Raw genomic sequence first — 66,802 nt, 5'->3', positions numbered from 1 at the left:
CCATGTACTTTACTACATACTTTTTTGAGTAATATGTAGGACTTTGCTTATCATGTTTTTTCCAGACATATTATTTATTTTTCCAGTGATGGATATCATCATTTGCCTATGAAATATTATATGGTCTCAGCAGCTACGAAGGCATTAAGATTGTGTTAAAGATAATATGGACTAAGATGAGGTAATTCTAGACAAGAATATGTTAGGAACACTCCTGAGTTGTTCCTAGATAAGGAAAGCAATGGGATCGTGGTACTAATCGCAGAAGAGCAAAGTTCCACCCAAGGCAGTTCTCTTGGAATGGATGACTCAAAGTAATGTTCATTCTCTTTTTTTAAAATCATTTGTCACAGGCCCGTCAAATTTCCTGTTTAGAAGTTTGTGTGACAAAGGGGAAGAGCATGAAGTATTTAAAAGGTAAGTACATCTGCAGGTTAATCTGATAGTAAAATCACACTTTGTCAAAAAAAAAAAGCTTCCTAAACTTTCTTTAGCATAGTTTGTGAATAGCAGTCATGGTGACAGTAAAATGTGTGTGTGTGTGTAATTCCTTCCACGCTGTTTCCTCACATTAACCATTACCTCTGTCCTCTTTTGGAGAATAACATCCAACACATAGTTTAATGAGAAATTAAATATTTACTGTATCTTCAGATTGGCAAGTACCTTCACCTTCAAATAATGCCATTCTCCAGGAGATCTATGATGGAATACCTTGAATTTCCTCGTGCTGAATTCACCATCATTCTCCAAATATTGCAATCGCTTTCCTGAAATTTCACATTTTGACACACTGAAAAAAAAGTCAAATTTTAACTTGCAAAAACTGTTTTCCTAGCTCTTGTGAAAAATTCCCAGAAACCAGGAGGAGGAACTTTTTGTCTCTGTATGAAGATGGCAAGAAATTCCAATGTGCGAGTTGTGCCTTGTGTGACTTTTCCATCATAGCTCCAAATGGCTACTGGCTAATGAGATACTTAAGTGATCGGCTGATGGGGCTATTTCTCTTCACTTTCCATCATGGTTTTGGGAACACTCTTCATCTTGTGTCTGCAGAGGAAGATGACCTTGAGCTTAGAGTGAAAGGATCACATGAAGAGACACAAAGAACTGTTTTGGACTCTGGCTCAGTGGAATCCTTCCTTTTCTACTACTCAACACACTGGGAGCCAGAACTGAATGCCCATCTGCAGGTAACCATTTTTGCCACTTAGAAATATCCTCTTTGATTTAACACTGAACTGTAACAGAGCTGTGCTATAATTCTTTTGGTGAAACATGATGAGTTTGGCATACATCTGTAAAATCGAACAGTTTCATAAGTTGTTTTCACTATGCAAAAAAGAAGTTTTCCCAAGTGAAAAAATGACATTTTTCACCCGGCCACCTGCTTCCCCATCTAGCAGGAATTCTGGGAAACCTTGCTAATTGCTCTACAGCCAAAATGCTTCTGAAATAAATGTAGTCAAACTTTACTAATTCTGGGTCACTGAGAATGAAAATGATGCTTAAAATTGTTGATTGGCTCTAGTTTTCAAGATATGCTATTGGGTCAGTATATACGACCCTTGACTTGGGAATGGCGGAGGATAAGTGAGTTATAAAGGGAAGGGATCTCGATTTAAACCAGAAATGACTAAAATACATCTTTGACTGGATCTATGAATAAATCTATGACTGAGTTTGGACAGTACTTGCTTTTTAGGCAGAACAATGAATGATGCAATCTGAAGCTGGTATTGCATCATACAAGATATGAATTGCATCATGTTATTCCTAGAAGTCATGGATGATGCAATCATAACAAAGCTTACATCACTCTGCTGAACAAATTGCCCTATATCAGCTCTAGAAATCATACAGTGTCGTGCTCTCTTATTTGTCAGTGTTTGATTTTGCAAAGGGACACATTTCTGTTTAGCCAAAGTTAGCAGAGATGCCTCGTACTTGTGTGAACAGTGCCGATAACTTCTGCTATGTTTGTGGTGAAGTGACTTTTGCATCACAAAAGCGCAGTATAACCACTATGGTTAAGAAAGCCTATCACCTTTATTTTGGCTGCAAAATTGGAGATCAGGACAAGTGGTGGGCCCCACACATATGCTGCAACACTTGTGCAACAAATCTTCGCCAGTGGTTGAACAGGAAAAGGAAATCTATGCCTTTTGCAGTGCCAATGATTTGGAGAGAGCCAACAGATCATACCAGCAATTATTACTTCTGCATGGTGCCTCCAGTTGGGAAAGGTGTGTCAAAGAAGAAAAAGTGGACTGTGCATTATCCAAACATTCCATCAGCTATACGCCCAGTACCCCACGGAGAAGGACTGCCGGTTCCTGATGCACCAGAATCATTCTCACTTGAGTCAGACGAGGAAGAGGAAGAGGATGAAACTTCTGGTCCTGAACCATCAATGTCACAGGACCCACATTTTCTCCCATCCTCCTCCTCTGAACCACACCTCATAACACAAGGTGAACTGAATGACCTTGTCAGGGATTTGGAACTACGCAAGAGTAAGGCAGAGCTGTTGGGCTCCAGACTACCGCAGTGGAATCTCCTGGCAGGTGATGTTTGGGTTTCCATGTTCCGTGACCGTCAAAAGGATCTTGTCCCATTCTTCTTCAGGGAAGGTGATCTTGTAGCCTGCAACAACATCGATGGTGTGATGGCAGCCCTCAACATCGTTCACGATCCAGATGAATGGAGACTGTTCATTGATTCATCGAAGACGAGTCTTAAAGCTGTTTTACTGCATAATGGCAATGTTTTGCCATCAATTTCAGTTGGTCATGCAGTCCATATGAAGGAAACCTATGACAACATGAAACAATTTTTGAGGTGCATAAACTATGACCAACATCAGTGGCAGCTTTGTGGTGATTTGAAGGTTGTTGCGCTCTTGCTTGGTCTGCAGACTGGATACACAAAGTACTGCTGTTTTCTCTGCGAATGGGATAGTCGTGCAAGAGATTCCCACTACATCAAGAAAGATTGGCCACTCCGACAGTCATTGGAGCCTGGGAGGAAAAGTGTTCAGCATCCACCACTTGTTGAATCAAGGAAGATTTTGTTACCACCCTTACACATCAAGCTGGGTCTGATGAAGAACTTTGTCAAGGCCATTGACAAAACACAAGCAGCTTTCAAGTACCTCCGTGGAAAATTTCCAAGGTTAAGTGAAGCTAAGATAAAGGAAGGTGTCTTTGTTGGTCCTCAGATTCGTGAACTTCTTCGAGATGATGCATTTGACCATGCACTGCGTGGCAAGGAAAAGACGGTATGGAAAGCCTTCCAGTTAGTGGCAATAAATTTTCTCGGAAACAACAAGGCAGACAACTACAGGTTGTTGGTGGAAAATCTCCTCAAGGCATACAAAAGCCTTGGTTGCAACATGTCACTAAAGATACATTTTTTGCACTCTCATCTAGATTTTTTTCCATCGAACTGCGGAGCAGTGAGCGACGACCACGGCGAGCGATTTCACCAGGACATTGCAACAATGGAGAAACGCTATCAGGGCAAATGGAGCCCATCAATGCTTGCAGACTATTGCTGGACAGTGACAAGAGATGCTCCTTTAATGAATACAAGAGACAAGCCAAGAAGCGCCGAGTAGACATTGAATAGGACTAAACTATGTACATAATGGTTTTTTGCCTTTTGTTTCATAATAAATTTTATTTATATAACCCTTTTGCTGATTTTTAAAGTGTTACAAAAACAGGACAGGTGAAATATTATCATGTAAAGCAACCATAAACACATGAAAAGACCTAGGTTTACAATTTATGATTAAAACTCTATCTACACAATATACATAGACATAAAATGTAAAAACTTAAATATCTTAGAAACAGTAGCCAATCAGTTGTTTTAATTGTCATATTTGAATTCAGCACATCAAAATACATAATAAATAGCACATTTTATCTCTGAAGCAGATGACTTCTCAAAAATTGTAGACCAGTGTTGTCAAAGAAGGGAATTTTCAGGAATTTTTCTTTTTGCAATTCAGCTCTATCCCTCCCTCCTTCCCACCCCTGTCCCCATCCGTTTTCAGGGACTCTTCTCATAGAGGTCTCTTAAGACAGAAAGTACAATCCCTCCTGCTCTTAGGGATGATTGAACTCATTCCACTGCTGTTTGTAGGAAAAGGTTTTTACTCTAGATACTTCCTGGTTCCCAAGAAAAGAGGATGGTGGAGACTGATTCTGGATCTCAGGACTTTAAACAACTTCCTCCTCTGTCAGTGGTTCAGGATGGTAACCCTGGCAGTGATCAATCCATATTTGGATCCGGGGGACTGGTTCATCTCCCTGGATCTCTGGGACACGTACCTTCATATAGCTATGCACTTTGCTCAATAACTTTTCCTATGATTTGTCATGGACAAGGAGCACTACCAATATCTTATTCCATCCTTTGGCCTTTTGACCACCGCAAGGGTCTTTACAAAGGTCCTCTCAGCCATTGCAGTGAATCTTCATCAGATGGGAATAATTATCTTCCCTTGCCTGGATGACTGGCTCCTGAAGATTGGTCCTTTCTCAAGGTGCATTCAGTAACCAACAAGGCACCACCCCTCTTCCACTGCTTGGGCCTCTGTCTCCATGTGGAGAAGTCTACACTCATACATATGGAATGAAGAGACTTCATTGGAGCCTCTCCATCTTTCACCACCTTCAAAGCGTACCTGCCCATAGACAGGTTTGCTACAATGTCCAGCCTCATTTTCACACTGCAGCTGAGCCCACAAACTACAGCAAGGACTTGTCTTCAACTCTTGGGCCACATGGCAGCCTGTACATTTGTAGCTCCCCTGGCAGGACTACACTTCTGATGTCTTCAAGCCTGGCTCAGGTCTGTCTACACACCCAACAAGTACAATCTGTCCAAGCAGGCGTGGATACCTCAGAGGGTCCTTGACTCCCTCAACCTTTGGAAGGATCCCCAAAAGATCTCTGTGGGAGTTCCAGTCTCAAGTTCTCTCCCTACAAAGTTCATCATCACAGATGTTTCCCTGTTAGGCTGGGGTGCCCATTCTGAGGACTTCTCAGCCCAAGGCAAATGGACCCCCCAGGAGATGTTTCTCCATATCAACGTTCTTGAACTCAAAAGTAGTCTGATACACTTGCTATCACTTCCTATCCAACATTAGGGGACACTCAGTCAGAGTAATGCTGGAGAAAAGGTGCTGCAATGTATTATATATATTGCCAAGGAGGAACAAGATCCCTGCCCTTCTGTGGAGAATCCATAAAACTATGGAATTGATGCATATCCCACCACAAAACGATCTCAGCCATTTATGTACCAGGGCTACAGAGAATGCAGGCATTTCTGTCAGGACCAAGAGTGGGAGCTGAACTATGAGGTATTCAGCAAATTTGTCTTACCCGAATCTTTCTGGAGATAGATCTCTTCTTATAACCATTTAAAATGAAGTGTTGGTGCTTCTGTTTGAGGAGTCCTGGTTGTAACTCACTGGGAGATGTCCTCATTACTCATTGGTTTCACATCCTGCTATATGCTTGCTCCCCAACACCGCTGCTTCTCAAGGTCCTGAACAAGTAGAAACAGGAGAGACTGGTGGTCATCCTCATAGCTCTGCAATGGCCAAGATAGGTATGGTTCCCAGATCTGGCTTTCCTGTGACTGCCTCCTGGACTGACTTTAACTGACAGTGGACTTTCTAACCCAAGAATTCAGCACCATGACCCAGCTCAATCTCTTGTCACTACATCTCAAGGGCTGGCTCCTTGATGGCTCTCTGGCATAGAAAAGGATTTCTCTCCAGAGGTTCAAATGGTATTTCTCTCCAGAGGTTCAAATGGTATTACTTAGCCCTCAATGTCAAAGAGAACCACACACCTACGATTGACTTTAAAAGTAACTATTGCAGAGATTTCCTTGTGTTTTAGTTTGAGAGACATTGAGTACCCAGTGATTAAGACAAGATTGACAGCTTTGTTATTACTTTTTTTTATAGGCTAGAAATGTTTTATATGTTTGTTTTTTCATGATGCTGCAAAGCCCACTTGTAAGAAATGGTAGAGAATCCGTACCACACACGGTTAAGTCAAGAGACGGATTTTTGTCTAGTGTTTAGAGCAGGATGCTTGGAATTAGATTTTCTGGGTTTTATTCCTGGCTCTGCCACTGATAACTCTGTAAACTTGGACTTCATCCCTGTAGAATTTCAGTTTACTCATCTATAAAATGGGAGTAATGTGTAGAATTTTCAAAATATCCTAAGTGACTTAGGAGCCTAATTCTCATTTTCAAAAGTGACTTTGGCATTTAGGAGCCTAAATCACATTGAATGTCAGTTTTATCCACTACCATATCTGACAGGAATATTGTGAGGCTTTAATAATAGTTGTAAAGTGCTTTGAAATCCTCAGATGAAAGGTACCCCATAAGTGCAAAATACTACCTCTTGCTCTAATAGCCAAGAGGGAAAGGCCTGTTGGGATCAGAAATACATGCCTAATGAAACATAAGCTAATAGCTGGCTGATGCTGACTACTGGTCTTAGCTAGCAATGTTCATTTTTGACCCGAGCAGCCTTCTGTTGGATCATGGCATACTGGGAATTGCATCTGTGTATCAAATGGGAGGTTAGAACTATCTGATGATTTGTCAAACACCATGGATTCCAATGGACCCTTGTCTTGGACAAGTATGACCATCCTATTTAAGTGTGAGAAGCTATTTTTACTCAGTCCAGGGCTTCCTTCAGGTTGCTCCATGAATGCATTTTAATGTTCCCTCCTGCTGTAGGGAGTTCAACCCATATGTTCACTGCCAGCATGAGCTATATTTTAGAAGCTGTTAGATTTTCCACAAATTGGTAGTTTGAGTTACAGTCCCCTGGGAATTAAGTGACTTCAGCAAATTTTTTCAAATGATGCTTTTTGTCCGAAGTCAGAATTGTTCCATATATATCCTTGTCTGCTTCCATGATCAGGTAAAATATTTCATTTTTGTGTTTCTAGAATGGTGTCAATTTTCCCCTTGTTAGGTTGGATTCCTGAAATACGGTGCTTTCATTCGCTCAGAAGATTTTGGAAGTGAATTTTTCATGGGGCAACTAATGAAGAAGAACCCAGAGTCCCGGATCTGTTACCTAGAAGGTGATTATCCTAAAAAAAAAAAAAAAAAAAAAAAAAAAAAAAAATCAGTCTACAGGAACAGTATAAGATCACAAAAACCCAGATATCCATTGTCAATAATGGGATCATCAACCAGGTGGGCTGTATGTTAGTGGGTTGTTAAAGGTTAAAGGGCAAATCTTGTATGATTTGGTGCTGATATTTCCCTGATGCGTTTGGTCTTGCAGGCTTATGGAGTAACATCTTTGCTGTGAATCTGCTTGATGTTTGGAATGCCTTGAGCAGTTCAGATGAATTTTGGCAGCAACATATCCGAGACAAAATAAAGAATATTGGTAGGATTTTTATAGTAACTGCTGCTTCATTATTGGTGAATCAGCATTTCTAATAAAGGAAAAGGAATGAAAGAAAATAAATACTCACTGAAGATAATTCCAAAGCTATGGGAAAAACAGTATGTGATCATGTAGTTAAAGACCATATCATAATGCATACACACAAGGAAGCTGAGCTAAGGTTGCCGGGCAACCTTAATTCTGGCATTTCTTAACTTTTGAGTGCTTGACTTTGCAATCTTAATGTTCTTTAATGTAGTGTTGTGGATGTAATTACTAATATAATGCTTTTGAAGTACATGGAAGCAGCAAATGTGATCCTTGACAAGATTCCTGTTTTCCTCCTGTTTTCCCTTCTTCAGAGAAAAAGCATGTTCTGTCTAAGAGCTCTTCCTGCCTGGGAGCATCTTGGATAAATCCTACAGGGATGCTGTCTAAAATAATTACGGATATTTTAACTGATCGCCCACTACACCATCATATCCATAACTTCCTAAGAGGCCTCCAGTTTCACAAAGACTACTATGAACAGAGCCCATTTCCTACGTGGAACGGTAATCCCAACCAGTCAGCAGCTTCATCGTTCAAGCACTGGGATCCAATGAGGCAACTGAGGAAATTGCCAAGAGAAATTAACAGTTTTCTGCTTTGCTTTTTTTGTACTAACTTCGTTATTTTAGCAGGATCTCTGCCACCACTGCAAGTGCTTAGAACTACGTAGATAGTTTTGCTCTCTTTTTATAATCACAATGGCTCTCTTTGTCGCTTCTGTCACACTCTTTTGAGCAATAAGAAAACAGCCTTATCTGTATTTGTGACCTTTCCTTGAAACAATTACTTTCTACAAGACACTCCTTTCTCTGTCTCCCTTGTAGAGGCTAGAACTCTCTGCTCTCACCAAGGACACCTTTCAAATACAGATGTCTCTCCACATAGGAAATGTAACTATTGTAACACCCAAAATGTGTATAAATAGCTGCCTTCTTGTCCCTTCCCCCCGCAAGAATTTTAAAATAATATCTTTCAGGTATGTTCTAATATGCTTTCAGTGAGCAAGTTTTGGCCTTTTGGCTGGTGCTGGAGTATGACATTTCATTAGCAAATTAAAAAATATTTGTAAAAGTACACTAGGCATACTTAAGATCAGATAGTCCCATAAATTTAGTACAAAGATGTGTAAAACAGGCAGGAAAGGTTAATTCTCATAATGCATTATAGAGAGCTATTGACCAATCAGCCCCCAAGGGAAAATTAGACCCTCAGTGTTTCTTGTGGGAATCACTTTTCATAGGATACATGATATTTTGGGAAAACCATCATGGATTTTGCACAGCTCCCCAATTTTGTAGGGGAGGATTGGGGGAGTGGCAAGAATTCCCCAAGAAAAGGATGGCTTAAGTCTCAGTTGTTTTGTTGCTGGTATACCAGTGGGGGGAACTAAAAGGTTAAAACACTGATTGATCAAAATCCTCCTTTACTTTAAGGGATGCTTTCAGGATGGAGGGTTAAGATGCCATGAGGGAGCAGCATCTCAAGGGTAATCAGATATGGACATCTGAAAACTCCTTGTTTCTGTTATCCTTTGCTTCCACTAGAGAACAAAATCCTAGACACTGTCTCTAAATGGTGCACTAATGACTAGAAATATCTGCCTTTCAGACTGTCAGCTGGACTTATTCCCTATTCAACTAACACCATCAGAAGATGACCTGTGTCTTGTTGATGCTGCCTATTTCATCAATACCAGTTGTCCACCACTCTTGAGGAAGGAGAGGAATGTGGATATCATCCTGTCATTTGAATACTCCTTGAGCACAGCATTTGAGGTTATTCAATTTGATTTATCTTTTTGCTAGACTGCCCGTTTTCAAACCTGCCATCTCTAGTGGCCACAATTATTTGAGGTGCTGTCAAGATTGACAGATGCCAAATGTGCCCCTATGCTTAAATCTGCCATTTTATATCACAGGTATCCCTTGTAAAAATGAAGACTGCGATTGTCTTACAATTTTAAGTTCTGAGGGTACCCAACACCACCCCGGTGTTCTGAGTTTCCTGCATCATGATGCTCCCTCTATTCTTTCCTCTTTAGTCACAGAAGTAATAGAAAATTAATCCTCATGGACATGTTGTGTGACATAGTTTAAGAACTTAAGGCTCAGTTTTGCCATTGTTACATATGTGGAACTGCCAGTGAAATTTTTATTTCACTGGGTTTGTAGTCTTTTCAGTATCGGGGTAAAAATAATCCTTTTATTACAGGAGGACAGTAAGAATACGTTTGCATTTGTAACAGTGATCTGACCAAGATGGCTCACAGCCTGTTATCTAATATTGACAGATCTATAGCATCAATTATATAAACTCTCATAAAGATCAAAAACAAAATAGTGCACCAGACAGATATATAACAGATATATGTATCCACCAAAAATGCATACATTTTATGACAAAAAAGTCAGAGATGTAAACGTTTTTAGTTTTAAATTCTTTTTGCAATCTGTTACATTTCTCGGCTGCTGGACAGTCAACAGTCCACTTACTGAAAGTAGGCTAAATTTAGAGAATGAATGAGGGTAATAAGATATTAGCTTTTAAATGATATATTGTCAAGGAGAACAGAGGTAATTTCTGAAGGCAAGCTAGTACTTGGTGCAAGTGATGTCTTATAGATGACTAAGTACAATATCTCAGACATTTGTTATTCAGGGGGCTAGCTGAATAGGGATTCTGGTAGCAAATCAGATTGCTGAATAGTTGGTGGCCAACCTCTTCAGTACTTTGATGCCAGTCTCTAAGTGAAGCCTGTGCTGTTGGAGTGTTTGGTACTTGAGCTCCTGGCTGGGGAGCCTAGTCCCCGGCCCCTCCCCCACTGTTCCCCCTCCCCCACAGTCACACTGCTGCGTGGGCCGTGCCCTGGCCCGCCGCTCCCACTGGGCAGCGTGGGGAGCGCAGCTGGCTCTGGCCGGGTATCGCGGCTGCGAGCTCCTGCTGCTTGTAAGGGGGCGGGCAGTGGGGGAGTTGGGTAAGGGAGCAGGGGGGTTCTGGGGTGCAGTCAGGGAGGATGGGGCGGAGGTTCTGGGGGGACAGTCAGGGGATGGGGAACAGGGAGGGTTGGGAGTGGGAGTCCCAGGGGGCCTGTCGGGGGGCCTGTCAGGGGGCGGGGATGTGGATAGGGGTCGGGAGGGCAGTCAGGGGACAGGGAGCGGGGGGGTTGAATAAGGGGGTGGGATCCTGGGGGGGCAGTTAGGGGTGGGGGATCCCGGGAGGGGGTGGTCAGGGGACGAGGAGCAGAGGGCGGTTGGATGGGGGTGGGAGTCTTGGGGGGGCTGTCAGGGGGCAAGTGTGTGGATAGGGGTCGGGGCAGTCAGGGGACAGGGAGCAGGGGGGTTGGATAGGGGGCAGGGGTCCCGAGAGGGTGGTGGTCAGGGGACAAGGAACAGGGGGGGTTGGATGGATTGGGCGTTCTGAGGGGGCCAGTCAGAGGGCGGGAAGTGGGAGGGGGCGGGGGCCAGGCTGTTTGGGGAGGCCCAGCCTTCCCTACCTGGCCCTCCATACAGTTGCGCAACCCCGATGTGGCCCTCAGGTCAAAAAGTTTGCCCACCCCTGATCTAGAACAATGTGGCAGAAGAGTCCATTTTAAGAGTGTTGGATCTGTTAGGCTAGCAGTTGAGACATTTCTTCACTGCCAGAAGTATCTAAATTAGCATGCCCACATCTTCTCTTCCTCTTGAAGGGATGCCAGAAGGAAACACTGTAGGGTGAGCATGGAATTGATACCATGGAACCAACACCAGGTGTGAGACTGAAGTACTCCTCCATCTCATCAGGTTCAGAGCTTGCTGTCTTGCCTGTTCTGTGCATTCTTGATAATGAATTTGCATTTGGAGTTCTTCCCTGGGAAGGAAAAGGCTTTTTCTTTTGCTGTCTGTCTCTCTGGGTTGCTGCTGCTGCTATTTATTTATTTGTATTACTGTAGTACCTGAAGACCCCAACCAACGTGACAAATACAGAATAAGAGGCATTCACTACCTCTAAAGGCATATAATCTAAATAGACAAAAGAGACAAAAGATGGGAGGAAGTATTATGAGGACCATTTTAAAGATGGGGAACCGACAGAGAGTTATGACTACACTGGTGCTTTACAACGCTGCAACTTTCTCACTCAGGGGTGTGAAAAAAGACCCCCCTGAGTGCAGCAAGTTACAGCGCTGTAAAGCGCCAGTGTAAACAGTGCCCCAGCACTGGGAGCCGCGCTCCCAGCGCTGTAAGCTAATCCCCTCGTGGAGGTGGAGTACCTGCAGCGCTGGGAGAGCTCTCTCCCAGCGCTGGCACGCGACCACACTCGCACTTCAAAGCGCTGCCGCGGGAGCGCTCCCGCAGCAGCGCTTTGAAGTTTCAAGTGTAGCCACGGCCTTAAAGGGTGGGATTTTCAAAAGCACTCAGCACTGGCCTAACTCTGCTCCCATTGAAGTCAAGTTAGGCCGATGCTGAGTGCCTACCTGGAGGGACCTGCCCAATGTCACACAAACCAGCCTTTACTGGAAATTAAGGTGATTGGCCATGAAACTGAGGAATCTATAAGGGGACTGTGTAATTGGAATGTAAACAAAGAGACATGTCGTTCAAACTGATTTAGATGAGGAATCTTCCTATGGTTGCCAGTGTTAATTATGGGGATTCATCTTTGATTTTCTAGTATTTTTGTGAACTGATTCAGCCACTTCAGAGGAATTAGTATGATGATGCTGAAGTCTACCTAGGACCACAGGGTGGTGCTGGTGGTGTGTCTCTTCTGAGGATTGAGATGGGAAGACAGAAAGCTGTATGAAGTACCTTTTCCTTCTTGAGGAGAGTAGAAAGACTGAGGTCTATATCCTTCTTATCAATTGAAAACTATTCAAGTGCCCATGCACCTCTTTCAACTGAGGTTAGTCAACAGAATATCTAAAGGTGAAATCTGCTCTAAAGCATCCTCTGATTAGGCTAGTACTTAAAAATAAATCATTCAATGCAACTGACCTCTCCAAACTGTTACTCAGTTCCTAGCCTTCCTTCCTACAAATCCTAAGTCAGAAGCTCATCATCAAGGGTCTCTCCCAACTCCACTCAGATACTGCTAATAGCCTGGAGCTCACTGAATCAGGCTTCAGGCCAGAACATGGAACAGCATTAGTGGTATAGATGGATGATCTCCTTTTTGGCCAAAGACAGGGGCCACATATCCTTTCTCTTCTGGCTGAATCTCTCTGCAGCATTTGATACAGCTGACAAGAGAATCCTGCTCTCCCACCTTAGAGACATAGCAGGAGTTAGAGGGACTTCACTGAAATAGCTTCAATTGTTCCTACCAGACCTCACCCAGGCAGTCATGATGGGCACATGCTTCTCTGCCTCTAGAATCCTCCTCTGAGGAGTCACTGAGGGATGCATCTTGTTCAACTTCTGTGTGCAGCTTCTGGAGAGATTGTAAACGAGCATGAACTTAAAATATCAGCTATATGCAAATGATATCCAGCTTTATATCATCTCCCCATCAGGCACAAACAACATCATCTTCCACATATGCAAGGACTTGGCTGAGATCAGTGACAGAGTAAAGAGCAGCTATTTGCACTGAGGTGTGCAGTTGGGAAGATGGAACATTGCTGAACATCTATAACATTGCTGTCCAGGGAGGGTGTCTGCCTTCAGATTATTAAGACAGCCTGCATTCATGGTATCTGCTTGAACTCCTGTGTTTGTGGACATCCAAATAGCCATGGCCATGAAAAACACCATCTACATATGGCATGAATAGTGTGTCCCCTCTTGTCAGATTGACTTTTCCACGGTGATCCATGCATTTATGAATACTGGTCTGTTGATCAGGGGCGGCTCCAGGCACCAGCGCACCAAGTGCGTGCCTGGGGCGGCAAGCCACGGGGGGCGGCCTGCCGGTCACCGTGAGGGCGGCAGTCAGGGAGCCTTCGGCAGCAAGCTTGCGGGAGGTCCGCCGGTCCCGCGGCTTTGGTGGCAATTCGGCGGTGGGTACGCCGAAGCTGCGGGACCGGTGGACCTCCTGCAGGCATGCCGCCGAATCCATGTTACCAGCGGACCTCCCGCAGGCGTGCCGTCGAAAGCTGCCTGACTGCCGTGCTTGGGGCGGCAAAATACATAGAGCCGCCCCTGCTGTTGATGTAATTAACTATGCCCAAGTATGAAACAGTCAGCTTAAAAATTGGTTCAGAACACAGTAACTTGTTTGCTTTAACAGCACCAGCCACTGAGACCACATCATTCCATTGTTGTTCTCTCTTCACCAGTTTCCCCTGGAATACCAGGCCAAATGCAAAGTTTCAGACCTTATTTGCTTAAGTGTTCATGGAAATAGTCCAGGATACTTAAAGGGACCACATTACGCTGCATGATCATGGTCTCCTATGACAGCTGTGTTCCACTGGAACAATGGAACTGTCAAACTTAAGAGAGAAACTTATGTGCAGGAGACAGATTTCTCATCCATTGGCCCATGAAGGCCCAAAGAGTATCAAGTAGAAATATTTGCTTCCGAGGGAGTTTGGATCATTGGTATGGGAGGTGATAGCTGAGTGCATGCTAGTAGCTAGGGAAAGGTCTTGGAAGGGTAGGTCTAATGTATAGATTTAAAAAGAAATTTGACACTAGGACCATTCCAGTTGCCTTACATAGATTGTCGAAGGAGATGGGCACTGAGGGATTGCAATCCTCAAGGTTTGAGCCCATCTGACCTTCATCTAGGGGTTAAAGAAATGAGTGTGGGTGGGAAGTGTAATGAGGCAGGAAAAAAAGAGCCTTGGATAGAACTAAGGAAGAGGCTGGAGAATAGGTGGAAAGTCACAGTGGTTCCCAAACATGTTTAGTCAGAGAGTAAAAGAGGTCAGTGAGTGGGGAGAAAAGAGGTGTCAGAAGTCTTGTTAATTCAGTCAGTGCCCTCCGTATTTAAAATGTCTCCAGGAAGTGCAGAGTCAAGGAATGGTTAGTAAAGGGAAAAGGAGATATTGCTCCTCTTCGGTAATCTGGATTCGTCAAATACTTAGCAACAACTGGAACCAGCTCTGATGTCAGAGGCAGGGCTTAACCCAAGGGCTATCCCAAAATAAAAAGTGCAGGAAAATGTAATGGAGGAAACTTTCCTGCAGTGGCAGGGAAATAGGTGGGATGACATAAATGTTCTGTGCCATCTCTGTTCCAAGTGTGAGAATATGTTCTGGCTGTGCCATGGGCAGAAGGCTCATATCCCCTTTGGTCCAGGATAAATGGTTTGTCTGATGAGTCTGTTGGCATTTTTAGTACAAACAGACTACCAGTGAAAGATCTGATGGTGACTTGAATTTCCTCTAGAGAAATATTCCTCATCCAAAGGCTAGAAAAACCAGTTTTACAAGATGCACAAGGAAATTGCACCTCAATTGTGGGTGCTCCACCCAAATTTATTCATAATAATTTAACGTAGATTTGTTTCAGGGAGGTGTTGTGAAACAGGGATAAGGGGAGGTTTTGGTTCTCTTTGGGATGCAGATGCTCAGTGTCCTTTAAAAATACATTTCTAAGGAGTCCTTCAGAGGCTGAACATTCAGATTTTCATCCAGAGCTTTTATACTTCAAATTGGGTCTGCACCAGCACAAGATTATAGCTGTCTGTGTAGTGTATGACTGTGGAGTCAGGGACATTACTGTATTAGTACCAGGTGGTTCCTGTGTGTGTGTGTGTGTGTGTGTGTGTGTGTGTTTGGGATGAGATCTTATGAATAAGGCTAAGATTTTGTGATAGTTATCTTTAGTAAAAGTCACAGACAGGTCACGGGCAATAAACAAATATTCATGGAAGCTGTGACCTGTCTGTGACTTGCTGCTGCGGCTCCATGGTTTCCCCTGCCACCTTGGTGGCTGGGAGCTGTGGGGCCCCCCCTCTGCCCGTGGCAGCTGGAAGCTGCAGCCCCGCCCCCCCCATCCATGGTGGTTGGGAGCTGCAGAGTGACCATATTTCCCAAAGAGAAAATGGGACACCCCCAGCTGTTCACCCGAGGCGTCCCCCTCCCCCTGTGTGAGGCTGTCACCATCATTGGAACCCTGACGAGGGCCCCCTCAGGAGTCTGTCACCTGTCGCTGGAACCTCACAGGGGGTCCCCTGTTGCTGCTCTCACCGGAACCCTGCCAGGGCCCTGCTGGCTTCCAGCTCCAGAGTCCCGCAGCCCCGGGGCTGAGGCAGAGAATGTCACAGAGATCTCTGGGAGTCACAGATTCCGTGACTTCCATGACCTCCGTGACATAAACGTAGCCTTATTTATGAACTGTGTGCACTACACAGACACTAAAAATACACCAAAAACTTTGGTAAGAATAATAGGGGTTGTCATTGGACAAAATTACCACTCCTCCCTTCCCAAGTGCTGTACTGTTGGTTGCTAGCCTCCACCCTACAGATGACTGCATTTTAGTGGTGTTGTATATAGTTTATGAAGTGATTTTCTTTGGTGCCCTCAATAAGTGAGTTAACAATAACAGTCAGCATGAGCTAGATTGTGACTGGGCCTAACTACATGCCCCTGGAGGGAACTATAACTTCCTTGCATGGGCTTCCTAAGTCCTGGAGCAGGTGGGGAGGGAAGAGTGAACTAGGCAGAGTAGGGACATGAACCTGCATCGCCTACATTGTAGGCAAGCATCCTAATGACTAGGCTGTTGGATATTCTGAGGGTGGGGAGCGGGTGCTCCATTTGTCTTTGATTTTGACCAGCAATTTCATCCTGGACCTGAGAAACCTTCCCTGACAAGAGCTGTGTTGAAACTGGCACATTCCCATGCAAAATTTAGGTTTAGACAAATTGGCATTTTCTGACTGAAAAACCATTTTGTTGAAAAATTCCTGAGTAGATCTAGTTTTTACACTCTGGTGCATGGAGGACATAGGGAAGCCATTGTCCCTCAGAGGGTGTCTCTCAGGTGTGGTGCTGGCAGGGACTACTACTGGGATGAATTATATTTATATATATTAATTCCTTTTAACTGAACCACTAAAATGAGCAAATTCTTACTGTGAAGTTGCAGGTTCTTATTGCTGTAACCCTTTCCCTTCCTTATCCTGTCCCCTCCCTACTGTTCATCTCCACTAGTCACATCTAAAATTAGTTTGTAAGTTTCAGGGTAGGGACTTTATAGTTGTACTGTAAAGTGTCCAGTATGCTTTTCAGTGCTGTAAAATTAATTAGCCATATGTGTGTTGATATCTTTTGGGGATTACAGGTGCTGTATAACTGTACTACATTATTAATTATTATTAATTATTATTGTTTTTTGCTAGAAAGCTGTACTTGAGAGGATGGGGCCCCACTGATCTCAGTGTCCTCAGTAAGGTAAATCAAGGCAGCTGCAAAATAAATATTCCCATCTTCCATTAACTCAGTAGACTTGCCTTAATAGGTTGAGGAAAGGAGGAAGAGATTGCTTAATTTTTGGAAATGGCAGAGGGGTGGGGCTCTGAGTCAGTTAATAAAACACCTGCTTGTCCACTTCAGCCAGTGTAAAGACTGTAAATCTCTATCAGGAATCACTGCCAGCTGTGCGGGACATAGTACTCAAGTGCCCTCTTTAACAGCAGACTTGTATGCAACAGGGAGCGCAATGGGATCAAATTCAAGTTCCAATCAGGTAAGGAAAACCCCACCAAAGCTCAACAAAATTGTGTGAGGATCCAAATCAGATATTTCACATGAGAAGAAGTGGCGAGAGTTCTGCTTGAACTGTAGGGAGGATCTGGGAAGAGCAAGTCTGCTGTTCCTCAGGTATCCGCAGTTGCAAGGGCTGTCCTCCTACTGCATGTGGTTGTAACTAAACTGTATGCCCAACAACATTAATAAAACAAGTGTATGCAGAATAACCTGCTGTTCAGTGCAGTGGGGAACTATCATGGTTTCCGAGGGCTTATTGAGTATCTTTAAATTTGGTTTTAATGTGGGATTGTAAATGTGAAATTATAATAAAAGCAGAAATGGAAGATTTTTTTAAATGTAACCATTTCTGCTCTCTTGATTTTTCAGGGCCTAAGCAGCATCTCAGGACAAAAAATGAGACAGGTGGGTACTAAACAGATGGAACATCATTAAATGCTGTCCAGTGCTGATTATAAGATTCAGTACAGAAAATGTTAGGAACAAAATCTGGAGGTTTGGGGCGGGGGGGGAGAGTAGTGACATATTTGCTAATCACCATTCAATTTAACTTGAGGGGTGAAATACCTGTATGTATAACAGTTGGATCTATCCAGTCTAATCTATCTATCTATGATATTTCTAATGTGTGCCTATCATTGTCATACTGCATCTAGGCACTATCTATTCTGTGTTCATTTTAATGTCTTGCTCTCCTCTGTGTTTTTCGGTGCAGGAACATGTATTCTTTCAGTGTCTCCAACCCTTCAGAGACGGGATTTATTTAAGCGGAGCCTCTGTCATTTATTAATTTCAATTTATTTGATTTACTTTTTGTAGTTGTAGTGCTTTGCCATAGCACTTTAAGTGCACTACGCAATACAAATTTTAAAGCATACCCTACAAGGAATGTGTCAGAAATATGTTTATTGGTGTAAGGTGTACACATTTGTTCCCCCCTTGGAGAATTTAGAGGCTAATGATAGGACGGGGAACACTATGAGAGGAAAAACAACGAGGAGTCCTTGTGGCACCTTAGAGACTAACAAATTTATTTGGGCATAAGCTTTCGTGGGCTAGAACCCACTTCATCAGATGCATGAAGTGAAAAATACAGGAGCAGGCATAAATACGTGAAAGGATGGGGGTTGCTTTACCAAGTGTGAGGTCAGTCTAGCGAGATAAGTCAATTAACAGCAGGATACCAAGGGAGGAAAAATAAGTTTTGAAGTGGTAAGAGATTGGCCCATTACAGACAGTTGACAAAAAGCTGTGAGTAACAGTAGGGAGAAATTAGTATTGGGGAAATTAAGTTTAGGTTTTGTAATGACCCAACCACTTCCAGTCTTTATTCAGGCCTAATCTGATGCTATCCAGTTTGCAAATTAATTCCAGTTCTGAAGCTTCACGTTGGAGTCTGTTTTTGAAGTTTTTTTGTTGAAGAATTGCCACTTTGAGATCTGTTATTGAGTGACCAGAGAGATTGAAGTGTTCTCCTACTGGTTTTTGAATGTTGTGATTCCCGATGTCAGATTTGTGTCCATTTATTTTTTTGCATAGAGACTGTCCGGTTTGGCCAATGTACATGGCAGAGGGGCATTGCTGACACATGATGGCATATATCACATTGGTAGATGTGCAGGTGAAACAGAGAGAAGAAATGCTTCAAAGGAAAGAAGGCTCACAGAGGGATGGGGGTGTAGTGATTGTAGCTGGAATGTTCCTCTAAATAAATGGGCTTTCCTGAAGTTCTTAAGGGCCAGATTGTGGACTCCTTACTCACACTGATGAACCCTTACTCATGCAAGTAATTCCTTTGAAACTAATGACGCTAGTTGAGTAAGTGCCCATCACTGTGAATAAGGGCTCCACAGTTCAGTCCTAAAGTGTGCTTCTACTCATAGAAGTGCCTGAGTGCTAGATTCTGGTGCTCTTAGTCATGCTGGGTAGCACCTTGCTCCAGAGTAGTTGCATTGACTTCAGTGGGGCAACTCAGGAAGTAAGGTACTAGTCAGCAAAATCTGGCCTTCAGTAAAAACAACCACTTCCTGCTCCACCTGTATGTGGATTTCTTATATAGGTTTGAGGTATTTGGGGTATTGTTTCTAGAGAAGGTTTCTTCAGGTATAAATTGTAAATTTGAAGGTAAGAGATATATATTTGGGGATTTTATCTCGGTCTTCAGAGGTTTCCAGGGAGCCTGGAGTATGGAATAGTTTTGTTGTAAGGCCTTCCGTGATGTTTAGAAATGCCTTTAAAAGTCATTGTTGAAGATTATTATTAAGAAGTAGTTCAGATTTTCACTGAGCAGACTGGAGAAGTAAATAGCATGAAGCTACATCCTATAGTTACAGTAGGAAAAAAAGTTGGGGGGATGGAGGGAAAGGATTTTTCTGAGGTTTATGGCAACATGTCCACTGCTAGAGAGTAGAGATAGAAGCTAGTGTATAGCTTGCGTTGAGAACCATATGGGCAGGTTCTGAGTTTTTTTCACATCTTCAGAGATTGGCCACTGTTGGAGATGGGACACTGTATAGGAGGCCAAGTGCTCTGTGGTGGTACAGAGAATCTTCTTTCTAGATGCCTGGCTGGTGGGTCTTGCTCGTGTGCTCATGGTCACATCAGTCACCCCATTTGGGGTCAGGAAGGAATTTCTCCCCAGGTCAGATTGGCTGGGACTTTGGAGGTTGTTTGCCTTCCTCTACAGCATGGGGCAGCATGGTTCACCTGCTGGGATCTTTTGGGCATCTCTCACCTAATCAGTTCCCTGCCATTGACAGGACCTCTGCCACCTTGGTCTTTCCTGTTCTCTGCCTGTGTCACACAGTTTAGTCTCCTGAGAACTGAAATGTTCTGGTCTAACTAAAGTCTTTGTGCTTAATATTTGGGTATCTATGGTCCCTTCTGGCCTTAAACTCTATGAAACTATTCCTGTGCTCATGCAAAGCCTTGTTGCTGTCAGTGAGGCTCTGCATGGGTACCAGGGTCTGCCTGTGCAGTTCTCAGTGCAGACTCAGGGCCTAAAGCGTTATATATAAGAGACTTAATTTGAAAAAGATGGAGCCATTGTTACTGCAGACATTTTCAGGAGGCAATTCCACTTCAAAGTGGAGAACAGCAGGAACTTATCCAGCAACTAAAAAGGAGCTATAGCATGAACCAGTAGCATGTACCAAAAGTGTCATATGCCAGGGCAGAGGCTGTCTGCCTACTGAGAGAAACGGTGACCGTCCAGCTCAAATCAGGGATGCAATGCCAGATCATTATTAATTATTATTATTACTACTTATTTATTATTACTTATTTTAAGTGCCATGAATGTACTTAGTACTGTTTGCAGCCAGTAACAGAAAAGCCTGCAATGGGCACTGAAAGAACGCTGACTGTAAATTTTGTTTTCTGTCTTTGTCAGAATGTGGGAGATCGTTTTTTGAATGAGTGGGGTTATTCTGATAGAGGGAGGAAAAATATACAACACATTTTCTGAGTCAATTCAGTGTATTACACATGACTGTTGAAATGTTCACACTGAGGTTAAAAAGAATGGCTTTTGAAAATATACATTTTCTTTCCTGTGTTATAAATAGCACCTCAGTTTTTTAAAATGGAAAGAATTTTGAAGTCAGATTTAGTTTGTTGTTTATATTTACTTTTGATGTTTTTTCCTAATTGTGAATAACAAAAATAGATCAGTCAGTTACTCTTTAGCTTCTAGTCAGTTTCCCTCTGATGCGTTTGCCACATGCTATAACAATTGGGTTACAAACACTAAAGAAAATATTTTTATTTAAAAAATATTTACATTAATTGCCATTGGTGGTGTTTTAAAAAAAATCATAGAAGCATTTCTATTGGTTTAAATTTTAGTAAAACTTATTTTTCACAAAATCTAAACTTGGGGCTCAATTTGACCTGACAGTTTACCCTGAAATTGGGGTGGGAATTTGGAATTGGTGTCTGCCATAAGCGTTTAACTCTGCACACGCATTCATCTGGTAATATAGAAAGGAGGAAGTTTTTTGGCTAACTGCATATATGTGGAAGAAAATTCTCACAAATTAATGTTTCACTGGTCTTCTTGGAAAGAGGCTGGAGGCCTGGAGTCAATGGGGTGAGGAGGATGGAGAAGTGCATATGGGGGAAGGAGAAGTAGAGGAGATGACAGAAGGGGCAGCTTTGGGGCAGATGTGATCAGTGGTGGGGAGAAAGGGAGGAAGTGTGAGGAGGATGCTGGGCAGCTGGGAGAGAAGCAGGTGTGGCAGCAAGGGGGAAAGTTTACAGTAAAGAATACGGATGCCAAATAGGGTGGGATGGTGAAATTTTAAAACTGAATGGGAGAAGCAGAAGGCAAGACAAGGCAGGGGATCAGGGATCAGGAGCCAGGAGATGAGTGAGAGAAGCATGGTAGTGAGGAGAATGGGATTAGAAAGAGGTTAGACAATTACTGAGTATGGTAAATGATCCAAAAGACTAGGCAGGCAATATATCCGTTAACAATGAGAAGACAATTAAAGAAGTGAAAAAACAAAAAGGCTTCCAAGTAGTCTCAGTGAGAGATTGGTGTAGTGGAAACTATGCAGATGAGTAAAGTTGTGGAGCAAGTTACAAGGAACTGAGGATATGATGGCAGTGATAATGGTGAGGGAATATGTGAGGGCATTCCTTCTGGACATACTGCTTCTGTCAGCTGTGATAGCTCTGTGGGGACTACGTGTTAGATGTCTTTAGAAGAAAAGTTCTGTTCCTTACTGCATGGAGTGGTCACTCCGGTCATCGGTGATGGCAGTCTCAGCCTGGTCTTCTAGAGCTTGTTTCTGTGAGGTTGCAGTGTGAGAGTCCCTGGAGACTATTTATAGCTCACCTCAGTAAGTGGAGATTTAGTCCTTGCCTCATGGAGAAGTGACTCTCATTGCTAGTGGCAAAATCTGCTGACAATACAGTAATTGTATCCTGGAATCATTTTGTGCTTTACTTCTTGGGTTTGAAGTATATGTACAAGAGTGCAGTGAGGATTTAAACCGCAGAGTTCTCTCAAAAGTGACTCTCTAAAAATGGTACAGTGGGGTTCCTTGTTTATTATCTATCAAATGATCCAATCAGGAGTGCTCAGTATACAAGTAAAAAACCATGTTTATTTTAACTACCAGCCTGGGCTCTCAGTGTCAAGCAGGGTTCCATCCTCCAGGCATTTCATTACCTTGTTCATGGATCCGTAGTCCAAATATTTCCTCTCATGACACCCCTACAATCCCATTGTCTTTAAATTATGACTTCTGTCTTCAAGGGACTTGCACAGGTTAACTGATTTGAACTTAGTAAACATTTCTGTTGATGATGCACAAGATGGACTAGGATCCAACTCTTTTTCTCTCAGGTGGGTTGGCTGTTCAGTGCTGATAGGAATAAAAAGCAGTTAAAACCTTATTTTTGTCACTGAAGTTGGCAGATGTCACTATGGATACACAGGGTAGATCTGTACATAAGAAGATGCCATTTTTACACAGTTACCTTTTCAGAGAAGTGCCATACTTTAAAACTTGACTCTGAGGGCAACTTTCAGTTTTGCTTTAGTAAAGATGATACTTAAATCGGATCAGGTGGCTGACATAAAACATATTTATTTGGTGGAAAGTTGTTGGTTGTGACCCAAAAAAATATGGTACTCATGCTGAAACGCAAAATAATTAATAATTATCCGGCTACTTAAGGCCCTGCACCCCGTCAAAAGAATGTGAAGCATGCAGATTAGCACTGTATTGACGCACAGTCATCTGAATCATGGCAATGATTAGGTCAGTTTCTCTTTGCGTTTTTGAACCCATCAGAATGAGAAACTCGGAGCATGGGCCTATGCAGATCAGAGGTGAAGAAAAGTTTCACAAGAACTCTTGCAATCTGAAACCAGTGTAGTTTGCATAGCCCTGAAAAAGAGACAGGTCTTTATTCATCACTGTGAAACTCCATTTTCATGCTGGGTAGCTTCATTGAATTCTGTTGAATACAGTAGCAAATCAAACTCCATAGGGGACATTTCAAAGGGAGAGAAATAAGTATGTTACAGCAGCAAATACAAGTGGAGGTGCTTTAAGTGCAGTTGACTTTGCTTGAGTTAGGGGGCATATAAAGGAAGAAAATGAAATCCTGCCTCCCAGGAAGCTCTGATGCACTCTAATGGTTATTAGCTGCTACCTACCTGACAGACAGAGCTGAGAACTGAGCCTGTGGTCTGCACTTGAAGGGCTCCAGATTTCACAGAATCAACATTTAATGTATTTTACTCTTCTATTTTAATAACATTTTAAATAAGAAGCACATATCCTAGTTCTCTCTCTCTCTCTCTCTTTTTTTTTTTTTTTTTTTTAAGATCTTGAAATATAGAAGAGAGGGAAAAAAATTCTGTCATAAGTATTGTATTTGGCAGGCTATTTTACTTCAGTATTTACCCTTTTCTCTTGATATAATAGAAATGTTTCCCACGTTTCATTTTATTTTTCACATAAGACTCTCCATATTTTCATAAGTGGTGACTTATTGGGATCTGAGATTGATTTCTCCTCTTTTTTTTTGCATGTTATATCAGTCCATTGTCTAAGGATTCTTTTGCCACTGTTAAACTGAGTGTAAGAAACCTATTTGGCCATTGTGTATGGAATATCTGACAGTACCGAGCAGTCAGGGTACATTGACTAAATGTCATTAGGATAAAGACAATCATAATTGTAGTTGTCAGTAGGATAATATTCCAGAATTTCTGGGTTCATGGGAGACTCCAAAATATGTGCGCCTGAGCCTGGAGTCATCAGTTAGCAAAACACTCCTAGGACCTAATTGTACAACTCTTACATGAGCACTTATGCATGTGAGTAGTCCCATTGACTTCAGTAAGAATAAATGTGTAAGTAAGCATTGCACAATTAGGTTTATAGATGTTAATGGGACTTTTGCTTGAGGTATGACTGCATGAAGTATGACTGTATGATCAGGCCCTGTGTTTGTAACCTAATTTTTTAGCAATTCTGGCAGTAGTAATTATAGTGATTACACCGTGCTTCCTGTTTATGAGGTAATAAGCCATGTCCAAAATAAATACAGAGATTGAAAGCTGAGGTGTTTGTAACCAATGAACTCAGAGGCCTTTGGCCTCCAACTTATTAGCCTATGCTAGGGTTATTGTTGAGTTTAACAGGGAAGACCGAAAAGTTGTTGGTTATTGATAAAGAGAAGAAGGATTATCTATGGTTAGAGCATTAGTCTTTGACTTTGGAGACCTGCATTCAATTAACTGCTCCACCACAGACTTCCTATGTGTCCATGGGCAAGTCACTTAGCAACTCTGTGCCTCAGTTCCCCATCTGTAAAATATACTAGTCAGTAAATACTTCCTTAGTAACTAGTACTTCCTTACCTCAAGTAATTTAGTTGAAAAATGTGGCAAAATTATTAACCCTGTACATTTTTTGCCCAATGTTATTTGACCAGCTCACCTCAACTTTCTTATCCATCAACCAATCAGTGCCAATCCTGAAGAATGATGATGACAACAGAACACAGCCTTGCCAAACTCCTGTGGAGATAGAAAACCATGTCATGTGTCTGCCATTGACTCAAACGCAGCTTTCCATTCTATCAACGATACTACCTTCCCAGGGATGCTGAGTCACCTCATCAGATCCCACAAACTTGATGCTCCAAATCAAAGGCCTGATGGAAATCTAAAAAGTGCTGCACGGGGTTTATTAAACTCATCCATCTTCTCAGAAGCTATCTCAAGGTACAGATCTGGTTGACAGTGGAACAACCTGGTCTAAAGCCACACTGAGTATCCCGGCCTTTGCTACCCAGTGCAATATTGGCATTGAATGGCTGATGGATAAGCTTGAGGAAGGAGTTAACAGTGGCATCGTGGGCTGAACGTTATTCTGCTTTGAGATCTCAAATATGCCATAGGTTGGCTCAGTTTGGTGTATCGTTGCAGATGATGGCTGAACTAGTTAGGCAAAGAGCAGCGAGAATTGGTCTGGTTATTAAGCTGGATAAAAAGATGTCACTGGCCATTACCATCAAGCAGCCTCCAGTTCCAGATTACAACCAGTTCAGTATTAACTTGTCCAGGCATGACACTGAGCAGGTGGCAACTGTCAAATATTTGAGCAATGTCACAATCAGTGCTTGGAGGATGCTCGAAAATGGGGCCACTTGAATAGCAACAGCTGCTGCCATGTTTCAGCTCCTTTAGAGGTCTCTGTGGGGATGCCATGTCATTAAACTTGCTAACGAGCTGTGGATTTATAGAACCACATTTATGCCAACTGCAGTGTATGGCAGTGAAACATGGGCACTGAGGAAGGCTGGAGAACAATGGATTCATGTTTTTGATTCTTGTTGTCTTCATCAACTGCTCCATATCAAGTGGCAGGACAAGATTGGAAATGAGGATATTTGAAGCCTAACCCAGCAATTGCCTCCAACAGCAATGAATCAGTGTTGCTGGCTTTCTTGGCATAGATATATTATTTGAATGGAAGACCAACAAATACAGAAGCATATGTACCAAGGAATGTGGCTACATGGCAAATGATCACATGGATGTCAAAACTTCAATGGCACCACAAGATTGCCAGTGAAGGACATAAATAGAATATACAGCCAGACACCACCTGCAGCACTTTGCCAGAGATGGATCTGGGAGGAGCTCAATTTGCACAGAGGCCAGTCCCTTAGATATTTGACCAGCTCTGCTAGCAGAAAGTGATCTTGCCGTACCCCTTTTCATTTGCAGTTGTGAAAAATGTGGTATTTTGTCAAACAAGCCTGACTTTTTAAATTGTTTTCTGGCTCTACTTATCCCTAACTATGAGTAACCTGTTTCCCTTTACTATCTCACAGATGTATATGCTTATGTGAGTATTTCCTTGTACGCATTTTTTTCAGAGTATTTTCTTCCATGTTTTCCACATATGCATTAGAATAGAATCAGTATCATGTAAATCAGAACATGAATGAATAAATAAATAGTGTCCTGAATGTTTGGTATTAGTCATACCTTGTTCAGTGTTTCCCTAGGGCATTCATGTTTGTTGATGTACTTGCAAATACTTTAACTTTTGGCATATATGATAAGCTACTTGATGTACTTTTAAATTTGGCAGTTTGAACCCTGCATTGCATAGACCACTATGTCATTTGAACCATTTTAATTTGAGTTTGTAATGTTGCTACAAAAAGACTGAAAGTGTTCTTTCTGTGGCCATGAAGGACCTTGGATACAGCAAAACAGGTGCAGTTTTGCTGCACTGGGGTATGGATGGTAGGATTTCTGGAGCCCATGTAGGGTGTCTCTGTCTCCATGGTGCCACAAAATCTTGCTCTCTATGGATGAGTGTGCAGTGGAGTGGAGTTTGGGCAGGCTGAGGAAATGTAGAGCTAATTCACCTGCTGGGGCAAAGGGATTGCTCTAAATTATGTAAGTTTCCTAGCAACTGCTCTGCTGCCAGAGAATTGCTAGGGTGCATTGTGCTTCAGCTCTGCCTCTTCATGCCTTCTTCTGCATTCTGTGCGCAGGAGAGGGGTGGGTGGACTATGCTGGCTTTACATACCTATGCTATGGGTATCCCAAGCTGTGTTCATATGACAAGTGTCCTCCTTCTTTGAAACATCAGAGTGGCTCAAAGAGGAGAAACTGGGGCTAGGGTCTGTTCCATTACTTATATTGTGTTAATGTCCAAAGCTGATGAGGTTGGGTCCCCATTGTGCTAGGCCCTGTACAAACAGGTAAGATTTGTTTCACAGATGTAGAGAGGGTATACAATTGAACATTTTTAGCTCTAGTAGATTTTAAAAAATTCAGTTAAATATACTGAGAAAATGATGGTAAAATATACAGATTTTATTATCACTTATTTCGAATGACCTAAGTATCAGTAACTCGCTTATGCCTTTTCCTCTCTTGAGTAATGTGGTTATTGCAAACTCAGGCCAATAAAGCCCTTGTACCATGCCATACCATCCTATGTCTCATTCCTCTATATCAGATGCGCATCTATTGATGAATCCACACCTTAATATGTATCTGTGTGTCTTGTTAATCATTCTTGTGCAGAGAGAAGAAACTTCTATCAACTTGCTCCATGTAAAAATAATAAGAATGAGAAATCTCCGGAAGGCTGACTTGTGTGAGTATTTCTACTGTTCTTTAGCTGTTTCTCATAGTTCTTGAAAGCAACGAGAGTATTTAATAAAAGTATTATTGTTATTGGGATGCACTCAAGCACTAAGAGCTCCCATAGCACACTGTTTATTATCAGAGTACAAGTACCCATATGGGTGTCCAAGTATAACTAGGATTTTAAAAAGCATAAGGTACCTGACACACTACAGTCTACATGGACTACCATACTTATCGACTGTAATGTCAGATTTCAATCCTAAATGGAGTTACCATAGTCTGTATTTATGATAGTGCTAGAAAACAGTACCTTGTACTATAGGATACCCACAGAAATGTCAGACTTCAGCATCTTGGAGCTAATTGGAGGAAAAAAGAGATAATCTTAGGGTAAATAATTCTAACATACAATACTTTTCTGGGGTGAAAGGAAAGGGAATAATCTTTATTGTATATCTGTGCTAGCATTGCATTTTGTTGCTGAAAACTTGCAAGAATTATTTTTTGTGTGGTGTTAAAATAATATATTTTATTCTTGTTAGTCTTATGGATTGATGTTTGTAACAAGAAGGACAATAGATTACCCAAAATAGGTTAAAAGGGTGAAATGATTCAGTGGTTTTTAGGATTAAAAAAATCTCACTATGACAGATTGTCTTTCAAATAAGAAAATAGAGCTTATGCTCTAATAAATTTGTTAGTCTCTAAGGTGCCACAAGTACTCCTGTTCTTTTTGCGGATACAGACTAACACGGCTGCTACTCTGAAACCTCTCTTTATAAGGGTCAGCTAATTAAGTTTCAGCTTTTTTTCAGGTGCAGTAGGTGGGCCTAATCAGCCAGCCAGCTGCAGGCCGCTGACCCCAGAGGAATGGTATCCCTTATACCTTCACAAGGATGTTTCTCCTTTTTTGGGATATACTGCTTTATTGTACTATCTGTTCCTCTTTCTGGGATGCATGTCTCAGAAAGACTTGGGAAGAAATCAACTACTGTACTCTCTCTTTTCATGTCAACTAAGTTTTAAATGAGTCTGATGCACTAATTCCTTCAGTGATACTGCACATCGGGTAGACTGTTACTTATAATTTATCTCCTTTTATACAGTAAGCCAGTCCGATTGCTATGTGGAACTGTGGCTGCCAACTGCCTCAACTCAAAGGGTCCGGACCAAAACAATCAAAAACTGTAAAAATCCAGTCTGGAATGAAACCTTCTGTTACAGGATTGACAGTCGTGTTAAGGTATGATACACGAGAGCTCCCCACTCCTGTCAGGGATCTGAAGTTCCCCAAATAGGTCCTGCAGATCTAAACTGAGCCAGAATTTCTTTAGACTTCACCCTGTAATTAATACCCACTCATTTACTGGAACTCTTTGAAGGACCCTTAACGGATGTGTGCATATCTCACCTGTCCTCTGCCCATTAATTCATCTCCCCAATAACTTATTCTAACATTCCCAAGTCCTGGACAGCTTCAAGGGGCAGCCATTTTATTTTCCAATCAACCTATCTGAAAAATGCTTCCTCCTTCTTCCCCAGAAAATTACCCCCATCTGAGGTCTAGGACAGGCAAAATTCAATCCTGGGCCAGTGACTGCTTTCCTAGCCATAACATTGTTATGAATATGTAAAGTCCTATATCTTGGAATTCTGCAGGATTAAATATGAACATCCTATACCATTGGAAGGGAAAGTTTCTAAGTTTCTTACTGGGGCCCATAACTTACTTCTAGTCCTATAAGGTACCAAGATAATAGACTTAAAAACGGAGACATTTTAAGGCATGGAAATACTATTTTAGGTCATTTTTCGATGTTTTATTCTCATTCAGAACCCTATAGTTACATAGGCCCAGAATCAGACTCTAGAGAGATATACATATGGCCTGAGTGGAACCCCCCCCCCTTACTCAGTTTATTTCTTTAAAGCAGAATAAGTGTAATATGTCCTCACTCATTCTGTCTTACTCTCTCACTTCTCCCATTCCTTCTTTTACTACTTGCCCTATGTGCATAGATTAAACAAGGAATAGCCTCAAGGATTTCCTACTAACAGGGTTCTTTGCAATTATATAATTTATAAAATCCTTTACTTCTGTTCCCAGAATGTGCTGGAGCTGAAAGTCTGTGATGAAGATAGATTCAGCAAAGATGATGAACTCTGCACAGTTCTTTTTGACGTAGCTAAACTTCAAGTTGGGTATAAAGGTCGTGTGAAGTTCGTGTTGAATCCCCAGGTGAGCAATGAAATCATAGTGAGAACTGAAGAAAGAGACACTTTTGTGGGTTTTCCTTCTAAATATTTTCTTGTACTGTATTTTATTGGTCCTTCCTGTGGATTGGATTGCCCCCATCCGTCTATCAATCTTTCTTAGATTGTTACAGGAAAAATCTGCTTGAAAATTTATTCTGCCATTATTATAATGAAGAGTTTGGCCAGAATTTCAACATTCTTGACCAGTGGAAGTTGACTGTGGTTTGATACGGTTGGTCAGGTTTGTTTTTTTTCTGGGAACAAATCTCTCCACTGACTTGCAAAGATTGCACTTTCCAGAGAGTTTGAGCACCCGATAGCACTATTCAGAATTACTCTGTCATAACTTGTTTCCCATGAGTTAGTAGCTCTGACTTTCCAATCAGTTTGGATTGAACTGGTATAAAAACAGCTGATAATTTTTACCTAGGTAGTTCAATGTTCAAACATGAGCAGCCTAAGTAGAATAGCCAAATCCCACCGCTGGATACTCACATTGGCACCAAGGCACCTAAATGTTGATTCACGCAATCCGGAGCATGATTTCAGCATACAGATTAGGTGCTTTGTTTTGGAAATTGGGCCCAGTATTTCAAAGAATTTTCCTAACTGATAATTTACAAAGTATATATAGCTGGGAAAAGACTACGTTGAAGAGCTGTAAAACGTGCTGAACACAGGTGATGAAATGGTGCTGGGGAAGCTTCCCGGCACTAATGAGGGAGAGCAGATGCCAGAATTCTTAGAAGAAGTAGGAAAGATTTTGATAGAAAGCTGAAAACAAAAAGGTGCCAGGAAGTGACAAAATAATTGCAGAGCTGCTGCAAGTAGGTGAGGAACACACAGTAAAGATGATGCACCAGCTATTGAACAAGATTCACAAACAAGACTGTGCTGGGAAAAGCATTCACCAAGATTTGCAGAAGAGAATGAAGAGCTATGTGGAATTGATGCTTGCAGGTGAACAGGCTGGATTTAGACTGGGACAAAGTACAATAAATCAGCTCTTTGTAATAAGACAGGTATTGGAGAAATAGAACATTCTCTGGGAACCAAACCTGTTACAACAACTTTATAAACTTCAAACTTGCATGTGTCAGAAAGGGTTATGGCAAGTCTCGGGAATGTCTGGCATCCCTGAAAAGTTGATCAAGGTGATAGAAAACGTCTACAGTGGGGGTAGTCTATTATTTTTTGGCAAGGTCCAAATTTCTTGGTCAAGGTATAGTCAAGGTCCAGACTCCAGAGAAAATAATAATTAAAAAAGATAATAAGTAAATAAAAAGATTTTGGGGCCCATTCAAAAGTGTCTAGCAGTCCAGATTTGGCCTGTGTTCCGCCTATTGATTACCCCTGGTCTACAGTATGTAGATGAGTGAAGTGAAAGTAGACAAGAATCTGATAGAATGATTCAAGATGGCTATAAGAGTAAGACAAGGATTCATGCTATCACCAGATTTGTTCAGCTTGATACTGGAAGCAACAATGGCTGTAGGACTGAGAGATGAAAGGGGAGAAGTCATGTTATATTGGAGGACAGTGAATAATCTTAGAATCTCAGATGATATTGACCTCAAAGCATCGATCAAGGAGGATTTACAGGGAATAACTGACAAGGTAGATCAGGAAAGCAGAAAATTTGGACTGAAGAGCAGCACAGAGAAGATAAATGTTATGGCAACTGGGAGACAAGAGGAAAAGATCAAAGTCAGAGACAAAGAACTAGAACAATTGAAAAATGTGTGTACATTGGAAGACTAATAACAAAGAATGGGAATTGTGAAGATGACATAAGAAGCAGCATCAGACTGACTGCTACTGCATTTGGAAAACTCTAAGATCTGGAAAGCTAAACACATTTCCATAAAAATGAAAATCAGCATATATGAGACAATTGTGCCATTACTGCTGCATGGGTCAGAACGCTGGAGTATGAGGAAAGACTTTGACAGCAGATATGAACTGACTGAAGCTGAAGGACATACCAAGAATTTCAAGACCACGGAAAATAAAAAATGGAGTGATAAGAAAACACCAAGGGCAAAAAATAATGCTATTACAGAAAATTCAAGAAAGATGACTGCAATGGTTTGAACATGTCAAGAATGGACTTGGAAAGGATACCATACATGGTGATACATACCAGAGTGCAAGGAACTAGACTAGAAGAAGATGTGTTGGATAGACATTGAACAATAAGGTTTAAAGATGAAGAAAGCCATGAAGCTGGTACAAGACAGAAAGTGGTGGAAAGACTTCATTTGGCCCAATCATTGCTGTTTAGCTGATGGATGGGAATCATAGAAGAAGAAGAAGAATATAGCTAGGATGGTGGGTGTTGGCAGGAAACAGATCTGCCCAATGTCTTATGTCCAGGTAACAATGATGGCATTTGTGGTAAGGTGCTAGATATGTTAGCTAGGAGAGTTAAGAATGTCTCTTCCTCATTCAGTGATGTCCATCTCCACTGAAGTGCAGGGAGCTTTTTTAAAGTAACCTTTGCTAATTTTTTCCTGCCGATACAGTCACCTTGTACACCTGTGGATCCAGGCTCATACAATCAACAAAGTTACCCTTATGTGGAAGGGTTATTGCATATTGACTTCATTCACTTCTTTTTGATTTTCAGGAACAGGAGGAGATGGAGGTGGAGTTCATACTGCAGAACCTGTGAGTAAAACCTTGAATGTTATAGACTCTCTAACTGGTAGAAGAAAAACAATTTGGAAAGTAATAAATTGGCAATGGGGAATGTGTTCCATGTGCCTGCTGCCGCCTAAGGAATATCCAGACCCACCAGAATTCTTTTTTCCAAATTCTTATGGATTCTTGAGTGGAATGATGTACACAACTTATTTCCATAGCTGAGTATGGTAGCTTGTCATGTAATGTAATCATCATCAAGATTAAGATTTTGTCCCGGATATTTTTAGTGAAAGTCAGGGACAGGTCACGGGCAATAAATAAAAATTCATAGAAGCCCGTGACCTGTCCCTGACTTTCACTAAAAATATCCCTGACAAAAGGGGTAGGCGGGTTCAGCACCCACTGCTGCTAAGGCTCTCGGGTGCTCCACTGCTGCGGTGCGTGGGAGCTCTGGGGTCCCCCTGCCCGCGGGGCTGGGCTGCTGCGGGGTCCCCTCTCCCCCGTGGCATCTGGGGGTCCCCCAGCTGCTGGCTATGACTGGGCAGCTGCAGGGGGTCCTCCCATGGCCCGCTGCGGCTGGGCAGCTGCAGGGAGTCCCCCCGCAGCTACCGCTGCTGGACAGTTGCGGGGTCTCTTGGCCGGCTGCTGCGGCTCAGCAGCTGCGGGGAGTCCCCCCGTCATCTGTCGCAGCAGCGGGGAGTCATTGCCCCCCTGCGGCGGCTGGGCAGCTGCAAGGTCCGCCAGCCCCTTGCTGCCTGCCTTGGCTGGGCAGCTGCGGAGTCCCCCACCAGGGCGGGGGCTAGGAGCTGTGGGGGCAGGGCTGGCTGGGAACTCCAGCCCCAGGGCAGAAAATGTCATGGAACTCAATGGAAGTCACGGATTCCATGACATAATCGTAGCTTTAATCATCATTCATGTAAAGAAATTTCGCCTGATGTGGTTATTGCCTGTTGTCTCCCCAGCTTAAATCAAGGTCTTGTTGATTGCTATTAAGAAAAGCTTATTTGTATGGGTCTGTTACTTTCTTACCAAGATCTTAAAATAATAATTTTATTTAGAAAGTGTAATCACAGGCCCAGAAAGATGGTTGCAGCACAGTACAGTGATCCTTTAACGTTTTCTTTTGTTGATTTCATGACTCTGGCCTGCAGTGTGACCTCAGTGGAAAAGTTATGCCTTTTGACTTCTAAAAATGTTTGTTGAATTTTCCGTACTATTTCATCACCAGACGGCAGCATGAAATTAATTTTATGCATTCATTCCAATTCACTTTGATTTAAAGGGAAGAAAATATTTTGGTTGTTTGGTTTCTGTGACTGTGATGAAAACCTTCTCTAGCCTTCTGCCTCCACTCCTTACATCACTACCTGCAGTCTGACAGGTGTATACCTGTCACTAGAGAGCCCCACTTCTTAGTATCAATATCAATAATATGGTCCAAGAACCAGATACTTTGGTTCTGACCAGCCCAAGTAGCTGCACATGCACCTACCTGCAGACTGCCTTTGCACCAACAGCTGAGCCAAGCCATGGCAGACACATTGCCCACTGCCTGTGGGCCCATAACCCAGGCCTGTGTGTGGGTGACAACTGCTTGCCCCTGGGTAGCAATGACCGAGGAGGTAAGTTATTTTTATTTAGGTGGTTGTTTTGTGCCTTTTGTGTTGATTTTTGTTGTGTATTAAACTTTGTGTTTAATCAATACTCATGTTTCCTTTCTCTTTCATGTTTCCACTGGTAGGATCCAGAAACGGGGCAACCCTGTGAGAAGTGCTGAAGGGATAGGATCCAGGCTAGCTGGGTGGCTTGGCTTGGCCAATATTCCCTTTCTCCGTGATCTAATATAGCCTAGGCCCTGATACCAAGGGGCAGGCAAGGACTTGTGGCAGATCCTGGCAAACCAAAAGGTACTGTCAGTGTATAAAGAGGTTGCGGGGACCTAGAGGGCCCAATGGGTTGTTGACTCTTGACATTCTTTCTTCCTTCTGTCTGTCTTTCAGATGTCCCAACTTGAGGAGGTGCTTCAGTCTTCTAGGAACTGCAGCAGAAGGCCCTTCAGCCCCCCTCCAAAGGCTTTCATGTCACACACACTCCCTGCCTTGTTTGGAAATGTGAAGAAAAATATTTTTAAAAAACATGTAAACTAGAAGAAATAAATGTAAATAGATGTACAAAAAGTTGTGTAAAATGTGAATGTTAAAAGATAATAATCACAAAAGGTGAAAGCATGTTTTTTTGCAATTTTTAGTAAATAAATGGTCCTTAGTTGCTTTAACTCTGGTATATTATTTCTAGAAGTTTCCCCTACTGTGCTAAGAGCAGCTGATTACATTAGTTAGCTGTTTTGGGTCCGGCAGAAGGAAATCAGAGCAACAGGCACAGGGGATGGTGGCTTCTGAAGCTTTATGTATATTGTTTCTTTACATCTGAAGCAGGAAGTCAGGCATGATGGTGGGACTGGGGAAGGTTCTTGACAGAAGCTTGAAAGTGAAGGAGAGGGACAGACAAAGTAGCTTTGGAGCTCATAATTGTTTCTTTATTCCAATAAAGTGTTAGAAGTGACACTTTCTGTGATTCTTTACCATGTTCACAGGACAGTGGAATTTTCAGGAGATGAGAGGCAGGTGACATGAAAACCCAGACTTATAGCCTGATCCTGAGCTCACCCAGGTTTTACACCATTGTAACTTCATGGTCTTCAGTACGTGTATTCCAGATTTATACTAGTGTCTCTGAGAACAGAATCAGGTCCACAGCGGGCTCATGAATCAAGAGGCCACTGAGCTGACTGTGGCAGCTATTGAAAAACAGGGAGGCCAGGTCTTCCTGTGAAAAAGTTCAAAAGTACATATTTATCTATCTAGGAATCCATCTTATCTTGTATTTGTTAAACACAACATAATTGCCTACCCCTGCCTGAAACAAGAACTGTAATGACAGTATCTGTCTAACTACAACTTTAACTACTAACACAGAAACCAAATATCAGGAGCTTTGGTGTCCATTTCCTGGAATCGGCTTTGCGTAACTGCGAATGTGTAGGGCACAGGTTGCAGCATCTCCACACACCCTCCAGAATAACATACCATCCATCTCTGGTTTTATATGCTCATGTTCCCTATATAGCTCCATATAACAGCTAGCCTGATAAAGGAAAGAATATTGGGTAGCATATTTACATATTTAATACTTAAGGGCCAGATTCGCAACTGGTGGAAGTCATTTAAGTCAATGGAGCAACAATGTACATGAACTTGAGGATCTGACTCTAAATTATTATGACTATGTTCCATACCTCACTAATAACATGAGTTACATGGGCTGTAATGTGAGTTTGCAACTGTAATATCAAAGAATGATGCATTATATGATGTCTTGAATAGATCAGGAATTGCCTGATTTATCAGAGAGGGGGAAATTTTCTCACACACACACACACACACACACACACACACACACACACACACACACACACACACACACACAAATCTGGTATTATTTTGAGTTTCATTTCCATTTTGCAGTTCACCTTTAAAATGAGTGTAGAAAATTCTCCCCTCATTGTGCTAGTATGGAATCTTAGATGAATGCATCCAGTTTTCATTTATGAAGGCCTGGGTTTGAACCATTCAGACAGATTTAATGATCTCAACATCTTCACAGTTTAGGTATGGAGTATATAAGAAATCGCTGCATGCTTTGACACAGTGCACAGCTTCGGCTTGGCACAGTTCCAGGGCTGGAATATCAGGGGCTTTAAAGGTTAACTTCTATTTTTCACTGTTAAAGAAGTGCATGCAAACTTGCACAATACCCATATGCTAGAACTGGCTTCTAGTGCCAGGCCCACTTCTGGGACATCTATGAGTTTAAAAAAAAAAAATTAAGTGAGCAATATAAAAGTGGAGGGGAAAAGTCTGTGGCTGATATACTTAGAGTCATTTAAATAATTCTAAGCTTGACATTTGTATTTTTAATTTTGTTTTTTAGTCTGGACTGTCCTGAAAACATCATTACTAATGGAATACTAGTGGTAATCTTTTTATTTCCTGAGATCTTTCCTGTCCCACACAACAAGTACGGGTATTACTGCTAGCACTAGGAAAACGTGCTGTCCAGTGCTCGAACCACACACTCCTATGGAGAGACAGTCTGGAACTGGGATAGCTGTGAACTCTCTGCTACTCTAGCAGAGTGTCACCTTCTGCCAAAGACTGAAAGTGGTACAGCTGTGAGCACCCAGTGTTTCCCACCTCCTAATGCAGGTGTGAGAATTTTCCTAGCCACTACTCCTATGCTGTTCCCTAAAGTGGTTAGTGCTTAATTATTAAAAGTGATAAAACACACACAAGCAGCTTCCCTCAAGCTATTCTCGCTAAAAAGAACCTGTTATCTGAATAGCTTTCCATTCCATTATTCCCCCTCCCTTGAAGAGTACATTAATTTTCTGTTCATACTTGTAAGATGCTCCTATTTTCTCCTCCTTTATACTCCCCAACATGGAAACAATATGTCACAGTCACCATCCCCCCATCTAAGGACTAGATATGATTCCCTTTGTTGTCACTGCTTCATCAACCAGAGGAGTTGATGGAGAACAATGTGACTCACTTAGAATCCCACCTGTGTCACTCTTTGTCATTTATTTGGTCATCTCTGTTACAGTCACGTGAAGTTTCCTGTTTGGAAGTTAATGGGCAGGCAAAGAAGCTAAAGCAACAATCCACAAGTGAGGTTATTGCTTCATGAACTGGCTGTTTATATGTTATGATTCAGTAGTTATAATCAAAGTTAGAAAATGAGTAATCCATTATTAAGGGCTGTTATAAAGAGGACTGTGTTCAGTTGTTCTCCCTGCTCACTGACAGTAGGACAAGAAGTAATGGGCTTAATCTGCACTTTGGGAGATTTAGATTAGATATTAGGAGCCACTTGCCAACTGTAAGGGTAGTTAAGCACTGGACTAGGCTTCCAAGGGAGGTTGTGGAATCCCTATCATTAGAGGTTATTAAGAAGAGATTGGACACACACCTGTCTGGGATGGTCCTGCTCAGGGCTGTCCCTAGCCATTTGGGTGCCCTATGCAGCCCCACCGCGGGGGGGGGGGGCTGTGTAGGGCTCCAGGACCCCCAGGGTCTGGGAGGCAGAAGCTGTGGGGGGGCCACTTTTGGGGGCCCCACAGGTCCAGAGTGGCCCGGGGGATTAGCAGGGGGCTTGGAGCATCCCGCTCTGCTTCCCTTCCCTCGCCCCAGCCATGTCGCTCAGGGGAGGGGGCTTGGGGGAAGGGATCCCCCCACTCACCCGCAGCGGTGGGAAGCGGAGCAGCCTGGCCCCAGCCTGCTCTACTTTGTCAGCTCCCAGCCGCGGCGCTCCGCTTCCCGCCGCCGGTGACTGTGGGGGGCGATCCTTTTCCCGCACTCACTGGCGGCGGGAAGTGGAGCGCTGCAGCTGGCAGAGTAGAGTGGGCTGGGGCCGGGTTGCTCCGCTTCCCGCCGCTGCCGGTGAGTGCGGGGTCACTGGGGGAAGAGGTGGAATGGGTGCGGGGCGGGGGCGGAGCAGGGGGGAAGGGTAAGAGGCAGGGTGGAGGGAGTTGTCCGGGGCCCCACGCCCCCCAGGGATGGCCCTGCCCCTTGCGGGGGGAGGGGGAGAAGCTGAGGAATAGTGCTGGTTGCCAGGGCTGGTGCTACTGCGTATGCAGCACAGAGCTGCCTAGGGCCCCATGAAATTTGGGGTACAGATAGAGGGGTGGCCAGGCCAAATTTCAGTGAGTGATGTTGTGACCTGTCACATGGGGTTGTAATGCTGCTTAAATTTCACCTGCCCACTCCTCGATGCAGATTGAGGGGCAGACAGGCCAAAAGGTGTTGCGATCCGGTGTGTGGGAAGTCTGTTTCTGTACTGCGGAGTGTAGGGGACTCTGCAGAGAACTTGACCCCTGGCAGTACTGGCTTGGCTCATGTGCTGTGTGGATTAGAGACAGGGTACTTTCTGGCTGAGGAGACCTAGGGTCTCTGTGAGAATGGGGACCCAGAACCAGGCCCCTGCCAGGGGAGGAAGGAGTGGAATTTCCCCCCCATCCCATTTCCAAGAAATATCTGAATTGGCACTGAATGGAAGGATCGTTTTTTGCTAACACCATTGCTGCCGCTTGTTAGTGTATGCGCAATGTGCCTCAGGTGGCATGTGACCAGGATTCATCACTGAATTTGGTCCACTGGTTGGATCATTAGCTTCCCTGGGCCGGGCCGGCTACTGACAGGGAGTGCGACATGAATGCTGATCCATGTCCCCCACCATTGCTACTGAGCAGTTATCACAGAAAGACACTGATAAATCAGTCTATTTGAATTGCAAGTAGGACCTTTGGCTTTTATAAGGAGTATGACATAAAGTACAATGCATATCAGAATAGAATGGCAGTGAATAAATGGCTCCCATATCTAGTTTGAATCGTATTTATCCAAAAAAAGCCCCTTTAATCTGAAATTCCTTCTAATCTAAATCTTGGTTAGAGTCCTCCAATTAAAGCACTTACTCAGTGACTCACTGAATTATTTGAATCCTCATTTACCTGAATATTTGTTATGGGATTTTAGATAGATGGGATTTTTAGTATCTTTTGGGGGCAGTCTCTAAATTTACTAAGCAACCACTATTATGAGGACAATGCAAAGAACTCCTCAGTGAATGCAGTGTATAAATCATGCAAAGTTTATTTCTGGGCAACTACTGTTAAGGTTCTCCTTGTTCACTCTCTTGTCTTTAGAGGAAGAGCTCACACTTACAGTCCAAGGATCCTATGAAGAAACCCAGAAGATTTCATTGGATGCTGACTCCAGCCTCAGGAATAGAGATGCCATTGTGTTTCACTGTGTCAAGAATAACCAAACAAAACTGGATGTTACACTGCCAAAGAAGATGCATGACTGTGTTGTATGTTATCATTAGCCTTAATGAAAATATCATTTGGAGTAGAATGTAAACAGCAACATCAATCTAATTCATGTGTTTTGGGGAGGGTGAGCCCTTTTCTCCTTGTGAGCAATCACCACCGTTTCCACTTTTCTTTTAATTCAGCAGACCTCAGATAAAGAAGAATCCCTGCCTCTGCCTCTAAATTCAGTCCCTTTGCAAAAGAAAATAACCATAGCAACGGTGAGTGCTGCAAACCTTTTGGAATAAATATTTTAACTATGTTTAAGTTTTTACTAACGCGAGAAAGTTATTAACATCATAATTGTTGTGCAAAGTGTAGCTGATTATGTAGGTTTATAAAAATTGCTCAAAAATCATCACACTTATTAAAGTACCAAATAGCAACAATCATTTTTTTTGTCCTGATAACCATTTGAAACCTGCAGCCTTAAGATTCTATACTTAAATGATCTATAAGCCTACAAATCCCTCTGTCACACACATACCAGAATGCATTTATAAAAAATGGGGGTAATGCCTTTTCATTATTGTTGGTGATAAAATGAAATTTCAGTGTACATTGTTTAATTACAATCAGGCCTTCGGTGTTGATTTTCTTCATTATATTGAAGACAATCACAATTTATTGATAATACTTCTCCCACTATATTCTATCTAACACATGGTATTTTGTTAAACTAACAATTAATATTGCATTCTATTACTAACATCCTGCCACAATAAACCTCCACATAGAACATGAGACTGTTCCACTTATTACTTTATCCATTGTACATTTGCATTTTTCCATTATCTGCAAATACATTTGCAGTTATTTGAGCATATACTATAATTAGACATTTCAGATATTGCTAATTGGAGAGCAGGCAAAACTCACTCTAAGACTAAGAGAAAGGAAGGTTTAAAAATATGATGGTAATTTAATCTACTTTCTTAATTTCCAGGACAAAACATTTGACTTGCATGTGAAGGCAAAAGACTGGTAAGATTTCTTATCTTGGTTCTTAGGCATTGTCTACGCTGGCAAATGAAAGACAAAACTTTCGTCCTTCAGAGGTGTTAAAAAACACACAGCCCTGAAAGACAAAAGTTTTGTCGACCACAAGCGAGATGGGTTCCATTGCTTCTCATGCATCATCAAAGGAAATGTTAACTGAGATTCAACCAGTTGTATCTGCACAGGCGTCACTGAAAGCATAATGTGAAGATAATGAGGTTGCACATATGTAACTGAGGCACAATTTGGCTGACAGAACCTTTATTACTGGGTCTGATGCACAAGAAAAAAAGAACACAGCTTGACTTTCAGGTGGAATGTGTAGGGCCAGAAGTCAGGGAAAAAACTTTTTACTTGTAAACTTAGCACGTTTGATATGGAATCATTGAAACAGTAAACATGGAATCCCATGCTGCCATTTCTGCAGTTGCTTTTCGGAGAATAATTGCACTTTAAAAACCAACCAAACATAAAAGAGCACATGTTGTGTGTATTATAAACACACAATTGGCCAGATTCTGGAGTCCAGGTGAAGGTCTTCCAGCACAAGTTGTGGGTGTGGGCAGGGTGGAAAGGTGACTAAGTCACCTATGTGGTCTCCCAATGCTGGTGCTGCTCTAAGCTAGGTCAGACCCCAGGTGCCAATGGCCTGAAGGAGCTTGTGGCTGCTGGGAATCACTGGGATGCAAGGAGTTTTTGGCGACCCCCCATTTCCCCTTTCCATGCCCTCTGCTCTAGACAAGGGGAGAGAGTGGCTTAGGCACTGCCAGGATGGCTCAACACCACTGGAGAATCCTCTTGTCTTGGAGAAATCTTTCTGTGGCTGGCTAAACAAAGTCTGCATAAGCAAGTCTGGCTCAGTATGGTCATTATTTTCATGTGGCTCATAAAGCAGAGGTTAGCCAGCAATCTGAAATTTAAACACACACTGACTGATGCTTCCCTTCTCCTCAGATGAACCAATAATCTTGCAAGGTAAAACTAATATTACATGTAATATTGTAATTAGAGCTGGTTGGGAATTTTTGATGAAACGTTATTTCACTGGAAAATGTCAATTCATTGAAATGGACTGTACAAGGGTTTTGCCGGGGCTCGACCCTTTCCGGGCGCCGGGGAGCCACACCGACTCACTACACACCGTGGCTGGGCCCTCTGTCTGGCGGCCGGGTTCCTCGTCGGTCCTCGCTGTCCTGAGAGACACGATAAGCCCGACCTGAACTTCGGGCGGACACCAATGTTAGGTCAGGGCTGAGCAACAATATAAAGTCTTTAGGCCCAGGCCCTAGGTCAGGGCGGGGCAACAAACGCTGGGGCAGGCACTCAGGCCCTCAATCAGGGCTGAGCAACAATATAAAGTATTTAGGCCCAGGCCCTAGGTCAGGGCGGGGCAACAAACGTTGGGGCAGGCACTCAGGCCCTCAGTCAGGGCTGAGCAACAATATAAACTAAGCCTCAACAGGCCTGGGAGAGGGGGAGACTGCCACCCACGGGTTGGGTGGCAGGGGAGACGCAGGCCCTCCCACTCCACTGCATCCCAGCCCGGGGCCCTAGCAGCGGCAGAAGGCCCGCTGCTTAGTCAGTGGGGATCCTGGCCGCAACACACTGACATAGGCTCTGGCAATGCTGCAGCCAGACTGGGGTCGGCTGCCCCCGGGCTACTTCCACACTCCCCCTCTGGGCCTACCTGGGGGCCGGTGTCGGCCTCGGGGGGATCCTGGACCATGGGTTCGTGCGGCCAGGCGTCGTTCGGTAGGTCCGGCAACTCCTCCGGGTAGAGGGTGCAGGGCGGGCCCAGCGGCTCCTCTGGATAGCAGGCGCGGGGCAGGTCCGGCGGCTCCTCCAGGTAGCGGGCGCCCCGGGCTGCAGAGGTTTCCCAGCCCCGAGCTAGGCTGGAGACGTCTGGTCTCTTCGGCAGCTGGGGCCTGACTGAGTTCTGAGGGCCAGCCTTTATACTTCCGGATCGCCGCCTGACCCCGGTAGGGGCGGGCTCAGCGCTCCCTGGCTCCGCCCACTGTGGCCTCCGGATGGGCTCTTCCCCCTCTGGGGCGCCGTGGAGCCACACCGACTCACTACATGGACCCTTTCTCATGAAAAGTTTCAGTTTCAGCAAACTTTTTGACTTGAATTTTTTTTGAAAGAAATGGTTTGAAATTATTGAAATGTTTCATTTCAACATTTTCTTAATGAAAAATTCCAGTTTTCCAGGGTGAAATGTCTTTTTGTTTAAAAATTCAAGCTAATTATAGTACTGTTAAAAATGTTTTTTAAAGGTCAAAAATCTAAACAAAATGTTTCAGAATTATCAAAACAAAGTTCTTCAACTGAATTTTTTTCAGATTTTGTTTTGTGAAATTTTTGAGATTCTGACTTTTCATCCTGATTCAAGATGGGAATTTTTTTTTCAAAATCTTGAATTTTTTTGCAGGATGGGAAAAGTTTTTTCCTGTCTGGCTATAAATGCAATATCTCATAGAATATTAATTAGTCAGACTTGATCAGAGAAGATATAGTAAAGCATATGTCACTGCAGCCTTGAAAAAGTTTTTCAGATCTTGACAGTATTGTAGTTTACAAAGAAAAAGGACCACATGAACGATACCCTTCCACTTTCTAGAAAGGAGGAAGAGCTGTGTGCTTAATCTCAGTCCAGAAGTGAACTTTATTAGAAAGTCTGAAGAAAATAGATACAGCTGTTTGGGACTTTTTTTTGGGTGTGAGGGTTTTTTTCCCTACCATTCTGAAAATATTCAGGCACATTTTTACATTCAGAAAATCATTAAAATGACTTTGTTTTTAAAGATTAAACCTGGTAAGTGAATGATGTGTGCTTTGCAAAAGTGGCTGGGAATGGAAAATTATAGTAGTCACCCATGAAACATCCATGCTCATGAACTATCATTTCAGCTAATATCCTGTAGTTTGCAACCACCAGAGGGCAATGTGACCAAAGCCTCTTGGGAAATTCTGACATTCTATCCTGTAGGAGTTTTTGAAGACAAACACACAGCTATGAATCACCATTTGTGTTTTTGTCTTCTAAGTCCCAGTTCTGCAAAAATTAAGCACATGCTTAATTTTACTCATGTGAGGAAATTCATTGGAATTGTCCATGTGCTTAAGTGTTTGCAGGGACAGACACTTAGATTAGCCCGAATGGCCATGAAGGTCTACTTGGGAGGGGAGGTCTTGCAGGATCTGTGCCTTAGATTGCAAGCTCTCCGTGCATATGTCTAGGCAACACCTACCACTTTTTGGGTGCTAATGTAATATAAACAAATGAAAATAGAACATTGACCTTGCCCAGCATACTTGTTCATTACCAATGTAAGAAGTGCACACAGAGTGGGGTTATCCAGCTGTTTTCTAATAGAAGCAGATTATACACAGAACTACACCTGTACAACTGCACACAAGTCAATGGGGTTTCATGAGTTAGCTGAGGGCAGAATTTGACCAGGTGGTGCAGTGGTAGCTGTATCACAATTAAGGTTGTGTTGCAGAATTCAGTTTAACAGGAACACTAAACCTTTTCTTTGTAAACAACCTCATTGCAAGGGCAAAAAACAAAAGATGAAACTATAAACTCGGAGTGCTATTTGAATTTTTCATGGTGGTTTGATGAGAAATAGATTGACACAGAAAGAATTCTAAAAGTTCAAAAATCACCCTTCAAATGAAAAATTGCCAAATTGTCATACTTTCCTTTGTGACCCCTTCTGCAAGAAACCTGAAGCATGCTGGGACCCATCCTTTGTCCACATTGTTGCTCCTCATGTGCCAGTAATAGAAATATCACCCTCTTTCTTAGGGCTTGTCTACACTACAAAATTAGGTCGGATTTATAGAAGCCGGATTTATAGAAGCCGGTTTTATGCAGCCGACTGTGTGTGTCCCCACATAAAATGCTCTAAGTGCATGAAGTCGGCGGACCGCGTCCACAGTACCGAGGCTAGCGTCGACTTCCGGCGCATTGCACTATGGGTACCTATGGGTACCTATCCCACAGTTCCCGGAGTCTCCGGCGCCCATTGGAATTATGGGTTGAGATCGCAATGCCCGAATGATGCAAAGCAGTGCCGCGGGGGGTTCTGGGTACATTGCGTCACGCACCTCCCCCGCCGTCACAGCAACGGCAGACAATAGATTCGCGCCTTTTTACCTGGGTTACCTGTGCAGACAACATACCACGCCAAGCATGGAGCCCGCTCAGCTCAGCTCACCGTCACCATATGTCTTCCGGGTGCCGGCAAACGTGTGACTGCATTGCTAAACAGCAGCAGCAGATTACTGCCTTTTGGCGGTAGACGGTGCAGCATGAGTAGTAGCCTTCATCGGCGCTCGGGATGCTGGTAGCTGTGGGGCTGGCAGCCGTAGGGCTGCATTGCACCAGCCCCTTGCCTTTTGGCAGTAGATAGTTTATTACGACTGGTAACCGTCCTGTCAGTATTGTCTGCTGAGCATCCAGAAGAGGCCGAGGGCAATCTGGGTGCTCAGCAGATCTGAAAGAAGAGCTTTCCTCAGGTCTGAAAGCAAGTAAATTTAGAGGTTGCCTGAAATGCTCATAGATTATTGTAGCCTGAGCGCCTTTACCGAGCCTTCTGGCTACTGTACAGCAGCAACCCCTTGCCTTTAACCGTCCTCGTTGGACAATGATGGTTACCAGTCGTAGTATACTATTTGCTGCCAAGTATTGTCTGCTAAGCACCCAGAAAAGGCCGAGGGCGATCTGGGTGCTGGCAGACATGTGGCTGGCACACGTGGGGCTACATTGCTACACAGCAGCAACCCCTTGCCTTTAACCGTCCTCGTTGGACAATGATGGTTACCAGTCGTAGTATACTATTTGCTGCCAAGTATTGGCTGCCAAGCACCCAGAAAATGCCGAGGGCTATCAGTCATGCTGCACTGTCGTCTTAAGATGTAAAAAATAGATTTGTGTTTTATTCATTTCCTTCCCCCCTCCCTCCGTCAAATCAACGGCCCGCTAAACCCAGGCTTAGGAGTTCAATCTCTGGGGGGGGGGGCATTCTGTGTGACAGTTGTTTGTATTTCTCCCTGATGCACAGCCACCTTTCTTGATTTTAATTCCCTGTACCTGTACGCCATGTCGTCAGTCGCCCGCCCCTCCCTCCCTCCCTTCTTCCCCTGGTCTTTAGATACTAGTTTCGCGCCTTTTTTCAGACCAGACGCCATAGCTAGCACTGGGATCATGGAGCCCGCTCAGATCACCGCGGCAATTATGAGCACTATGAACACCACGCGCATTGTCCTGGAGTATATGCAGAGCCTGGACATGCCAAAGCAAAACCAGGAGGACCAGCTGAGGAGGAGGAGGCGATTGCAGCGCGGCGACGATAGTGATGAGGAAATTGACATGGACCTCTCACAAGGCACAGGCCCCAGCAATGTGGAAATCATGGTGTTACTGGGGCAGGTTCATGCCATGGAACGCCGATTCTGGGCCCGGGAAACAAGCACAGACTGGTGGGACCGCATCGTGTTGCAGGTCTGGGACGATTCCCAGTGGCTGCGAAACTTTCGCATGCGTAAGGGCACTTTCATGGAACTTTGTGACTTGCTTTCCCCTGCCCTGAAGCGCCAGAATACCAAGATGAGAGCAGCCCTCACAGTTGAGAAGCGAGTGGCGATAGCCCTGTGGAAGCTTGCAACGCCAGACAGCTACCGGTCAGTCGGGAATCAATTTGGAGTGGGCAAATCTACTGTGGGGGCTGCTGTGATCCAAGTTGCCAGGGCAATGAGAGGCCTGGTGATATCAAGGGTAGTGACTCTGGGAAACGTGCAGGACATAGTGGATGGCTTTGCTGCAATGGGATTCCCAAACTGTGGTGGGGCGATAGACGGAACCCATATCCCTATCTTGGCACCGGCGCACCAAGCCACCGAGTACATAAACCGCAAGGGGTACTTTTCAATGCTGCTGCAAGCCCTGGTGGATCACAAGGGACGTTTCACCGACATCAACGTGGGCTGGCCGGGAAGGGTACATGATGCTCGCGTCTTCAGGCACTCTCTTCTGTTTCAAAAGCTGGAGGAAGGGACTTTCTTCCCGGACCAGAAAATAACCATTGGGGATGTTGAAATGCCTATCGTGATCCTTGGGGACCCAGCCTACCCCTTAATGCCATGGCTCATGAAGCCATACACAGGCAGCCTGGACAGGAGTCAGGACCTGTTCAACTACAGGCTGAGCAAGTGCCGAATGGTGGTGGAATGTGCATTTGGGCGTTTAAAAGCGCGCTGGCGCAGCTTACTGACTCGCTGTGACCTCAGCGAAAAGAATATCCCCATTGTTATTGCTACTTGCTGTGCGCTCCACAATATCTGTGAGAGTAAGGGGGAGACATTTATGGCGGGGTGGGAGGTAGAGGCAAATCGCCTGGCCGCTGATTACGCGCAGCCAGACACCAGGTCGGTTAGAGCAGCACAGCAGGGCGCGGTGCGCATCAGAGAGGCTTTGAAAACTAGTTTTGTGACTGGGCAGGATATGGTGTGAAACTTCTGTTTGTTTCTCCTTGATGAAATCGCAGCCCCCCCCCCCCACGCACCCGGTTAACTCTACTACCCTGTAAACCAAGCACCCCAACCTCCCCTCCCCTCCCCTCTTCAAGCACCACTTGCAGAGGCAATAAAGTCATTGTTACTTCACATTCATGCATTCTTTATTAATTGAGCACACAACTAGGGGGATAATTGCAAAGGTAGCCCGGGATGGGTGGGGGAGGAGGGAAGGAAAAGGACACACTGCACTTTAAAACTTTAAAACTTATTGCTGTGGAAATCATCTAGGGTGGAGTGATTGGGTGGCCGGAGGCCCCCCCACCGTGTTCTTGGGCGTCTGGGTGAGGAGGCAATGGGACTTGGGGAGGAGGGCTGGTGGTTACAGAGGGGCTGTAGCGGCGGTCTCTGCTCCTGCTGTTGGTTACAGAGGGGCTGTAGCGGCGGTCTCTGCTCCTGCTGCCTTTCCTGCAGCTCAACCATACGCAGGAGCATATCACTTTGATGCTCCAGCAGCCGGAGCATCGACTCTTGCTTTCTGAGTACAAGCTGACGCCACCTCTCCTCTTCAGCCCGCGTTTCAGCACGCAACCTCTGCTCTTCAGCCCGCGACTTCTCCTCTTCAGCCCGCCACCTCTCCTCTCGCTCATATTGGGCTTTTTTAAAATCAGTCATTGACTGCCTCCACGCATTCTGCTGTGCTCTGTCAGCGTGGGAGGCAGTCTGTAGTTCAGTGAACATTTCGTCACGTGTCCTTCGCTTCCTTCTTCGAATATTCACTAGCCTCTGTGAAGGTGAAACATTTGCAGCTGGTGGAGGAGAAGGGAGAGTTGTTTAAAAAAGATACATTTTTTAGAACAATGGGTACACTCTTTCACGTTAGATTTTGCTGTTCACATCACACAGCACATGTGCTTTCGTTACAAGGTCGCATTTTTCCTCTTACATTGAGGGACTGCCGGTTTGGTGTGAGAGATCACTCACGCAGTGCCAGGCCACAGATTTCAGCTTGCAGGCAGCCATGGTAAGACACAGTCTTTGGGCTTTTTTAACCTTGTTAACAAGTGGGGATGGTTTAAAACAGTACTGCTCTCATTAACCATACCAAGCACCCGTTGGGTTGGCCATTTAAAATGGGTTTGCAATGTAAAAGGAGGGGCTGAGGTTTAAGGTTTAACATGCAGCACAAACCCAACTAACTCCCCTCCCCCACACACCCAATTCTCTGGGTTGGACACTTCACCCCTCCCCCCCACCGCGTGGTTAACAGCGGGGAATATTTCTGTTCAGCAGAGCAGGAAGGGGCACCTCTGAATGTCCCCTTAATAAAATCGCCCCATTTCAACCAGGTGACCGTGAATGATATCACTCTCCTGAGGATAACAAAGAGCGATAAGGAATGGATGTTGTCTGCATGCCAGCAAACACCGGGACCATACGCTGCCATGCTTTGTTATGCAATGATTCCAGACTACGTGCTACTGGCCTGGCGTGGTAAAGTGTCCTACCATGGCGGACGGGATAAGGCAGCCCTCCCCAGAAACCTTTTGCAAAGGCTTTGGGAGTACATGAAGGAGAGCTTTCTGGAGATGTCCCTGGAGGATTTCCGCTCCATCCCCATACACGTTAACAGACTTTTCCAGTAGCTGTACTGGCCGCGATTGCCAGGGCAAATTAATCATTAATCATTAAACACGCTTGTTTTTAAACCATGTGTAATATTTACAAAGGTACACTCACCAGAGGTCCCCTGTGTGCCCACAGGGTCTTGGGTGAGTTCGGGGGTTACTGGTTCCAGGTCCAGGGTGACAAACATATCCTGGCTGTTGGGGAAACTGGTTTCTCCGCTTCCTTGCTGCTGTGAGCTATCTATGATGTTCTCTCCATCCTCATCTTCCTCGTCCGCCGAACCCGATTCCCTGTCTCCAGAGAGGGACTGATAGCACACGCTTGGGCTACTGGTGGCTGCACCCCCTGGAATGGCATGCAGCTCCTCGTAGTAGCGGCATGTTTGCGGCTCAGCCCCGGACCTTCCGTTTGCGTCTCTGGCTTTGTGGTAGGCTTGCCTTAGCTCCTTAATTTTCACGCGGCACTGCTGTGCGTCCCTGTTATGGCCTCTGTCCTTCATGGCCTTGGAGATCTTTTCTAATGTTTTGCCATTTCTTTTACTGTTTCGGAGTTCGGCCAGCACTGCTTCATCTCCCCAGATGGCGATCAGATCCCGTACCTCCCGTTCGGTCCAGGCTGGAGCTCTTTTGCGATCCTGAGACTGGGACTGGGACTCCATCACGGTTACCTGTGCTGATGAGCTCTGCATGGTCACCTGTGCTCTCCACGCTGAGCAAACAGGAAATGAAATTCAAACGTTCGCGGGGCTTTTCCTGTCTACCTGGCCAGTGCATCTGAGATGAGAGTGCTGTCCAGAGCGGTCACAATGAAGCACTGTGGGATAGCTCCCGGAGGCCACTAATGTCGAATTCCGTCCTCACTACCCAATTCCGACCCCCATAAGGCCGATTTTATCGCTAATCCCCTCGTCGAGGTGGTGTAAAGAAACCGGTTTAAAGGGCCCTTTAAGTCGAAAGAAAGGGCTTCGTCGTGTAAACGTGTCCAGGCTTAAGTCGACTTAACGCAGCTAAAGTCGACCTAAACTCGTAGTGTAGACCAGGCCTTACATTGCTCAGTCTATATACAGTGTGGAAATAGCCTGTCGTGTAAGTCTGATGATGGAGTTTGATTGTCTGCTCTATATAGGTCCTAAGTAATAATATATGTGCATACATTTTTTGTCATTGCTGAGCTGATGGATGGGAATCAAAGAAGACGACATTTACTGTGGTTTGTGTTTCAGGCCAAAAGACATGGACGTGCGCTTTGGGTTTGACTTGTGCACAGAGGAGCAGGACTTCCTGTGTAAAAGGAAGAAGTATGTTGCTGCTGCTGTGAAGAAGGTGCTCCAGCTAGAGGACGACCTGCAGGACCATGAAGTATGTGGAACTGAATTGTGGGTGTTCCCCTCTCTCCTCTTCCCAATGGTAGTGCTGCGCTCAGCTGGTGGCATTTTTCTTACAGGAGCAATACATCTTCCGAGTAGTCAGGAAGCCTTAGAAGTAAGCAATGGGTTATTTGCTTTCAAGGAGTGCAATGAGTGGCTCCAGGATTAATCAGATATATTAGGATGCATTTATTGGTAGCTTTGAACAGAGATGACACTCCCTGCACAGGTGCTGACCACTGGCGGGAGAAACAAGCCTAGGAGTTGTACAGCCTGCCAGTGCCTCCTCCCTCCCACACATCCCCAGGCAAAAGTTTGAGGATGTCCAGGGCACTGGGTCCCAGCCACCCACCTCCACCCCCAGCACCATGCAGGGCAGGAGTCCTTTCCCTCCTGTTACCTCCCAAGGGCAGGTCCAGATCTCTGGGCAGAGAGACTGGGAGCATAGGAGCTGCCGTAGCAGTATGGTGAGCGAGGTGGGGCAGATCAGATCAGGTGATGTATGTCTTTACAGCCTCTCTACAGTCCCCTGATGTCATGAGTTAGTTTCCTTTTGTACACTGCTCATTTGTATCAAGGAAGGGGGGATGCTTGTCAGGCAGGAGGTTTGTAGTAGACACTAGAGGAGTGTCTGCAATTGCTGAGTGGAGGTAGTTTGTATGATGGAGGCAGGGTGGGAATATGTCTGTTGTAATGGGGATCTTTGGCTGACTTTATTTTTTAGTTCAAAATGAAAAGTTAAACTAAAAAAAATTAACGATTTTTTGGCAAAGGTCAAAATCAAAACAAAACCAACGTTGTTGAAACGAAATGTTTCCATTAATGCAATCTGATTTTTGGGTGGGAGGGTGGGGTATTGAGTTGCAAAAAATTTTGCCCTCTCAAAAATTCTTGGGGGACGGGAAAACTGTTTCCCACCCAGCTCTACTCATTTACTCTTTTCCATGACAAAAGAACAGCAGAGCACATGATGAAATTAAAAGGTAACAAATTTAAATAGGCAGATGAACATATCTTTCTACACAACATATAATCAGCCATGCAACTCACTGTCACAGGATGTTATGGAAGTAAATGGCTTAGTAAGATTAAGAAGGACATCAAATAATGATCAGGTTGGAGTCAGGAAGCACCCCCATGACAATTCCACTTATTATAAGGTGTTTGTGCATTTTTCTGAAGCCCTGACCAGTGTCAGAGTCAGAATAATGGATTAAAAAACTGTTCCGGTAGGGCAATGTCTATTTTTTTTATGCTGACTTCCAGATGATGCACGTTAGGAGAATTCTAATATAGTGAGTGGATCTCCAATTGTATAATAAAAACAAACAAACAAATCTGAAGCAACAGAATGTGAGCCTTCACTGTCCCATCAGTTAGGAGATAGGAATGGAAGTAGTTAACATAAATCATGTAATTGCTCACAAACTGACATCATTTTATATTGGTATTATCCATGCCTTTACCATTTCCATCTTTCATACAAATCATTTCTTATCTCTGACATTCAGTTGTTTTTCACCTGTCTTCTCCTATGTGTGTTGAGCAGGTGCCGGTGGTGGCAATCACGACAACAGGGGGTGGGACAAGATCATTAACAGCAATGTATGGCAGCCTGTTGGGTCTTCAGAAACTGAATATCTTGGACAGTGTTTCTTACATGACTGGTTTATCGGGCACTACATGGTAAGCTGGACATGAACAACGATTTTATTTGATCTTTCTGCATGCCACTATTTATTTATTTATTAGTTATATAACACTGTTGGTTTGCGTGACACTTTACAGATAAAAAATAAGCCCACATATTTCCCCCTGTATCCACTGAGAACAAAAATACCATAAGCTAAGCGGTGGGCAGTCACACTGGCCAACTACCTGTGCCACCTAATGGATACTGTGTGTGTCTTAGAACTCAGAAGTAGAGTTCAAATCACTGTTAAGAATGTATATTTATTTAAATGTCTATTACCTTTCTGTATTATGTCAATTATACCCTAGATCCATCATACTGAATCTTGTCTTTGGGATAGGATTGGAGATAGGAAGATGAAGGGGTGGGATTTTACATCCTGGCCATGCACACTGACCATTCCCTCCTACAGTGGAGTTGGAGGTGTAATTTCCAGTTTGGGTAGACATACCTGCGCTAGCTTCAGCATATTAAAATTACCAGCATAGCCATGGCTGCACAGACAGTGGGATGGGCTAGCCAACATGAGAACAATCCCATCTGAAACCCTAGGTGTGTACTCAGGGCAGCTATCCCATCCCACTGCCATGCAGCCTCAGCTACACTGCTATTTTTAGCAGGCTGTCTCAATAAAAGTTAGTGCTAGTATGTCTGCCCAAGCTGGAAATTATATCTCCATCTCCAGTGTAGGCCTACCCTTATTGTTTAATATCCTATCTCCCTTCCTCAGGACTATGGCAAACTTGTACGAAGATGCTAATTGGTCACACAAGTATCTGGAGGAAGCAATCAATAAAGCTCGGAAGCAAGTGACCAAATGCAAGATTAAGGGTTTTACTTTGGACCGTCTGAAGTACTATTACAATGAGCTGAAAGAGCGGCGCCAACAAGGACACAACACGTCTTTTATAGACTTGTGGGGACTCATGGTTGAATACATGCTACATGATGAGGTATTGAATATACCATTCTTTTCAGACCTGGTGAACTTCTATCGCTAAAAATGAGCAGAAAATAAACACGGAAAGGGATGCCTATCCAACAACACTGTAGGATTATTGATGCAAAGAATTTGTTAGAATCTTTTGTTGCAAATAGATACAACTGTATATTCAAATACAAAGACTGTTCTCACTTTAAAAATGTCGCAGACCTATGGGTACCATGGAACCTTAAACTGTTCGAGCCAAGAAATTCCAACATGCCAGCCTTTGGCTGCCACTTTTTGTTTTTAAAAATCTGAATCCCTGGGATTCATTTTGTAATTCCGATGCCTATTTGGACATTGCATATGCTCAAACATTCATTTTTGGTTAAAAACTAAATTGACACTGTAAAATTGGCTTCAAGAAGGTGACATAAATCCTAATTACATCACAGACCACTTGTTTCGTATGTGTTTGTAATACTGTCTTATTTCTATGCTTTCAGTGTTGTTTTTAGAGCTAGTTGAATTGCAGAAAAGAATATTCCTTGAATGTATTATTGTATGGATTTCACTTGTACTCATTGAGAAATGTATTTGCCAAATGGTATTGGATCAGCTATGCAGCTAGTTAAATCTGTTTTAAAAAAAGTATTTGACAAATGCATTTTTTTGGATGGAAAATGGTGAAATTTGTCAAATATATTCACCAAATATTGGCCAGGTCTTACTGTTTTATATGCATATCTAAAGAATTTTAGAACAGCTAAGGAAGTAAAGCATGGATTTATTAAATCATTTGGTGCTGGAATAACTCCAAAATGTTTTAAAAACTTAAGGCAATGTCACCTTAGGATGAGTGCCATTAACAAGGTTGAAAATTTTTTGTTTAGAAATAACAGTATTTGAAAACCGACTAAAATAGGTTATTTCCTAATAATTTCTTTTTACAAGCAAAGAAGTTTAATGCATCAGATCCAGTATAATGCATACCTCAGCACTTCTATATCTGGAACATTGCAGCATAACCTGCCTAAGATGATCATAACTTAGACAGCTCCAGTCCCTGCTGCACTCTAGTCACCTGTCTCTTCCCATGAATTTCCCTGTCTGTGCTTGTTTGAATCTACAATCAAACTGACCACATTTCTTAATAACATGTAAGCATCAAAGAATAGCTGCTGTTACTGGGACTTTTGGCAAGTTTGGAATAGCCTAGACAAACATTGGTACACAGCCCAATGAGTTGAGAACATAAAAGAAAACCTGGCTGAAGTTCAGATGTTACATTATAAAAATTCAAATGCACATCCATTTTTTCCTATTAATTATTTTTCTTCAAAAACAGAAAGATAACCATAAACTCTCGGATCAGCGACAGGCAATGAATGAGGGCCAGAATCCGCTGCCCATTTACATGGCTATCAACCTCAAAAACAACTATAGTGCTCAAGATTTTAGAGGTAATGGTGATATTTTAGAGTATGTGATTTATATTCGAAGAAATCTTCATTCATTTTGTGTGATAAACCAGTTCCACTAACATTATAACCCTTTGTCCCTAGCCCCAAACTAACCCTTTTTTAAAGTTCAAAAAACTGTGGATACAGTTTTAAAAAAGAATGTTAAATGTTTTTGTTTGATGCCTGTAGTCTTTTGAGTTCTGACTTGGACCAGAAATGAAAGTTCATTTCTAGCACAGGACATGTCAAGTTCAGAGTTTATCCTCACTACAAAAAGTACCAGAAATCTTTTGACAGAGAGATTTCTAGACACATTTTGTAGAATCAGGAAGTCCCAAGGCGCCTCAGATAAACCTGTGAACCTTTGGGTGCAATGCCAATCAAATATACATCTCATTTATCATTGATTTAACTATGCTTGCTTAGTATGAATAGTCAAGAGGAGAGAAAGCAAATAGAAGTACTGGGCTTCTTATCAGTGTTGGCCTGAAGGAAATAACCTTTACCTCAGCTATAATGTATGCCTGTTGTATCTGATGATGACATCACAGCATCACGTGTGTTGTCATGTGGCTGTATAGTTCAGATCTGTGAGGAGCCTGAACAGATGTCACACAGGAATGCACAAATTCCCACTGAAGACTTGGTATGATGCTTGGTCCTTTTAAAAACATTTTTTTTCATCTGTCTTCCTTAAAGTATTTACAACCTTTACTGATAGTTGGTCTCCATTCAGGTCTCTCCTTGGCTATGTCTTCAAAGTTGTAACAATTTATGCTGCATAAGGTCAGTTTCTGCCTAAGGATGTCTTTGAAGTGTTTTTGTTGACCACCCTTCCTGCATTTTCCAAGTGTCAGCTCACCACAGAGAGCTTTTTTTTGGGGAGACTGTCATTGCCCATTCTGATAACATGACCTATCCCTCTAGAATTTTCCAGAGGCCATTTCTACTCATCTTGTCAAGACAAATTGTTTAGATCAACAAAGGCAGCATACAGTTCAGTGTTTTGCTCAGTGCATTTTTCCTGAATCTGCCTCAAAACAAATATCAGGCCTGTGGTGCTCCAAATTCACACTGGGTCCCTGGTAGAAACTTCTGTGATACTGTTTCCACAAGCTGACTGAGAAAAATGCAAACAAGGATTTTACTATCAATAGATAGCACGGAGATATCCTGGTAGTTACCACAGTCAGATTTGTAGCCTTTATTGTTGTACAGATTAACTAGGATTGTATCTTTGAAGTCCTGAGGAATTTCCTTGGCTTCCCAGATATTCTTAATGATTTTGTATAGATAGCTGACAGTTTTGGGGCCTGCAAGTTCAAAGATTTCAGCTGGAATGCTGTCTTAACCTGGTGATTTACCTGACTTCATTTGTTCGACAGCTTTTTTCACTTCCTCGGTGATAGATGGCTGGTCAGTTTCTTCATATATGGGGTACTGGGTTGGTTCCTCTAGCACCTGTTGATTGCCCATAGTGGGATGGTTGAGTAGCTCAGTGAAGTTCTACACTTATTTTTCAGAGATGCCTCTTGTCCTTGATTAAGGTAGATCCATCTGAACTCTTTAAAGGAGCTAGTCTGGATTTCAATGGGCCATAAATGGTCTTCAGGAACTTCTAAAACAACTTTGTGGTCTTAGTATTGGCATATTGCTGTATTTCTTCTGCTTTCTTTTCCCACCAGTTATCCTGTTGAACATAAAGCTGTCTTTGATCCTTGGCTTGCGGATATTTGAACGTATCTTTCTTTGATGTTGATTCTTTGTCTATGTGCCAAGACACAAACACATCTTTTCTTTTCCTTGAGGATCTTTTTGATTTCATCATTGGTTTAATATAACCAATCCTGGTGCTCTCTTTGATTTTTGCTTAGAGTTTCTTCTGAGGCTCGAAGAATGGCTGATTTGAATATATTCCACTTTTTGAGTAGATTATTGGGTGATGATGTAATGCTATCACATTTTTCCTCTAAGTTTTCCCTTAGTTTTTGTTGATGAAATGGATGTCTCAGCTTTGCTTGGTTCAATTTTGATTTAATCTTGTTCAGCATTGTTTCGCTGAACAGCATGTAAATTAAAAATGGCTCTGATCATCCCGTGGTCAGTTCAACAGTTTGTCCCTTGCACTGTTCTGGTGATCTTGATGACCCTGACGCCTCTTTGCCTTATCATGGCATAATCAATCAGGTGACAGTGCTTTGATCTTGGATGCATCCAAGAGGTTTTGTCTGTTGGCTTGCCTGAAGATTGTGTTGATAATAACAAACTCATGCTCAGCACACCATTGCTGTTTATTTTTCTGACTCCATTGTTCTTTATTATACCATTCCAAACCTCACTCTCTTTTCCAATTCTGGCATTCTAGTGTCCCAGAAGTATGAGCTTGTCTTCACAAGGTATAGATTTAATTAGGTCATCCAAATCAGAATTGGACTGTTCCTTTGTTTGTTCTGTACTGTTCATTGTTGGAGCATAGGCACTTAGAAGACTCTTAGAGCATGATTTTCCAATGGGAAGTTGAGCTATATAAAACTATATAGATGAACAACTATAGCTGAGTACTAATGGGTTTGTTCTGTCCAAGCTCCTTCCACTCCCAAATTGCTGTATTAATGGACCTCAGTCCGTACATGGAGGGACCATCCCCTGCTGATGTATGAGGAAAATTTGCTTTCTAGGCTCATCGGTGTTGCAACCAGTATTGAATAGAAATATAGCTAGTAACAAAATCTGATGGTTTTAAAACTATAATTATACACAAAGAAGTTGATGCTGGAAGGTATATTCCACTTGATTTTTTTCTAGTCATCTGATATGAGTGTTTTTCCCCCACAGTCTAGCACTGCAGTAAAAGCCTTTTTTGTTGCTCTCACTATAGAATGGTTGGAGTTCACTCCCTACGAGGTGGGATTCTGGAAATATGGAGCATTTATTCGCTCAGAAGATTTTGGAAGTGAATTTTTCATGGGAAGACTGATGAAGAAGTTCCCAGAAAGCCGGATTTGCTACATGGAAGGTGACGATTATCTAGAGCAATTGTTAACCTAATAAGAATACAGCTGGGTGTATAACTAGGCATTGGTGAGCAAGTGATCTATCACTGGTGACACTGGTGTGGAATCACCTGCCAGAAATCTATGTATGGTACCACCTATGCCACTAACAGATAATGATTTTCCATGTGAATTTAAATTGTCCTAGTGTAACTAAACCTGTTGTATGTTTGGTTTAACTGTGCTCTGAAACCAGGCAACTCACAAACATAGGGCAGCGGCTAGATTCTATATACCTTTACTTGAGTTGATTTGTCCAACATTAGCATTTGCTACCTTTTATATCACAATTATTTGGAATTTAGCCCTTTTCAGTTTTAAAGCCTGACTTGAAACTGACCAGACCACAACAAATTTGAGCCTGACCCAAGCTTGAGATCGTTGAGTTGTTTTCATACCCGACCTAAACCCAACTCTTGCAGTTAAGTCCTGTTGGAGTTGGGTCGGGGGTTGCAAGGGTCTTGTGTGTAATGGGGGTGGAGAAGGTGTGGGAGAGAATGGGAGGGGGCAAGTGGTGCCATTGCCTGCAGAGCCAACAGCTAGTGCACCCCTTGTAGCTGTGCCCAGGGGGAGGATGGTGGTAGTAGCTGGAGCTGCAGGGGTGCTGCACTGCAGCACAGGCTGGTTGTGTCAGTAGCTAAGCAGCAGGCAGATGGGCAGGGTGGGCAGGAGGTGGCTGCTGCTCTCGCTTGCCCTATTGGCTCCTTTGTTCACACCAAGCACACATGGTCTTTTAGGGCTGGCCCGGGTCACTCAACAGGATCTCCAGATCCTCCAGCTGGTAGGTGGAGTGGTGGTTGGGGGTGGTCAGGTAGCACCAGGGAATAGTGGCTGGCGACGCTGGGCTTTGCAGTCCCTGCTGCCTCGCAATCACTGGCATCTTTTGTCCCCCTACTTCCGCTTTCATGGCGCTGAGCATCTCCATGGGGGCCCAGGATCTCTCAGTGCATGTGGGGGGCACTGCATCCACTGGGGGACTTGCAAAGTTTCTGTGTCTGGAGCAGACATGGCTGCTCCCCCTTCAGCATCAGTTCCAGCTGCCCTGAGCCTGGTCCAGTTCCTGTTTCAGTCTTTCAGCGGCTGCCAGGCCCCGGGCATTGTGCCCCATCTGTGACGGCTCCACACTTTGGCTTCCCTGCCCAGGGCTCCAGCAGCACTGGGTTAGCCCTCTGCTCCCCGCACCACCTCCTGCGGGTGCCGCCACACAGACAATGGGGAGCCTGCGTAGCCGAGCCAAGTGTGGAGCTGCCTGCAGGGCGGAAGGGCAGAGTTTTGCTTCCTGCAGCTGCTGCACAGTCCCCGGGAGGGAAGGATGAAAGGAGAGACAGTGGCAGCAGGGTTGGGTTCAGGAGTCCTGGCTTGGTAATGTTAAGCAGGGTGTCTTCTCGTTACAGCATTGCCCTCTGTGGACTTAAGTCTACTTGGGCCTAATTTTAAAGCCTAATCCGAACATGACCTGAGCCCGAGAGTTTTGAGTTGTTTTCATATCTGACCTGACCCACACCCGACCCTTGTTGTCAGGTTTGGGTGGGGCTGCCAGGGTGTACTTTGCAGCATAGTCCAATTGCTAACTTTTAACTATAGCTTGTGAGAAAATGTTAATCAAAACAAGATTTTGACCAAAAATGAAACAGAATATTTTGACTTATTCTATTCTTTTCCACTTGGCTCTTATTGGAATCCTGATGAATATAGCAACATAGCATTGAAACGTAGCCTAATAAACATCAACATAATTAAACAGAACAGTAATGTTCTGAAACAGTAGAATACAAAACAGCTTTTTAATGCAATCTTCAGAGAGCTAATAATGTTATTCAATTAAATAATAATAGCAAAGGGAAAAAGAAATTGAGATATTAAAAAAGGAACAAAATATGTATGTTTTTCTGATGAAATATGAAGAAGCTGCAAAGCTGAGATGGGAAGATAACTTGAAAACTGCTACCTTATGTAGTTAAACAATTTAACATTTTCTGAGTCTGACTTTACTTGGAACTAGTTAGCATTTAAAGCTCTACAGCTGAAGTAGTTATAACAGTAGCTCAGATAGGCTCCAGTCTTGCAAACACTTGATTTCAATGGGAATACTCATGCAAATAAGTGTAAGCATATGTGTAAGTGTTTGCAGTATTGGAACTATGCCCACAAAGATGTCTATAAAACTTGGAAGGAAATGTTCAAGGGATAGGACAAAAGGCAATTTTTAGTTAAAATGCTTCCAAGACTTCATCAAATTAGTTTCTATTGAATCTCTTCCACTTTACAGGCATGTGGAGTGGTATATTTTCCTTGGACGTGATGTACTTCTGGAATTTAGCCTTTGATTCAGAGGACTTCTGGTACAGATGGACTAGAGACCGAGTAAAAGACATTGGTGGGTGGTTTATCTTTTTTATCATCTCATTCACCTGTTGTTTTTGTTTTTCCATACTTGGTACTCCACACTTGTCTGACGTATAAATAATATACACTCATTTTGAAGAGATTTTAAAGCCTTACTGCAAAGATAGCATGGTCAGAGGGGGAAGGGCAGGAAAGGGATTAAAGGATCTTCTATTGTTATAAAGCAATCTCTTTGCTTGATTTAGGAGCTGCTTTGCCTTGAGCAAGGGAGATGCAAAGGAAGTAGGAAAAATATTCAAGTTACCGCCTCAAAAGTTGAGGGAGCAGTGTTGTCTTCATAGAGAGCCCTTGACTCTGCATACTATTCCCTGCACCATACACCAAATCATAGGCGTCAACTCCATGGGGACTCTGGGGCTGGAGCACCCACAGAAAAAAATAGTGGGTGCTCAGCACTCACCAATGGGCCCCGCTGATCAGCTCCTCCCACCCGCCGGTGGGCCCTGCCGATCTGTTCCTCCCCCTCCTCCCCAGCACCTCCTGAATGCGGAACAGCTGTTCAGTAGTGAGCAGGAGGTGCTGGAGAGGGAGAGTGGAGCAGGGGCAGGAAGAGGTGGAGCAAGGGTGGGGCACATTTGGTGGAGGGGGTGGAACGGGGCGGGAAGAGGCGGGCGGGGGTGGGGACTTGGGGGAAGGGGTGGAGAGGGGGTGGGGTCTAGAGCAGAGCAGGGGTTGAGCACCCCCTGAGAAATCAGAAAGTCGGCGCCTCTGCACCAAATTACAAATGGGACACCATTCTAGTTAAGTCTAAAATATTAGGTTTTAATTGTAAACTTAATGTTGTATTTGTGGGTAGTAGTTCATTTAATGTACTGAGTTTTTGTGGGGTTTCTTTATCATTTTGCTCCCACTCTGAGTTTTATTTGGATTCGAGGCCTTAGCTTATTACAGTTATCCTTTTTATGGGTTGGCCAGAAATTCAATTTATGAATGATTGCATAATTATTATTATTATTATTATTTATTGCTGCAGAGAACTCCCCGCCCCCAAATTAATCTAGACAAACTAAGAATTTTAGATTTCCCCCCTTTCCGCAGAGGAAGATCCTGTTCTGCACATAAAGCCTCATGAGACAGAGACTCGCCTGTTGACTCCTGCAGGCGCCCTTTCTACTGCTTTCCGAGATGTCTTAACAGGGCGCCCAACAATTGCAGAATTCCCCAATTTCCTAAGGGGCTTCCAGATGCACAATGAGTACCTGGAGAATGAGCATTTTTCTTCATGGAAAGGCACAGTAATAAAGCATGGTTTGCAGTGGTATATTTTGAGATGGTTTGGAATGCACTGAGGAGAGCTGAGTGCTGTGGAGAATATGTGGATTTCATGTTTAAATTCCACATCCCCTTCCTCAAGCACTGAAGTTTGAACTAAAGTTCAGTCTGTTGGCATTTACAGGGCTGAATGTTCATAATGAAATTGCTTTGTTGGGTCTCAGTTAATTTTTTGTTGGGTTGCATGTCACCAGGCACAGTGACTGCAAAGTTGGGGGAGGGGCAAAATAGATAGACAAAAAGGCTGAAAACAATGTGAGGAGTCTAAGAAGGGAGTGAACAACAAGAGACTTGTTCCTCTAAGTCAAGGCGGAACTGCTGTGGTACAACAGTGTGTCAACACCCAAAGAAAGCAATGGGGTAGAGGCAGAATTCTCCTTTCTTTTCTTTGACCCATTTATTATTATCATCAGGGAAGCAGCTCATCTATTCTTATGATAGTTATAACAGGACATGTTTGTATTTCAGACACTGTGATAGACACTTACCCTAACAAACTAATTGAAACAGCACAGCACCCTCTATCCCTGGCAGATACTGGATTTTTTATCAATACCAGTTACCCACCACTCTTGCTACCTCAGAGGAAAGTGGATGTCATCCTGCATTTAAATTACAGTGGAGGATCACAGACATTGGTGAGAAGAGTCAAATTATCCTTTGGTTTTCCATTATGGCCATTTTCCTCAAAGCTTTTAGCATTTAGTAGCCAAAATCATAGGTACCGATTCTGTGGGTGCTCCAGGGCTGGAGTATCCATGAAGAAAAATTAGCTGCTGCTTAGCACACACTGGCAGCCAAGCTCCCTCCTACCCCCCACTCCCACCCACCCATCAAGTCCTCCCCTCCCTCCCAGCGCCTCTTGCATGCTGCGGAACAGCTGTTCCGCGACATGCAGGAGGCGCTGGGAGAAGCGGGGATGGGGCGTGCTCGGGGGAGGGGGGAAGAGGTGGGAAAGAGGCGGGGTGGGGGTGGAGCGGGAGGGGAAAGAGGTGGGGTGGGGGTGGAGTGGGAGGGGAAAGAGGCGGGGTGGGGTGGGGCCTTGGGGGGATGGGTGGAGTGGGCCCCATCACCAACACCTGGGGCTGAGCACGGATTGAGCACCCCTGGGGAAAATTAGAAGCCGGTGCCTGTGGCCAAAATTACTAACTTTCCAACAGTAGAAGTGGAAATTGATTCCAGAAGAATGAAACTTCATTTAGTTTGCACTACTAGTTCGACAATGGCACACCTCTTTGTTTCAGAAACTGTGGCCTAAATTCTCTATTTAATTGACACTATCTATGCTTCTAATTCTCTGTTTTAACTCCTAAGTCTGTTAATGGCTGATCTGATAGGGAGAAATCTATGGCCATCAGAATTAAGGACAATAAGGAGGAGTTTTTAAAGTATATTGGAAAGACAAGAAATCCTAACAATGGCATTGGTCCATTACTAGTTCGAAATGGTAGAATTGTTAATAATAATGCTGAAAAATAGAGGTGTTTGATAAATCTTTCTGTTCTGTGTATTGTACTTGAAGCAGGACTTAATTCAGGGAAGTCCTATGGCCTGTGTTATGTAGGAGGTCAGATAATAGATTATGACAATTGCCCTTAAAATCTATGAATCTATACTATTCCAACAAATTCACGGAAGATAATTTATGAAGATATTCTCAGTGTTCCTTAGTAATTTTCTAGTAAAACTAGGAAAAGTAATTGGCAGGCACACACAATAAAAAAAGTAATTATTAAGGTTGATAAAAATTTTTTGTGACGAAAATATACCTACCAAAAAGTACAGTTGTGTTGAAACTGAATTTTTTGTGGGGGGAAATGTCAATTCCAAGAAAAATTAGATTTTCCTACATTAAATCTCAAATGACAAATCAACATTTTGAAATGAAACTCATTTTTTTCATTTTATTTCAACTTACACAGTTGTCATTTCAACTTTTTGGTTTATAAAAAAACCATAAAACCCCAACATTTTATTTCAAAATGGTGACTTGAAACTCATCATCATAGTATCTGAGTGCCTTCCAGTATTGCATTAAGCAATGTGACTACACATCTGTCACATGCTGTTTGTTCTTTCATTTTCTCCCCAGAGGGAGAAGTGCATGTGTGTCTTGTTTGGTAGGTGGTGGTTGTTAAATAAATGTACCTGTTGATTTGTATTCCTGTTAGAGAAGGCAAGATCAAAGAAATTCCCCTTGGACTTGGAGCGGAAAGTGATGAGGTTTTTGATGGTCCTTTGTGGGGGAGTTCTTTTCACTGTCTCGGATCACCCCTGGAGAAGGTTATATCTCCTGCACAGACAAGGTTTACTCTTATTGTGGAGAGTTCCATTGTGACATAGGAGTGAAGTTGTCTAAATGAAATGAAAAATCTTCCAATTTGAAATGTTGATTTGAAACAAAAAATCTCACTTTTAATCAGTTCAAACGTTTCTGAATAGAAAACTGATTTTTTTTTTTTACTAAAACATTTAAGATGAAGATTTTTTTTTTTGGTCGTTCAAAATTGCTTACAGGAAAAATTTCAGTTTTCTGACTAGTTCATCACAAAATTACATGTAATTATATGGCTATTACTTCCTTTTTGATTAGATTATATGAGGTTTTCTGGCAGCTGACTCTGTGGTAGATGGGACAATTCACTACCTTTGGACTCAAATTTCTACAAGGTCTTTCATTAACTAATTTTGCATGTTACAAATTATCCTGATGAAGGATGAACTGGTAGTTGGAGCACTAGCCCAGGCTTTGGGAAGTCCAGATTCAATTCCCTGCTTCTCCACAGACTTTGTGTGACATTGGGTAGGTCACTTAGCTTTTCTGTGCTTCATCCTCTGATCTGTGAAGATGGGGATAATTGCACTTCCCTACCTCAGAGGGGTGATGTGAAGCTAAATACATTAAAGATTGTAAGGTGCTCAGATACTTTGGTGATGGGGCCCATATAAGTATCTTAGAAAGATACATATACTCTTTGTGCTTTCCTCTCTGATGTTCCATTTCAAAATGATCTATTTATGGAATCCTCTTACTCCATAGTAGATTTAAATTAATACTTTAGTTTTCAGCTGCCTGTGGAATCTATACTACTGTAACTGCTTTCTCATTTTGTTTAAAGTGCTACAGGGAGCAAAATAAACTGCAACATCAGTATTCTATGATGTAGTCTTTCTCCAACCTCATGTGTTCCCATAGGAATTCCTGTGTAACCCCTTAGGTATAGAAAGACAGTTTAACATTAGTTACTTTGTTTCAGGAAATCCTGGTCTTTGTCCCTTTTTTGAGTTCTAAAATCTTTGTTCTGTGATGATTCAGCCTCTGGACCTAATTGCGAAGTACTTCTCGGAGCGGGGAATCCCATTCCCCAGAATCGAGATGAGTGAGGAAGACAGGAAAAATCTGAAGGAGTGCTATCTGTTTGAAGATGCTGAGAGTCCAAGAGCTCCTATAGTGCTTTTTTTCCCATTAGTAAATGACACCTTCAAAAAATACAAAGCTCCTGGTAAGTTATCAGCAGACAGTAATGTTATCTCCTTGATCAGCCTGTCCTGCCCATTTCATATCTGATGACTCTCTGTTGGCTGTATCCTCCTTTCTCATTTCAATACGATCAACTTTTCCACGGACAAGAATTACCATTTTCACTGAGTCAGTGCCACTCAACCATCCATCATTAAAGGCACAGTGCTCATTTTAGCCACACAATTATTTTGATCTCACACACAGGGTGTTGTCTTGCTGTGTATAAATGAAAATTAACTTAATCAAAAATGCAAATCCTTAAAATGGAGGGTCTGAGAAACACTATATTGTTGAAGCAAAGCCCAGAACCACTACAAGCTTCATTGACATCTACTGTTTTGGGTTTTTTTTACACACATGTAAAGGCCTGTATCACACACTTGGGTCTTGATGGGTTGAGAACTTTGCTTTCAGCATTGTTGATAAATTGTATAGTCAATTGCTTGACTACACTTCGGTATGTTATGAAATATATTCAAGAGACCAAATAACCAATGTCAGTCAGGTTTATTGCTATAACTCAATAATAATATAGTACAGGAAAAAGGTTCTATGTGATACCACTCTCAGAGAAGCCATCTTGTGCAGCAGTGTTACATTCACCTTACGCAGAAGATGTGCTCCCAAAGTTACACCTCATGAGCCATGTTTTTATACCCTGCCGGTTTACAAGCAAAAGATACTGTGTACAGCATCTGAAACGAGATTTAAATGATCAGCTTTCTACCTTGTTTTTCTGGTACTATGATGTACTTCTCTCTCTCTCTCTGTTCTGAACACCTGCATTTCAGGCACCAACAGGCATGAAGGCACCTCCTAGGTTTGTACTAGGGTAGAAGAATCATATGTCTTGTCCTCTTTTCTTTGGGACATTCCAGTACAGGCCTGTGAGAGTAACTCCCTTTCTGTTGCTATGGTAAAGCACTCATCTGTCCTGATCTTGACAGCTTTCTTAATTGCTCAAGCCAAAATTTACTTCAGGGGATGCAACGGGTTATGAGATACTTAGAATAAGTGAGCAGCATTATATAAAAATCATAGGCGAATTTAGGCCATATAACTGCTATATTTGTGCTTAATGATATTTGTGCTGAACACTTACTAATACCTATTATTAATAGATGTATATATGCTAACCAGCATATATTAGTCAACGGTATCAACAATCTGCTCACTGAATGGGTCATCATTTTCCCTTCACTATGGCTAGCCTGTATCGGCTGGGTCATTGTTTCACTGATTATAATACATTTTTGAGTGGCCACCTGTCTTTTACATTTTCTCCTGCTCTCAGTATTCCATTTTGTTTTTGCTCACTACCATTGAGGCATCTTTCTTTCTAGATTGGGGAAGCAGATATGCAGATCATGTAGGTCCCCTGTAAATGATACTCAGAGGGCTGACCTGTAGTAAGTGTTGTTACAATGGGTTCTTCCCCATCCTGACCCTATCAGCAATCTGGTTTTCATCAGTTCTGGAGAGTGGTGATGTAGAGATTGAAAAACTTGATTTTGCTAGAGATACTTGTACATCCCTATGGCAATTAACTTTGCAAGCTATCTCGCTAGAGAGAAATCTCCCTCCCTGGCCAATTATTGCCTTGTTAATTGATATAAGCTCCAAACTGCAGTAATGTTTCACTGGTAAAACTTGCTACATTTTTTTCTTAGGTGTGGAACGCAGCCCCACAGAGATGGAGGAGGGGAAAGTTGATGTCTCCAGTCCCCTTTCCCCATATACTACGAGGGAGCTCTCATTCAGTGAAGAGAATTTTGACAATCTGGTGAAAATGACTGACTACAATATTCTGAATAATGAAAACTTGATTGTTCAGGCCTTGCGCACAGCAGTGGAACGGAGGAAACAGCAAGCTCCCATATACTACAAGGGAGCTCTCATTCAGTGAAGAGAATTTTGACAATCCGGTGAAAATGATTGACTACAATATCCTGAATAATGAAAACTTGATTGTTCAGGCCTTGCGCACAGTAGTGGAATGGAGGAAACAGCAAATAAAATAGTCACTATCCAATAGACTTAATCTCCCGGGATTCTATTTCTTGTGTCTTCTACTATGTAGAGAGACCAAAGCCTTTTGATGGCTTGCTAATGTTATATATCTAATAGTAGCCTCATCCTCATGCCTCCATGGACTCCAGTTCATCCCAGTTAAGTGAAGGTTCAAATAAACAGAGTTTGCTAAATCACATCATGACCAAGACTTTACAGATGGTTCAATTGCAACCAAACTTCACACCATCAAGGTTAAATTTTAGATTTTCTTACCTTATCAGTTTATCCACAGATATACATTCATTTTAAGTTAAAGAAGTGCACCTTGTCGTGTTAATAAAATATACAATCCATTAAAAAGTATTTTAACATGCTCACACAAAAATACAACTGTGTCTAAATCATCCTTTTAAAAAGTCAGTAATTCTGCTTTGTTTTCTGCCAGAAATGCTGCTTTGTGAATTGGAGTCTTTATAGCACATAGCTAATCCATTTTGCTGGCACTATTTCATTGTCGTGGACACACAGGAGAAGAGTCTGTCGTCATTGATCTGATTATTTGTCTCTTGTCTCTGTTATTTTCAATTGGCTCTCTCTGCTGCCCTTAGCACTTCAGTTTGATGACTCTTTGGCATTCTTAAAAAAAATCTGTAAAGTCGTCACTGTCCATAAACAATATCACAGGGTTCAGTAATTTTTGTTACAACTCATTTTCACTGCCACACAAATTGTTAAATAACACATTATTAATGGAGTACTTCAAGGTGTATCTTTTCATAGGGTGCCATGCATAAGGCAGCATGCAGATTATTAGGAA

General features: G+C 43.1%; 2 protein-coding genes across 2 annotated transcripts; both read left to right on the top strand.

The window, feature by feature from the left end:
- The first annotated feature begins 7,087 nt into the window (after window positions 1-7,087).
- On the top strand, window positions 7,088-9,309 carry LOC135877752 (cytosolic phospholipase A2 delta-like). The gene is made up of 4 exons (XM_065403305.1): window positions 7,088-7,139; window positions 7,346-7,453; window positions 7,816-8,007; window positions 9,113-9,309. The coding sequence occupies exons 1-4, from the start codon at window positions 7,088-7,090 to the stop codon at window positions 9,307-9,309; spliced, it is 549 nt and encodes a 182-aa protein (XP_065259377.1).
- A 7,755-nt stretch (window positions 9,310-17,064) lies between these two features.
- On the top strand, window positions 17,065-65,878 carry LOC135877204 (cytosolic phospholipase A2 epsilon-like). The gene is made up of 21 exons (XM_065402583.1): window positions 17,065-17,124; window positions 17,514-17,553; window positions 27,227-27,295; window positions 28,395-28,531; window positions 29,396-29,527; window positions 32,174-32,214; window positions 36,181-36,223; window positions 36,856-36,919; window positions 38,957-39,123; window positions 39,268-39,345; window positions 40,071-40,108; window positions 49,494-49,629; window positions 51,187-51,323; window positions 52,061-52,283; window positions 53,604-53,718; window positions 56,597-56,734; window positions 59,041-59,148; window positions 60,216-60,407; window positions 60,918-61,087; window positions 63,766-63,952; window positions 65,643-65,878. The coding sequence occupies exons 1-21, from the start codon at window positions 17,098-17,100 to the stop codon at window positions 65,876-65,878; spliced, it is 2,478 nt and encodes an 825-aa protein (XP_065258655.1). The 5' UTR covers window positions 17,065-17,097.
- Window positions 65,879-66,802: the final 924 nt, after the last annotated feature.

Source organism: Emys orbicularis, chromosome 4 (genome assembly GCF_028017835.1).
Source record: "Emys orbicularis isolate rEmyOrb1 chromosome 4, rEmyOrb1.hap1, whole genome shotgun sequence".
Lineage (NCBI taxonomy): Eukaryota > Metazoa > Chordata > Testudines > Emydidae > Emys > Emys orbicularis.
The sequence above is the reverse complement of the archived record's forward strand: the minus strand, read 5'-3'. Positions and strand labels throughout refer to the sequence as shown.

Coding starts and splice junctions, on each gene's coding strand:
- LOC135877204 (XM_065402583.1), top strand. CDS start 17,098: ATGGGATCAAATTCAAGTTCCAATCAG. Junction 29,528..32,173: donor AGTTCGTGTTGAATCCCCAG/GTGAGCAATGAA, acceptor TTTGATTTTCAG/GAACAGGAGGAGATGGAGGT. Junction 61,088..63,765: donor GTGGAGGATCACAGACATTG/GTGAGAAGAGTC, acceptor GTGATGATTCAG/CCTCTGGACCTAATTGCGAA.
- LOC135877752 (XM_065403305.1), top strand. CDS start 7,088: ATGGGGCAACTAATGAAGAAGAACCCAGAGTCCCGGATCTGTTACCTA. Junction 7,140..7,345: donor CCGGATCTGTTACCTAGAAG/GTGATTATCCTA, acceptor TTGGTCTTGCAG/GCTTATGGAGTAACATCTTT. Junction 8,008..9,112: donor CCCATTTCCTACGTGGAACG/GTAATCCCAACC, acceptor TCTGCCTTTCAG/ACTGTCAGCTGGACTTATTC.